At 40.0% G+C, this 71,118-nt stretch overlaps 4 protein-coding genes across 5 annotated transcripts in view; 1 reads left to right on the top strand and 3 right to left on the bottom strand.

Moving 5' to 3' along the window:
- Nucleotides 1-33,659: 33,659 nt before the first annotated feature.
- On the bottom strand, nucleotides 33,660-42,029 carry dsc2l (desmocollin 2 like). Its single transcript, XM_017422546.3, has 16 exons — nucleotides 41,711-42,029; nucleotides 41,454-41,544; nucleotides 41,060-41,271; nucleotides 40,859-40,963; nucleotides 39,778-39,933; nucleotides 38,592-38,733; nucleotides 38,348-38,502; nucleotides 38,086-38,220; nucleotides 37,805-37,990; nucleotides 37,379-37,626; nucleotides 37,070-37,212; nucleotides 36,291-36,512; nucleotides 35,879-36,100; nucleotides 35,547-35,662; nucleotides 35,116-35,424; nucleotides 33,660-34,702 (listed from the first exon to the last, which is right to left on the bottom strand). Exons 1-16 carry the CDS (start codon nucleotides 41,750-41,752, stop codon nucleotides 34,502-34,504), a joined length of 2,685 nt encoding a protein of 894 aa, XP_017278035.1. The 5' UTR covers nucleotides 41,753-42,029; the 3' UTR covers nucleotides 33,660-34,501.
- Nucleotides 42,030-46,426: 4,397 nt separating this feature from the next.
- Nucleotides 46,427-54,420, top strand: si:ch73-74h11.1 (desmoglein-2). The gene is made up of 14 exons (XM_017422511.3): nucleotides 46,427-46,611; nucleotides 47,236-47,322; nucleotides 48,223-48,378; nucleotides 48,483-48,624; nucleotides 48,714-48,877; nucleotides 49,038-49,172; nucleotides 49,279-49,464; nucleotides 49,565-49,851; nucleotides 49,980-50,122; nucleotides 50,214-50,432; nucleotides 50,801-51,031; nucleotides 51,349-51,470; nucleotides 51,569-51,877; nucleotides 52,087-54,420. The coding sequence occupies exons 1-14, from the start codon at nucleotides 46,570-46,572 to the stop codon at nucleotides 53,110-53,112; spliced, it is 3,249 nt and encodes a 1,082-aa protein (XP_017278000.1). The 5' UTR covers nucleotides 46,427-46,569; the 3' UTR covers nucleotides 53,113-54,420.
- A 3,585-nt stretch (nucleotides 54,421-58,005) lies between these two features.
- Nucleotides 58,006-63,160, bottom strand: LOC108239677 (tubulin beta-2A chain-like). Of its 2 annotated transcripts, XM_017422556.3 has the most exons (5): nucleotides 62,669-63,160; nucleotides 62,200-62,308; nucleotides 61,935-61,943; nucleotides 61,043-61,153; nucleotides 58,006-59,428 (listed from the first exon to the last, which is right to left on the bottom strand). In XM_017422556.3, exons 1-5 carry the CDS (start codon nucleotides 62,723-62,725, stop codon nucleotides 58,344-58,346), a joined length of 1,371 nt encoding a protein of 456 aa, XP_017278045.1. In that variant the 5' UTR covers nucleotides 62,726-63,160; the 3' UTR covers nucleotides 58,006-58,343. The 2 variants fall into 2 exon arrangements, with proteins under 2 accessions (XP_017278045.1, XP_017278046.1); XM_017422557.3 differs by lacking the exon at nucleotides 61,935-61,943.
- Nucleotides 63,161-65,152: 1,992 nt separating this feature from the next.
- LOC108239609 (solute carrier family 22 member 23) overlaps nucleotides 65,153-71,118 on the bottom strand; it is a 38,163-nt gene continuing 32,197 nt past the window's right edge. Inside the window, exon 10 of the mRNA XM_025007264.2 lies at nucleotides 65,153-70,543. Coding sequence (XP_024863032.1) covers nucleotides 69,109-70,543 — 1,435 coding nt within the window. The 3' untranslated portion in view covers nucleotides 65,153-69,108. The remainder of the gene's footprint in view (nucleotides 70,544-71,118) is intronic.

The raw sequence follows: 71,118 nt of genomic DNA, 5'->3' as shown, positions 1-71,118 counted from the left end.
TTGAAAATGTGTTCGCGAGTGGGAGTAATTTGATGTTCGATGCAATGAAAATGTCTTAAAGTGATGATGGCAGCAGCGTTCTGCCATTTGTCCAGTCAGTTTCGTATCAAGCGTAAAGTACACAAACGGGCTTCGAGTTCAACAACTTGTACAGCTTCAATCTGTCTCCACAATGAGCTGCTAGTTTGTTTTTTGACCGTATTCACAAGTCGTGTCAAATTTGGCAGTCTTGAGAATAACATTTTTTCTGGCCGTGCATTTCTCTGTCATCAATTACAGTTATTGGATATCAAGCTCAGAGTGCTTCCAACATGTGGGTGATCCACACGACTGTCTGCAGCTCAACCCATGCCATCCATGTTAGCATGGATTTAATCCTATCAGCAACACTTTATTTGGAGCAAACCTGAAACTTGGCACACCAACACAAAACATGTTTGAATCACTATATAATTAAAAGCTGGAGGCTCCAATTCAAAGATCTGGAACCAATAAAGCACATTTTTTAGAGCAGGAAAACTGCAGGAGCTCTAGTGCTTTTGTTCCAATTTTTTTGTGTATTTGCTTTTGTTTATTTTCCTCTCCTGAAAGTGTTCGTTCAGCAAAAACTACAAGGCCTAGAAACATGAAATCGCATGACCCAAATACCCACAGTGACTCACAGCCCAAAATATGAGGCGCTGCCTTTACCCGTAAAAGGCGCACTATTAGTCAAGAGTATGTTTTTGTAATTTTCTCAGAAACAGCTCAGTCGGAACTCTGTCACCTTTTCTGGTTTAGTTTTTGGCTTCACAAATGTCTCTTCTTTAGTCCATTATCATGAAAACCTTGTGTTCAGTATCTTGTCAGTAACCCAAGGACATCTCATCATATAACTGACTCAAGATCAGTTATAGACTTTCCTAGAAACAATGTCTTCAAAGCTGCGCAGTCAATAAGCCATCTTCTCTGTGAAAGTAGGTCTGAATTTCATAGCAGAGGAGTCTGTATTGCTTAAAAAACAAGTGTATGAATGATGTATGCTTTCAATGAGATCATCTAATGCTCATAGTTTAAGTGCAGTTCTTGGAGTTTGCAGTGATATTGTCTAACTGTTGTAAAAAAATTATAAAGTGTAAGATTTTATTAAACAATTATGATTTAGACACATATAGGGACCATACAAATAACTTTTTCTTTAATCCCTTGGCCACACGTTGCAGTTGTTCAATGTATTTTGCAGGCATAAGTTCTTTGTTTCATTAAGAATCAATACAATATTTGAATTAAGTGTCTGGCATTTTTTAAAGTTATGCTACTTTAAAAATACAAGCACTGGTGTTTAGCAAAACAAAAGAACAATTTATATTACAACTACATTTGTTAATCCCACCACCTGGGGGTTAAGCCCGTCACTGTATAAATCATAATTTCCACTTCTTGTCTATGAATAAGACAGAAAACACTGTTTGTGCCTGCATTGATTAGTGTGTCACATGTGATTTACCTTCTCAGATTTAGGTGATAATGTGTTTTTCATCGGGTTTCAAACAAATGTTTTAAGCCGCATCGAAATCTGCGCATTATTTCTTGAGTAATGAAGGTATTGAGCTTGCGTGGCAGGTTCAGCAACATCGCAAGATAACAAATTGATCATGAATTAATAAGGTCACTATACTAATCAAAAATCCCAATGTTCATGTCAGACTGTATTAAAGGCATTAGACGGCGTCCGATCAGAGTCAGAGGAGTTTGTTTTGAGGTGGGTTATTGACCTCCAGAAGAAAGGCCAGATGTCTTTGAGTGTGTTTATGTAAGATCTTTTCTTAAGTACTTGGCTTGTTTTTCCATGGATTATCATAAGTCTTAGCAATTTGTTATTTAGTTATGTTCATGTTTTTTTATTGCTGTTTTTTTGCACTACATTCACAACTAAAGGTCCTTGTTGACACCTCCTTGCATACCACCTGTGTTCAATTAGTAACCAGCACACCTGCTGTCACTTAGTAATCACCACTCCTAGTAAAATATTCCTTTCCTTTTTCACAGTTCTTTGTTAAACTCTAAGCATCTTGCGGGTTAACTTGTTTATCGTTTGTCTTAGTTAACCTATTAAGTCCAAGACCGCTTCCTTTGTGCTTTCATTTGGGTCCTGTTGTCTTAAATTATTTTTATTACTCACTGAAATCCCTTTGGGTTATCAACCACACATTCCCATCAGTAGCTTGTTACATGAGTTTTGAAATATTGATGGAAAAAGGCAGCACTTGAGCACATCTGCTTAGAAGCAAAATATCAAAATTAAACAAGAAAAACAAAATGAAGTTGCAATCTTACTTTATTGTCTCTGATATATCCAGTCTACTAATCCTATCAAGAAAATGAAAAAAAGCAATATAGCGTTCAACACTAAAACTAATAGAGAAGTAAAGCAATATAAAGCAACTTTTAATGAAATGAATCTAAAGTTAAACACCTACAATTATAATACCAATAAAGAGACCTCGAAGGGACAATCACATGAACAACAACTCTAAGCCTGTGTTTTACATGTATAAAGTTTCACTCTACTTTCAGAGCCATCAGAGAACAGATTGACTTTAACTTAAATCTATAAAGAGATAAAATTTTCTGTGCAGGCTCGGGGTATAAATTTTGGCAAACGTTTTTGCATTAAATATAAGAAAAAAAATTAAATCCTATAAACACTGGAAGGCACTTGAACTGTAAGAGCTGAAATCTTCCAACACAAACTCTGGAGCCTTAGGATCTCAATAATGGATTCGTTTTTCTGCTACTTGTGGTTTGGTTTGTTTTGGAGTTTATTGGTGGGCCAAATGCCATGAGATCACAGCATAGTCAAACTTGAATTACATTTAAAAAAAAAGCCAATTTTAAGCTGTATGTGCCTACCAAAGCTGTAATCAAGGTTACATTCTGTTTTTAGTGTAGTGTATTGTAGAGGTTTAATTGTCTTAGTGGCTTAAAATCCTAAATAGAAATAGATACCTATGCAAATTATTGTGTTTCATTACCACTTTTGGAGTGAATTATGCCTCCACCTGCTGTGAAAAGCACAAAGCCGTCACTAGTTTTTAACGGAGACAACGTTCATCCCTTTAATCCTAACAGAAGTTGATTGAAGTAGCTTAAGAAGTTTTGGTGTGCGGAGAATGGAGTGCAATTATCTCCTACTGTCTTACTGTTTTATGCTGATAAGAAAAAAAAAATGCTGTGTCTTAAAAATGTTTATCTGGGTATTAGACAAGAGGGAAGATGAATGCAGGCCGAGAATTAGTTTTCAAGCACTTTCATTAGAGGATTGCGATTAAAATTACTGCTTTGGCTGTAAAAAAATAAAAATAAAAAAAAGTAGGAAAAAAAAGGAAAGATAGAAAGAAAAAGGGGAAAAGTTTCCCAAGGCTTTCTCTTGTTTTGTTTTACAAACAAATTGGTGAGGCAGTGTTGGTACTGGAACTGTGTAGTGTGCTAAATTGTTCATGCTGCCAATGGAGAGTGCAGCTTTTTATATAAACATGCTGTGATGATTGCTATTAATGCACTATCTCAGAAAATGTGCTGTTATCTGTGAAAGCTTTTAAGCCATTGTGTAACTGTGGAATTTAATGACCAAATGGAACTGGAAGGACAAATTAATTTTTTCAAAATATAGCCGTGCAGCTCATGATTTTACAGTAATGTGAAAAATCTCAATGAGGTAACACAAACAGCCTCTCCTAACAAACAAATAAAGCACTGAGTAAACTAAAATATCCATCAGTTATGCATTTTTCTGTTTACTCAAAACTACTTAATCCCTTGCCTTTGCTGTTTTATGACATTTGTCTTTTTGTCTTATCCCAGTTTCAATTAAATCAGGGGAAATGTTTGTGCAGTGATTGACTCATTGCTTAAAAAAACAAGTTCTGATATTCTTCTGTATCACTAATATAGACTAAATCAATCTTTATAGACAAGTAGAAGAAAAATTCTGATTGTGTGGATCTTCCTTTGGAGGCAAACAATTTTTTTCTTTGACGTAACTGTTCTTGAGTTAGCTATCACATCGCCAAACCTAGTCTAAAGGCTCTTTCATAAAACGGCTCCACAAAATGGCCGCACAGTCCAGTCTGTCTTTATGCTGCTAATTGCCGTTCAATGATCATCAATGGAGCCGGCCGCATCCCGCACAGCCGTGAGCTTTCGGAAATGAAGGAAACATTGTGAAGCCAAGAAAAGAGGCGTGGAGCCAAACTCAGCGGCGTTGACGTGGAGTTCAACGCATTAAATGTGTGACAGATGTCTGCTTCATATTGTCTTCAACCCTCCTCGCTGCCTCGGTCCGTTCAGGAATCACACACGGGTGGCCAGAAGGCGTCTAAGTCCTGGCCTGAGGTCTCCTGTGAAAGAGCCTAAAGTATTCTCTTGTAAAGGTTGTTATTATGTGTGTGTTTCTGCCAACTCTATTGTCCTAAATTGGGTTTTTGTTTTTGCTTTTGGTTTTTCTTTCATATTGATCTTTTAGTTTCTTGGGTCTTGTTATGAGTTTTGGCTCTTCAGTTGAATAACGGGTTGTTTTTTTTCTGTCTGGTCTTACCACTGAATGTCCTCCTTGTTTCTTGTATCCAGTTTCTCTCATGCCACCTGTATTCTGTTCCTCTACGTATTCTCCCAGTTTTTTCTTCTGTAATCTATCAGATTGTCTCTTAATCTTGACATATCTGGTGCTTTTTTGCCAGTTCCTCTGTTGCTTTAGTTTAGTTTATAAAAAAAGTACTGCTGGGTTCCTGAAATCTACCTCCTTTGAGACTGCATTTGGGTCCTGCTACAATTCACCATCCACTAAACATGACCCCCCCCCCGGGTAAAAGCTGCGTGAGGTGCAAGGCAAATGTAAGGCATAAACCTTCCTGTCCTGGTGTGGTTTCTGTTTTTTTTTGTTTGTTTGTTTGTTGTTTTTGTATGTATTTTCTTCATTATTGACGTCATGTTCTGTGTTCTAATAGTATCTCCCAATTAACAGGGGTTAATTTGAATTTTATACGATACACATTGTTTTAGTTTTGCTTTTCTTTTGACTTTTTATGGAGTCTGTTCATTTGTTTGTTCCAGCCACTTTCTGCTTGTTTTATATGGTAGGTTTGCTTTGTGGTTAGTTCTGTTTTTGAGTTCCTTAGACCTTGTGCGTTTACTGTTGTCTTCGAGTATTGTAATTGGATTTCCGCTCCTTTTTGTCGTTGCCTGCCATTAACCCTAGGTGTCCTCAGTTACCCTTATCTTATCTCAAGACTGCCTCGTTACCAACCTGCTCTCTTTCTCATCCACTCACTGACTGAGTCACTCAATCACTCCTCCCAGTGTTTATATATATCTGAGTTTCTATGTTCTCAGCCAGATTCTCTGTTGAAGTCTTGTTCTTCTTCCCTTTGTGTCGGTCAGACTTGTTTTCCCAGCTTTGACTGGTCTCTTGTTGGTTTTAGGATTTCCTGTCTTGACACTGCTTTTGTTAATAAAAGTTCCTTTTTTCTGACTCAGCTTGGCCGTAAGTCCGACATTTTCGCTTCCCTTCCCAACAAGAAACAGACTTCGAGTCGAACAAAATGTCTGGATTACCTGCCTAAATCAGCTAAATTAAACCGTATACAAAGGGTTGTTGTTGTTTTTTTCAAAACGCGCCTTTGGGCTTTTTTATAATAAATTATTTGGCGCTTGCAGTTGTAGATTCCATACGTTTATATATTGCTTTGGCTGTGTGTTTCATTGAGCTGAAGCGGTGCACTAGTCATGATTTAGCCAACCAACCTACCAGTGGGGCTTTGATCCCTCTCTGGAGACTTGAACTTGCCAATAGCTTTCCTGTGAGTGACTCTGGGCTCAGCAGCAGTGATTTATTCTTTGTGTCCTCTCTACAAGGATCACTGCTGATTTTAAAGGTGATTGTCCTATTGACCAGGAGAATAAACCACGCCACACTGGTGTCAGGAACCCCAGCAGGAGCTGAGACCAAAGTACCACAGGCACAAAGGAGAGGGGAAAGAATCTTTCGCTTGAGTTTAATCTTATTTTCTAAATGAATTTAGGAACTTTAACATAAGTTTAATACTACAGTCTATTATAATTCAATATTAGTACTTTTTTTCTTGTATTCTAAGCTCAGTGAGATATCACAATGGTTTTACTCCGAGTCAAGTGTAAGAGTAGGGGGAGGGATAGGAGCAGTGATAAATTATATACTCATGTCTCTTTTAAATAATTTTGTCTCACTGATGTGTACTCAACCCACACTATCGTCCCCCCCGATCTCTCACCAGCCCTTCTTTTTCCCCATTGTTTCCTTATTTGACTTAATGCTGATAAATGAGCCAGTTCTCTCCCATTTCTCATTCCGAGGAGCCTCGTTGGATCTGCATCACGGTATCTTTTGTCCTTCTTTAGTTATCAAATTGGTTACAAGGACAAAAGCAAAAAGATGCACACAGTGTAATTGTGTTCAAGGACATTCATTGTCAGCCTGACTTGGCGAGCACATCTGAGTAAGAGTTGGTCATTTGTGTTTTGCAGGCTTAAAGTTGACACTGTTATTTGCTCAGATCCAGACAAAAACAGGTATTTAATTTTTTTTTTCCCTTTCATTCTTTTATGCTTTGTGTATTTGTGTGCAGTGAACTGTGGAGGAACCTTTTGAAATGGTAAAATGAAAAACACCAGAGCTGTTATTGCATTTAGAGAGCAACACTTGAGCTGCTAATTTTTACCTTGGAGACTTAAAGTCTTTAAAGCATTGCCATTGATGTAAATGAACACTATCTTTCTCCCAACTGTTTTTCAGAACATTACTGTAATTACCATAATTACATACTATTAAAAAAAATGTTGAATAACTGGAGCAATATCTCGCCTGTCTCACTGTTCTATTTACACTTGCACATTTTTCCTCAGAAACTCTTTGCAAACTTCTTATATCCCTTGGCCAGCTTTTTTTTCCTATGTGTGTGTGCCTCTGTGCTTTTTTAAATATAAAGTGGGTAGTGGGAGAAGGAGACGGAGAATAAAAGAGGCGTTGAGCTCCGCTGATATTACTGGCTGCGGTATGTGTCACCAGGTTGCCATATTTGGGTCAGCTTCTGCAGCCTGGGTCAGGCATCCTGTGAGGTTTTACAGTAACACGTGCGAGAAGGAGATGGATTTTCAAAGTATCTTTTTTAGCAGGTGTGGCATGGCAGATAAAACATTTCCCGCTTAGACAGCTGAGCAGAGATTCATCAACGGCACTGTGGGTTGGAAGTCGTTCACAGACCAGCTGGTGTGTTCCCGCAGCTATTGTTGGCACAGAATTGCACTTGAAATCTCACCACTTCTGCATACCTGTGTCTACCCTTTTTTCCCCTCCTGTCACAATCCTGCAGTGAAAAGTGATGGTAAAAGGCAATAGTGTGCTCTGCTGACCCACTCTACCAAGGCGTGCCCTTGTGTTAGCCAGAGACCTCTGGGGTGTGGGCCTGTTGATGTACATGGTTTAATCAAACTGGCAGGGTGGCCTGAGCTGACGGGATGTGTTATTTGAGCACATTGCACTCTGCAGCTGGCTCCTCTTTCCTTTAAAATCAGTGATCAGAGCCGCAGTGACAGACCGCACTGCTTGTTTTGCTGTGCATCAGCTACTCCTACGCTCACATAATCGAGAGCACACTCCAATGGCCCTGCTGATTTTGAATTAATTGATTATCTGTCCATTACTAGATGGTTTGTCCCTGTTCATCACGGCTACTTGGCACGGCCTGAAAAAGAATGTCAAGACAGTTGATCATGTGCAGAAAAGCAAGCGAGAATGTCTGTTGCATATAGTTGCCGAAACCGTTTTGTCTTACAGCACTAAGTGGAAATATTTCACTAGCTGAGCACTTTCATTTAAAATGACATGATTCCTCTTGGCTGTGCCAATAGCGCCTTGTGCATTCAGACCGAAGCCTTTGACCGTATTCGTGAGTGGGTGTCCTTGTTGTTGCACAGTGGAGAGAGCGAAGCCATGGGAGATAGCATTAACCTCTTATGTGTTGCAACCTTCTGCTGAAGCTGATTGCTGGCAGGTGAAAGGACGCTGCCGGCTAAAGCACATGTCACCAAAGTAGTGCTTGTCTGTGTAGGCCAGAAACGGTCAGCATCACTGCAGTTTATGAGAGATGAAGCAAGCTGGAGGAAACATTAGACAAAAAAGAAGTTGCTTTACTTCTCATTACTCACAAGAAGTTTTTTATAAATTCAGTAACCCTCCATGGCTTGGTGTTCTATCTGCAAATGTCTACTTCATCTTGTCAAGCAAGAAATAACACCACTGACAGAAAGCAGACTCAGAATATAGGACAATACTTTTCTGAGCAGGAATTCCTTCTTTGTTGCATTATTATTCATCAAAGGTTTTGAAATTGATGTTTATGAATAACGAAAAAGGCTCTCAGAGTTCTAAATATTTGGCGTTTTAGTCCAAAATTTGCAGAGGATTTGGTCTGAACTAGTTTTTTCATGGGTGGTGCACAGCATTTACATGAAACAGGTTTCTCTTTTTGGCTTTTAGGAGCCCAACTTGTTCAAAGCAAAGAGAGTGATGGTTTCACTAACATTTTATGGTGCAATTTAAAATAGAATAAAACAAGTCTGATGCTTGCTATGTCTAAACATTTTAAGGTCAGTCAAGTTTAAATTACTGATGTTGTAAGACACGTTAGGCTCAGAGCTTTCAGGCTGTGTTTTATACACCCAGACACAGGAGTAATGATCCACCATTTTACATTTCTACAACTCGTGAAGAGTTATAATCTCAAGATTTCACAGCAGTAAGAAACTGATTTCACTTCCACACAATAAGACAATTATAATATTGTGTCATGTTGCCAAAATTAGAGAGGCAGTTCACATAACATCACCAAATGGTTTTCAGTTTTAAAATTTGAATGCAACATTTTGGGTTTTGTTGCAGCGTTAATTGATTGAAACGTAACTTATGAGCAAGATGTGTTTATGACTCAGAACTGTGAAAACTAGATATGATCAAATGAAGCAATTAAACTAAAATGATATTTTGTTTTTGTGTTTTTAATATATCAGTTCAAACAAATGCTATTTTATAGTCCCCCCCCCCNTTCCTTATTTGTGAACAAAGCGAGGTTAAGTTAAAAAAAAAATTAAAAACATTCATACTTGTTCCAGGGATATATAACATTACTTTTGCATCAGATGATTACTCTGACTGACTACAATTAACATATTTTGTTTCAACATGTGCCCCATAAAAACATTACTGAAACAGACCAACACTAATATGAGTAAATTAAAGGACTAGCATTCCTTAAACAAACACATATCATCTGCCACCTTCCATGCCAGCATGTAAGACTAAAATCACTGAATACATTTTGCTAACAGACAGTGTTGACGGCAACAGCAAATGCCAAAGTTCTAAGTTTTAAGCAAGCACAATGTGTAGTTTCTGAGTGTCTGTTGAGGATCAGTCACAGCTACTACCACACCAAATTTTATCTCATTGTCTGTAAAATAAGCTGAGTTATAGCCGTTTTTGTGTTTCCTAAGGTCAGTCGGCTGTGGCAGCCATCTTGAATTAGGTTGATGCCTAAAGGGAATTAATTGTAGATGTACAGCCAATGCTTACTTCCTGAAAGTTTCATTAAATTTGTCCAGTGATTAAGTCACAGACAAGCAAACACACACACAAACACAGACATGTGCAAAACTATTTATAAAATGTTTTTCCTTCAGTGGTTGGTGATGATATTAATTGTGTAACGCAAAAGAGAAAGCAGAGTAAAAGTAAAAAAAAAAAATGCATGAACTACTTTTTTTTATTCGTGTTGTTTTAAGATGGCAGATAGGGCAGTCATTTTGACTCGCCTGTAAGATTCTCACTCTGATTCTCCAAACTGAGACGTTTTAGACTTCTGTCTCCTGCAGGTAAGATACTGACTGCTGATAACTACTTCACAGAACCTCACTTCAAAGAAAATCTAACTATCCCTTTAAACATGTTTTAACTTTTTTTTCTTTCTTTTTGTTCTTTCAGTCTTGATGGTGAGTCATAAGACCTGATCAATGAACCCTCTTACAGAGTCCAGCACAATTGCTCCAATCAGAGGCAGGGCTTGTAGGTTGAGTACAAAGAAGAAAATGAGTTTGCTGCCACCCACCATGTTCCCCCTGCCTGAATAGCCTCTGGACACTGGTAAATGGGTGTGAGCATGGCCATCCACATGGTGAACCAGTTTAATAAGCTTTGTGAGTGGGGAAAGGAGCAGTCGGGGTATCTTATCAGGCCCCGAAATACACAAGTCTGAAGATACTACATCTTTGCCTCCAGAATCTGAGCGCTTTGATCCGCGTGTCACGATGGGGCCCACAGATTGTACGGCATCATCTAAAGGGTTTGTTAGTGTCACCTGTGAGAGATTATAATGTCAATCAATAAAGGCAGTCTAAAGGTGCAGAGCCACACGTCTTGGAAAAGGTTGAAGCAATCAGCGGGAGATTTTGTCTGGTGCAGAATTTTTAAAGGTGGTACACTGAATCAATAGATCAAAACTCAGTCATTAAATGACAACAACCTTCTTATCACAATCTTTACTGCTCATTTCCTTCCACCTTCCTGCTCATTTCTTCCTACAGGTGCAAGAAAAGAAAAGAAAAAAAAAACTGCCTACATGCATGCTCTCACATCCCCTTTCTCCAGGACTAATTACTTTCAATAAAAAAAGCTTTCCTTTGGGGCACTAATTTCATCCAGTGTCTGATGAGCAGAAATTACATGTCTAATGGAATGGAATAGTTGTGCAGATTAAAGAAATGAAACACACTTTTTTATCTCGGTGCCACCTTAAATTAGATTTTAATTTGGACCACACTCACGCATAATGGGGTGCAGGAAGCTTTCCTTGGCACCTCTCCTGATTGCATGTGGCTTTCTTATTTCTGAAGATTGCTCCTTGTATGCATTATCAACTCTGGTTCAAGCAAGGCTCCTTGCATGGCAATTTCAGGAAGAGCAGAAATTTAAATATGTATTTTTTATACTAATAAAATATGACTAGGCAAAAACATTCTCTGTACAATAATAGAAAAAAATATCTGCTGATAAGATACAGTTCCCTTGCAAGGCAGAAATATTTCTGCACTTCTGGAAAAACAGAAAAAATGAACAGCAGGTAGACCAAAAAAATCAGGTATTCTTCTCCCTCCTCAGATCATAAGTTGACATTCCACCAGCAGGGCAATATTTCTGCTACACAGTTTGATTCTGCTTTGTAAAATATGGGCAAAACTTCCACCGTGCTGTCAGATATTTACAAGGTTTTAGCCTGAAAAGAAAGGCTAAAGATGATAGTCAATTTGGCTGGCAGCAAATTCACTTTATTTTAATGATTCGGTCGACTATTTTGCAGTAAACAGACTTTGTAAGTCTTCACCTGTTAGCACGAGGAGTCTAAGTGTAAACATGTTAAATAATAAAGCCCTATAGCTTAAAGAAGCACATGCTGCTCCCCACTTTTCAAGTATTAGACTAATATCACCATGTTGACAAATGACAGAGCAGTAGCCATTTTCATCAAACCTTTAAAACAACAGCATGCTATATCTCATCCAATACAGCCAGATGTCACACTCAGAGTATGTGCTGTGAATGATTCAACTCCTACTACATCAAACCCAAGCTCAATATCTGTGAAACTCACCGAGTTATAGATATTTTTGTTGTTTTTTTTTAAAGTCAGTTGACTGCGGCAGCCATATTGCATTGGCTTGGCTCTAAAAGTTAGTGCTCAGAATATGTGTTAGGGATCAGTCTCAGATACTTGGGTAATATTGGAAAAAAATGACACCCACAAATTTACACCTACTTATGTGGGGTTTTATGTAGCAGCCTTTTTGCATTGGGTTGACTCCAAAAGTTAATCAGCTGTAGATGTACATCTAATGAATACTTCCTGCACAAATTGTTAAAATTTGTTAAGTGGCTAATGAGACATTTTGAAAGAGATAGACAGACACAGGCAAAAACATTATTGCTACACCTTTTTGGCAGCGGGTGATAAATGTATTGTCCATTCTAAAGATAGCCATAATTTGTGTGCTGTTCTGTACAGCATCTTGGTCACAGGCAGAAAACAGAGTCATACATATCATTGGTAGACTGCTGATTCCCTGAAAAACGCCTGCAGCCCTAACGCTACCACCGGCACCACACACAGACACAAGGCTGTTAAATTTTAAGTTTTCCTTCTCTTTTTTTCTTTTTTCTCTCCATATTTTAAGGGAGGATAGGGATGAGCAAATGGGCGAGGAGAGGGAATGTTTGCTTTGCCTCCTACATTTAAGCTCCCCTGAAAACAAGTCTGAGTCCAAAGGAAAGTGAAAGAAAAGACAAGAAACATCCAGCAAGTTAAAATTAAACCAATACTGCACTTACAGGAAGAGAGTTGGCAAAAGCTTTAGAGGCAGCTTCAAGAGGTCGACCTGAAGGCCCAGAGGTTACGCAGTGATTGAGTGTGTGTGTGTGTGTACGAGACGTGCGGGGGAGAGCCGACTTGGAAAGTCCATAAAAATTCAGAGAGGCCTGAACAAACTTTCCAGATACAAAAACATGCAGGAGACAGTATGAATGTAATGGACAGAATATGGTGATTTTTTTTTTGCCTTAAATGTGCTGACATTATTAAATTATACTCTCCATTGTCAAACACGGGCTAGAATTGTCCAAGTTACACTGGAATATACATAAAAAGGCATAATAAATGTATTCCTTCATTCATTAATTTTATCTGCCAATCCCAATTCAGAATTATGGAAGTGCAGCATAAAGAACTTTAAGCTCTAATGATGAATTTAAAAAAAAAAAAGATTTTATCTTGTCTGGTTTGGATTCTGTTGCAGCCATCTATGTAGTGATATAAAACTAAAGGAAAGAAAATAAAGGAAAGCTTTCATATCAAACATGAGAGAATCCTGGCAGCTGTCAAGACACTTCTTGGGTAATGAAAGCCAGAGAGACAGGCCAGATATGTTGAAAGACTTGCACTAACAATAGTAACTTATCAACGGAACCAGATCTCTGCTCTTTGACTACAGCTATGTCACTGTGCTCTACACTTTACTTTTTCGAGTTTAGGAAACTTCAATTATTTCAGCCTGGCATTGTGGAATCGAATATAGATAACACATAATGTCTTGTCCCGTGGTACTGCAGCAATTCGGGATTTCTGCTTTTTATTTATGTTCTCAAGGACTGACGCCCCACAGTGAACCAAGCTCTAACAATTCACAGGACATTTTTTCCTCAGCCTCAACGAGCCGTCTTTTTACACAGCTCAACTGAGGCAGGACTCGTCTGCTGCGCTGCTGTACAATATTAGTTTTTTTCTTTTTTAGTGTTTGCATCTTTTGCACGCTGCATGGGTTTAGCTTCGAGGCTGCTTGGGAGCCTTTAAACCTTTTTGAGTGATAAATGTTACACATGTACAGACATGGATAAATTTGTTGGGTCGGTTGCAGTTTATTGAAACATCACCGCCGGGTAGATTGGCATTGTTGCGGGCGCCACACTGAACATGGAGCAGAGAAAACAAAGGCGAGAGCTGTCTGATGAGCCCAGAAAGAAGAATATAGATGTCTGTGTTAAAGGTAAAGGCTACAAGGCCGTCACCATGCAGCTTTGTGTTTCTGTGACAACAGTTGCCAGTATTATTAAAAAGCATAAGGTTTTTTTGAAAAAACATACTCTATTTGAATAAAAATGCTTTTTTGAGGAGCCCCAAAGTTTCCAGGAGACGTTTCTGGGACTGATGAGACAAAACTGCAGCTTTTTGGCTACAACAGTTGTGATATTTTGACCACTTTGGAAGGGTACCAACAAATGTATCCACCCCTGTACATACAGAACTTAAAGGAACAAAAGGTAAACTGTCCAAAAGGTTTTGTTTAGACATCATAGATTATGTCAGTGTTAAAAAATATGCCCAAGCTAAACATGAGTAAAGGCAGTCATTAGTTTTTCAAATTCCTTTATTATTCTATTACCCTCTCACCCCACAAGAAACAACTTGCATGAAGTCATATTTTAAACCTGCCCCTTAAAATAATTCATGATTGCATATTTTTATGTTTTTCCGTGCTGTAAGGGATTACACTGCAGCTGCAGGATTTTAAATGCATGAACTGGAAAAAAACAAAGTTGCTATACAAACAAAGATGGATTTTCTGATTGTCATGGCTGAGATGGGCACTGAGCCTGTTTTTTTAGCTTTATGTAACACCTTTCAGTGGAGTTTCTGTGGCAGGGAGAGAAATTGGTTCCTAGAAAAAAAGATATGCTTTACTCACTGAAATAAATTAGTGTTTAACCTGAGAGTTGTATTTGTTGATTCACTAACACTGAATGTTTGAACCTTTTGTTATTTTTGTCTGTACAATCTTTCAGGCACACTTCATTTTTTTCAGATATAATGCGTGTAGAGCATAAGCAAAAGCTGCTCTAAACTATTTGGTAAAAGGAAAAAAATAAAATAAAATAAAGCATTACATTAGTCAGTACAGCGTGGAGTGTGCTGCAAGGAGAATTACCTGCAATAAATGAAAGCACACTCAGGAGAAGACGAGATAAAGCGAGCGGGGTAAAAATAGAAAAACGTGCCCACCGCTCGCAGATTTGTTGTGTGAAATAGCCGGCCATTATCTGGACGGCCAGAGAGATTTAGCACAGTGTGAAGAATGCGAAGGTGTGTCCTGGCGTGTAATTAACAGATAAACCTGTTGGTTCATTAAATGCATATGCGGTGTCATGCATTCACTCGGCGAGTATTGATTGTTCGGACATCTCCACGCACCTCCCTGCTCACCAGACTTCTGACACACTGCATCCATCACCCCACCTACCTCCACCATATTTATAGAATTTTAATTAGCTCTGAGCGCAAGCCAACATCATTAGCTTTTCTCGCCCATTTTTTTTTTTTCCTTTCTTTTTTTTTCCAAGCAAACAGCCGTGCATGGTAATAATGGTGTTCTTAGACAGAAACAGCGAGCACAAGGGCACAGCAACAAAGAGCACAGGACAAAAGGTTGGCAGTTTAAAATGACAATGAAAAATGGAAGCAGAGGGAGAAAAACAGCGAAAGATGTGGACTGTAGACAGTAATGTCACCTTGGAATAATTTCAGCATGATTAAATGAGGAGCTGCGGCCATTTTTTTTCCGGGATGACACTATCTGAAAACAGTCAATACAGCTCAATCTAAAACAGCTGGGAGGAGAGCTCTTGTCACTCTAAAACAAACCAATCCTTCATGTTTTACAACAGCTGCATGAAAAGGTGCTGGAAACGATATTTAGTGAATATTTCCAGACGGCAGTGGTGCTTTCAGTGTCCACAGTATGTCAGAAGATGAGGGAAAACGGCGGTAACAAATGGGAGCTATGGGTAATAGCTTTAAAAGGGTCCTTTTTAACCCAAGCTGCCATGTTTGGTGTCTAAAGAACTAAAGAGTTTGGCACCTGAACCCTCAAGGAATAGTGCAGTTATTCCTGAAGTGATGTTCTGTCAAATACTCATCTGTAGTTGGTGCCTTATCAGTCGTGACATCAATAATAGAGCAGGATTGGGAGGAAGAGACAAGCCTTTACCCAGGATAGGCTAACAGCTAGCCAAATAAAGACACTTATTTATTGTTTTTCAGGCTTATAAGACAACTCTTCCTTTAAAAACAATCCTGATGTGAGCTGACATTTGTTAGGTAACCTTTACTCTTCTGCGTGACACTGTTTGTTGTTGTTTTCTCAGTCAGCGGCCATCTTAAAACAACTTTAGTGTCAAATTTTATAGCGACCCATGTAAGCAACGTTCAATAAACCATTACATTTGTTTCAGTTTTGTATTACATTATTATTCTGGTACAAATGTGATATTTTTTTCTGTCAGAAAGTACATCATGCTGCACTGGAAGTGCCACTGCCAGCTGCTGCTGCTGCTTTTGCTTGCAAATAACCATAAAGTCCTATGTAAACACAGATTCTTCTTCATCACCCTATAGCTCCAAACCAAATCAAAATACATTTTTAAAAAAACAGCTGCCTAATCTTATCCAAAGGATGAAAACAAAATTGGTCCACTCTAAAACAGAAAGTGACTCTTTTTTTTCTCATTCCAACCACACAGTTTCAGTATCGCTGGACGGCCTGCTGGGTAATGTTTCATCAAACCAGCTTAAAGAAGAATTTCCATACAGGTGAGGGTGGACTCCACAATTTACAAGTACAATCTGATTAAAACCTAAAACTAACCTACAGCATTTACAGTCCTGTCTGCGTCTAGTCTTGTGAAAGGACACTTTTCTTCTTTGATGTGATCCTTTGTCTCTGAAATAAAATAAAAGCACATCAAGATCTGCTCCTTCTATATTTTCTCGGGAGTGAAAAGCTCGGACCATTTGATCAGTTGTCTTAAAAGAAGCCACAGTGTCAACACCAGCGTCTTTGTCAGAAGATTTACAGTCAGAGGGGCTCAAAGTGGCTACACAAAAAAAGCACAAAAGGAACTAGACAGTAGAAGTAGGTCTTTTTTTTTTTTTTTGTCTGTTTGGCCATTTCCAGCTACGCAGATTTTCCACATACAGTTTATCAAAACAAAGGAATGAAACAAACGGAAGAAACTGTACAAACTTCATTCTCCAACAGTAACTGTTCATGCCAAAACCACACCCAGCACGTCTGAGGCTGAACGCATGATCTAGTCACTGGTTAGTCATTGTTAAAACAAACTTTTATGTGAAAGCAATTAGCTCTGCCGTCACTGCCAGCTGACCTGCCCCGTGTGTGTGTTTCATGCCACGTCTGCACCGCCAGAGGCTACACTCTGACAAGATCCACTTTTAGACACCTAAAGTTTACTTTTCATGCTGCCCCAATTCATTCTTTGGTAATTTGGTGTGCAGCACTTTGGCTGTTGGCAATTGTTTCACCGGTAAAAGCTTGATAAGCAAACTTAAAACGGTAAAAAGTATGAAAATCAGGCTGGTCAGATAAATCTTAGAGCGATTATCCCAAAGGCTATCTTAAAATCTTCTATTTTGAACCAACATACTCTTATTACTGCACACATTTCCATCATTTTGGATCAAATGAGACGAGTCAAATCAGGAAAAGCCCATTAGTGTAGCAGCTGTCAAGTACTTTCTGATTGAGCCCTTAAAGTAATCGAATCAATAGATTTATAGAAATTGCAAAGGCACTGAGAAAAAAACCCGAAAAAGTGGTAAACACAAGTGTATATTTGAAATGAAAACATTTATAAACTAAAGCCTTGATCACTAACCAGGAGTTTGAATGACAAAGCAGATCTGGTGGGTTGGTTTCCCCCGGAGCTGCTCTCAGCCGTGCACCGAGGCTCCGCTGTAGATCCTGCTGGATCTCGTGATTTATGAACCTGACCCTGTGGTGTGTTGGGAGATAAAATTCACACGAACATTCGCTTAGGGATGTAAACAGATGCACACCATCACACTTTAGCCACATTCGGTGAGGGTGACCTAATTAAAGCCTGAGGGTTGGTGTAATTACATGCAACCTTCCCTTGGCCTGTCCTCCATTGTTACGGCCACTTTCAGGCTAAAGAGCGAGTCACTGCGCGTCGCCCAGAGACTCCGGAGAAAGATAAATTACACTCATACCCATTTAAGAAGATATATTTAGCCGGGCACATTTCCTCAGTGTTCCCTTTACCGTTTCATGGACTTGCTCACATTTAGACTCTTTCACTTGACTAAAAATGTTGGCAAGTTTTGAATTAATTATAAGAAATGAATAATGAATTGTATCATTTTTTTGGGGGGGGTACAGAATGTGTTTACAGATCATGCACCAGTTTAACTGAATACTCTGTTTTATTTTATTGTAGTTCTCTTTATTTAAATAGAATCAAATTCCAACAAAAGACCACAAAAAGGTAAACAAGTTCAGTTTGTATACACACACAGCTTTCTTGTATACAATTGTGTAAAACTTGGGAGATGATTTTTACATACATGTTAAATGGACTGTACTTATATGGCGCCTTTCTAGCCAATCAGGCCACTCAAAAGCGTTTTACAACACAATCTGTGGCCTCGTTTACCCAATCCCACACATTCACACAGCACTCTAATACATCTCCAGGAAGCTAACCTGAATAAATCCTTCTATAGAGTCCAATCAGTGATTTGGATCACATTCATACACCGATGGGGCACATCAGAGGCAGTGAGGGGTTCAGTATCTTACCCAGGGACACTTTGACATGTGGCATGATGGTGGAATTGAACCTCCAGCTGTCTTGTTAGAGGTTGACTGCTTTAACCACTGAGCCACAGCTGCCCCCGATGAAAAGATAAAGACAAAAGGATAAAATAGACAACTTCAGGTTAGTATACTGTATTGTATGCAGTATTTTATGTTCACATATTGATCTACGTTCGTCTTAAAGCAGTCAAATATTCTTTTCATTCAGAAAAAAAAGCTCTGTCCCTTTGAGACACGAGGCTTATTTTAAGTGTCCTTCGGTGTCTGGCACGCTGACGTTGGCAGTGAATGCCTCAAAACAGAAACTCGGAGCCTTGAAGGAGTTTTGTTTGGTCTGCATTCTCAGCAACAATAATTCAGTGGGTTTCATGTGTCAAAGTACTCCAGCACTCCACTTTAACAGGATCATCAGGGTTATTCACTTTTCAGTCTTGTTTCGTTGTTGTGACGGCCGGCATCCTTTTAAAAGTCAAATCTAATTTCATTTCAAAAATAAAATGTTTTTTTTTTTTAGGTGTTTTTTAAAAGGGCTCTGAACAGATTTGAAACTGTAGCTGCGTGCATTGATATTAGGACAATAATGTTTGGCTTCTACTGCTAGAATTTACATTTTATATAGAAGCTTTTTATCTCGATTTGTAAAAAAAAAAAAAAATATGTTGGTTGCATTATCAGTTTTTAAAAAAAAAATTGCTCATCTAACTCAGTCTTATTGTAAAACAGTTAATAATTCAAAATTGTATTTTTGTATTCTTGCTGATGGGAGAAAAGCAAAACAAAATATTTGACGTCTGCAGATTTTGTGCACTTACAGAATTTGTTTTTTCCTTGTCCTGTTCATTTCTGTTACTCTTTATACTTGTTTTTGCCTGAACATACAGAGAAACTCGTAAATTATTCCACTTACTGCTCTGAGTTGTTTTTATGTTTGCTGCAGCGGCAAAAAGAAACAAGGCAAAAACTGTTGCACTGAGTGCACGGATAGAAACATTGCACGAACCGAATATACGCTGCTTTCAGCACGAATTAAATTTCCCATTTCCTTGTTCCTCAAGATTACAGTTTGCTTTTGTAAGGAACAAGTGTTACGATTAGTCACCTGGTGTCACACCTCTGCTTTTACACAAACACTTTCAGAGATGTAATCTCTGAGTTTATAAAGAACGATGTGAAACTGTTCAGATTAATCTCAATTTTTACTGTCACTTAAACAATAAGGTGAAACTGAGTCCCAAATGTGGATCCAGGACTAAATATTAAGTAAAAGTGAAATTAAACAGCAAAAAAATTAATAAAAAGAAAGATCAAGTTTAAACTAGAATTAAAGACAGTATGATAAGAACCCTATCAAATGCTGGAGTGAAACATTTAAAGACAGTTTCTTAAAATTCTATTTAAATTTTGAAAAAGTAGTCTGAAAAGTAACTATTTTTCTAAGAAAAAAACCTGTGGTTCCTGTTAGTTTTACAAACTGCTGTAACAGTGTATTGATCTAGCAGCTGGTGACCGTGTCATTCTTAACCCGTGCTGCGTGGACAAGCTTTTCTCAGACCTGAAAAAACATAATCCTTAAAAAAGAAAAATGATATCAAATATTTGAGGTCTTCAGATGTGGTTATATGGTTTTCACTCACTTTATAATAAGCTCTGCTTATGTTTTCTGCCAAACACCATTAATGCACGCCTCCAGCTGCGTGTTTCTTCACTGTAGTTTGTGCTTATTTTCTTCTTCATGTCAGTGTCCTCCTGGTTAAAAGACAAGTTTCTTCCTGTTTAAAACAGTTTGCTTTTTTTCTCCACAGCCGCCAGTTCTTGCCCAGCTGGAGTGTTTGAGATTTCTTTTTTATTAAATTTATGCATCGTACAGTAAACAAAACAAAAATGTTACTCAAACGATGATAATAGATTTCAGTAACTCCCAGAAAAGCCAATAATATTGTTTGATGTTTGAGCATTTTTTTTCCCTTTATTGCCTTCAAAGAAGGTCTAGATTAGGGGTATATATGTGCATTTATTGTATATTTGTGTATATGTACTGCATATTCACTTTTTTCCCATATTTATGGGTATTTATTTTTGGCAATGTATCTTTCTCCACATTTACAGTAATTCATTTTAGGTGGCGCAGCTTTTCTAGCATTTACAACAATTCCCACGTCATTCCTTCTACTTCGCTCTAGAGGGAGTAGCTGCCAGCCCACACCTGAGAAGAATATGGGGAGTGAAGAAAACTGACATGGCTCTGACAAAAAGAGAATTTAAATATATATATATTCTCATTGAATTTCAATTGCAGACCACAGATTTAGATGAGAACTGTGGGCTCCTGAGGTGAAAAGATATTTTGTCCCCAAATTCATCTGTGGAAGTAGTTTGTGTGAGGCTCTATTAGTAATTAATCAAAGGCACCTGATTATGCATTTAATCCATAAAAAAAAAAGATTTATCTGACTGGACAGTGACCTTTCAAAGGTCGCTCTCCCCAGGTGACCTGTGTTTGCAGAGTGCATGGTGAGCTTCCACAGCCAGTACCAATTACTCACTTCTCCTTGTGCACATATCAAACAGGTCCCTGCCGAAGCAGAATTTAAATACGTTTTAAATAACCATAATCTTTTTTTATGCATTTTATTTTATGCTTTTTTTTTACAACAACAATAAATTGTATTAACAACAACAGGAGAGCAGTGTTAAAAATCAATGTTTCACTTTCATACGGATTTGATGTTAATTTGTTTTTGATTGTGCTTGCATACAATTTGCACTAAAGCGCACTTTTGTTCGAGCAGCGCACGTTCTACCGAAGACCAGTTTTTCATTAGGAGGAAGTAAAACGCCACAAAAGGCTCGTCTATTGTCTAGACACATTCTGCATAATTTAGCGAATTCAAACTAATTCATTCCGGCGCGCTGGACCTGCTGATGACGGCGCTCGGATTTGACCTCTTGCTGGAAAAGATGAAAGGTTAGAGGAAAGGAGCGGCTGCCAAGTGCACTCGCATTGATTTCTCCTCTTCCATTATTTCTTTAGCTGCCACTTGCAATTGATGAAGGGATTTCTGGGATGCTGTGGTGGCGTTCAATGAGAGAGGAAGAGGAAGGGGTTCTTTGTGTGTCGGAGGGCTGAAAATTTCAAAATGAAAGACTCAAACTATCACGTGCATTGATTCATAAAAGATAAACAATAAGTCACAGCATTTTTACACTATCTAAGCCAAAAGGCCTAACCAATGTGTGAAAGGCTGAGTGCACTTTCAGATTTTGCAGAAATAAGTAATTTTGTTCCTGTCCTTATTTTCTCACATCATTGTTTTTATTTTTTCTTTGTTAGTTTTTTTTTCAGAGTTACAGTTCATTAAGTTTTGTCAGCATTAATTTTTGCACAGCTCTCAATCATGATTATGTCTGCTGTTTGACTTGACTTGACTTTTGCAACTGCAGCACCTTGGATCTTTCCCCGATCTGCCATTTTGTCGCAGATTCGTCGGTGCATTTGGGCTCACCGTCCTGTTGCAAGAAGCGTTTTCTGCTGAGCTTCGGTCGTTAAATAAATCACCTCGAACTGGTCTCCGAAATCTACGGAGAAGTGACTGCAAAACGAGCCCAAATCATCAGTCCTCCTCTTCCATGCCTGGCTGTTGCTAGAAAGCGCGTGTGCTTAAAACACACAGCCGGACATTGGTCTCTGAAGAGATCTGTTTTAAAATTGCACAATCATGAATTTTAACAGTTAACATGCTAAACGAGGCTTGTATAACCTGAGTTGTAGGCTTTTGGGATATGTATTTATTTATTTATTTTTAATGTTTCTGAACATTTTATGGTCTGGCCTTAAGACCTCAACTTACTGGAACACTGACTCCTGAGAAGACCTCCTGTCGTTCTTTCAATCACTGTAAAAAGTTTGATTCAGGATTGTTTGGAAACAGCTTTCTGACCCTTCCCAGATTGATTGGCAGCAGCTATTGATTTTCTCAGGTCATTGCTGATGTCTTTCCTTCTTGTCATTGTGTTAATAAACCCCTAAATGATCCAGAACAACAAAACTGCCAGAGCTTCTGCTTTTATAGGCACTCTTACTTAATGATGATCGGGTGATTATTCAGTTTTATTAGCAGCGTGTAGTTGTTGTTTACTCTCCGAATCCCTATGGAAACAGGAGGGGTGTATTTGGGTTACTTGTCTATCTGCATATCCTCTTAAAATCTGAAGAGGAAAGAAATGCCATCTTTAACAAACTTCTGTCAGGTTTTTTTTTTTTTTTCTGAGAAGCTAACAGACAGATTGCATGAAATTTTTACAGCTAGCCAAGAAACAGTCCACACATAACCCAATGCGAAATGACAAATTATCATCTGCACCCAATTCGTAGGGTTCAGAGAACTGCTGGTACCTTTTGCTAAATCTACACCATCATCATCATCATGCAGATTTGGATCCTCATCAAAAGGTTTTACATCTTGAACTAATTCATCCATGTTAAAAGATGAAAATAAACTTGAAATACACTTGTGGCTCCAGTTACGTTATGACTGAAAATAAAATGTGAGACATTAAGTCAAATCAAATCAAATGCACCCACAATCTGTGACTATCATGTTTTTTATACTGTAGGCGCTCTTTAGATAGAATAGCTGTTAACTCTGCTCAGTTTTACACTTCTGAGCAGAACATCGACACGTTCTGATTCATTCGCTTTGTTTTGGAGGACTTTTCGAAAAAAGGAAATGAACTTTTGATGAAGCATCTGGCTGTCACCGTGGTTTTAAACAAATTAAGAGCTCTTCATAGCTGGATCTTATTTGTAAATTTACATTTTAAAAAAAATGATATAAGTAAACCTGTAACCATCTGGGCGCACTTGTAAAACATACTCCGGGTTCAGTAAATGTTCTCGTTTTACTTGCATAAAAACAAATGTGAACCATATGGATGCTGTTTGCAGAGGCTGCATTGTTCAGCCCTGAACAATAGATCTGTAAAATTCAAGTGTGCTGCTGTGATTCATTCTCCTCTCCGTCGATTATCCGATTTACAAACTTAGTTGGGTCCGATCCTCGCAGGCATCAATCACTTGGCTGCCAATTGTCTGAAAACACAAGCCAAGGAAACTCAACGGAGCGCTGCAGATTTGTCAGATTTTACTCATGTTGCGCCAGCCGCATGAGAAATGGGGGTCCACCCTGTGTGCTTTCCACGGCACACATCATCATGTGCTGGGGCATTTGTGCTCTGTGTGCAGTTAGACGGCTGCTTTGGCACACACACGGGGGCTTTTGATAGGATGCAGCTGATCCAATGCCTGACAGCAAATCAATAAATTATACACCCTTTAGCTGTGTATATATATAGATATATAGATATAAAAAATGTCTTTTGAACTCTGTTGAAATGTAAAAATATTGAAATATAAAGGGTGTCTGTGCGGTTTGTCGTTCGGACTTTGGTGAAAAGACACAAGAAGGTGGTCGCACGGTTTACGGCTGAGCAGTGTTGGATTTCTCGACTCGACTGTTGGGTACATTTACTCAACAATGATGAGGTTGTATTCCTATATGGCCTCCGTTAACATGCCGTGTTTGCACTTCATTTGTGTTTGATCCACTGGAACGGAGAAACGCATCTTCTGCGGCAGATTTACTCATCTGTTTCATGTTATTTAGAGAACGAGAAGCACTCAGAGAAACCTCTGCCAAGGCCATAGCATCAATAAAAAAAAAATAGTGCAATCCAAATCATGATCTGGATCAGTATTAAACTTTAAGCAGTTGGTTTTTTTCGTTGTTTATTTTTTGTTTTTTGTTTTTGTGACTATTCAACATTATCCAAATCTGTTCACTATTAGTTTGTATATCATCTTGCTAAAAGACAGAGAAGCAAACAAACAGGTCCGAAAACATAAGCTCCTTGGCGGCGGTAACAAATGGGGTCGCCTGCTGGAGCACTGAGAACATTTTTAAAAAGGAGTCCCCTGTAACCTTGACCTTTGACCCCATGACCTTGAAATCAATAGGCATCATCCTTGACCCATGAGCTGTGCAGCTGCGCAGTTTAACGTTCCTGTGGCACACGGTTGCAGAGTTAGAGCATTTGACCGGATTGGCACCACAATTCAATCACTTGTTCCTTCCGCCATGTTGGATGATTCCTAAAAAACTCATACAAATCCGTTCATAAGTTTTTGAGTAATCTTGTTTCACAGACAGACAGATGCTACCGAAAACAATAATTTTATTGTCTCTCACACAGACAATAAAAGGAAAATAAAATTGAAGAAACTTTACATATAGTTTAATTATTTTTCTGTTTAAAATTCCAGTGGTTTACTCATAATGTGGAACCATTCTCCACATCAACATGCAAATTCAGCTGTTATGGCCATTGAGCTCAGAGGTTTGAGGGGGCTGCGATTTGGCTGCACAGCGTCTATATCCAAAGCTTCAACCTTAAGCTGGTGTTGTTTTGACACTGCAGGTGTCAAAACATTCCCCGAAGTAAAATGTGCAGTGGGCCAATTAGACTGCACACTAAGACTGCGCGGTTATCAGGGCATAACCCCTGAGTGAGAATGGGTTTTGTAGTCAGCTGAAGTCTCGCTCTGCACCCAGCCAAGAACCAGGCGATGAGGCAAAAAGCAGCAGCTCACACAGACGGTGGTCTGATCAGTCGTATAGATGTTCACTGCGGGGGGGTTTCGAAGCCGAAAGTCGGGTTTGCCTCCATCTGCGCGCCAGCTTAATGCTTAACATCAGTCCCCAAAATCAACTTCCAAACGCCGACATGAAAGCCGTCTCACATCTTTGTGCGAGTGTGTCAGGAACTCTGCTTCCCCTCTTTATACTCTTAATCTACCTGTTTATCCTCTCCTCCTCAGCCTGTCGAACCGTTCCTGCTTCTCCTTTCAACTCAGGCAACTCGCGCTCAGCCGATCCGTGCGCGTTCGGCTGCTAAATCACGGCGCTTCGGCTGTTAAGTTCTCGCAGTTAGTAAAACATGACAGTGCGGCTTTGCGGAGGGCTCACTTTGATTGTAATAACTACAGAGGGAAAAAATAAAACATGTTGTCAGGCACCCCCCTTTCTTTTTGGTTTCCATCACATAAATGGGCTGATGTGCCGTGTTTGAAAGGCAACAACATCTCACGGATCTTCCTTTCGAAAAGCTTCCTTGCAGCAACACCTCTTGACTGATGTTGCGGCAATAATCCACTATTTTTTATTTTGTGTGAGTCTATAAAAGATTAAAGGCCTAACGTTCATGACTTAATGCATATCACCCACAGAGTTTTACTCTAAGTTTAGCTTGAGAAATGACTGAGTTGGAGCTGTCAGGAGTCATCTTAAGCAATATCGAGAGATGTCACGCTCAAAGTATGTGTTGTGAATGACCCTCAGCTACTACCACACCAAATGATAGCTCAGTATCTGTAAAATCGACTGAGTTATAGCCATCTGTGTGTTGGCTAATGCTGATTAGCTGTGGTAGCCATCTTGAATTGGGCTGACTCCAAAAGGTAATCAGCTGTAAATGTACACCCAATGATTACTTCCTCAAGGTTTCATTGAAATCCATTCAGTGGTTCGGGAGATATTTTGCTAACAGACAGACAGAGCTCACACGAACAGTTTTTGCTGTGCTTGAATCGAAGATCTTCTGCAACGAGTAGCACTTGAAGTATGTGCCGTGAAAAAACCTCAGTTAGAGCTACACAAATCTTTAGCACAACATCTGTAAAACAGACTGAAATATAGCAATTTTGGTGTTCTCTAGGGTCAGTTGGTTGTGACAGCCATCTTAAACGGAGTTGGCCCCAAGAGTTAATCAGTTGTAGATGAGCATCAAATGATTTTTTTCTTGAAAGTTTCATTCAGATCTGCCCTGTGGTGTATGAGATGTTTTGCTAACAGACAGGCGGAGTTTTACTTCATATCGTTTATGGCTAAATCATAAACGAAGATCTTGCGCAATCGGTTAGTGCTCAGAATATTTGTTGGGGATCAGTCTCAGCTACTACCACACCAAATCTTAAATCAGTTTCTGTAAATCTGGCTGTTATAGCCCCCCTTTTTTATATCCAATCAAACGTTTCTGTGGGTTTTCTTTTAATTTTGTCCAGCATGCACGAGCAAAAACCCTATCGGCCATCTTGACCCTTAGCAGGCGGCGACAAACACTCGCCGGCGAATGTTCGAACCCACGGTGAGCTGCGGCGGCGTGCAATGTAAACCGCAGCGAGACGAACATTGCCACACGGCAGATTTATGATTTTTCCTCCGTGTCCCGTGTCTCCGCCGCTGCCCTCTGACCTTCAGTTTATTGCTCTTCGGTGTTTCTGTTCGGTGAAGACAAAACACAAGCGGCTATCCGGACACGCACACCTTAACGGCCCTTTGATGGAGGTCAGGGGTGCGACGGAGCACCTGAACGGCGTCAGGAGGGGGGGCCCCCAGCCGTTCATCTGACACGCAGCAATGAGTGCGAGGCGTTTGTCCTTCACTCGGCTCTTACTGTGCCGGACATCCGCTTGGTCCTCCTGTGAAGCTTCTTCCAACTGAAGAATTAAAGATGGAGGTTCAGGGATATATAGGCAAACGCAGATGATGACATTTTTGCTTGTGTTTGATGTGTGTGTGTGTTTTCAATTCCATTTTACTGAAACTTGCATGAAGCAATCGTTGGCTGCACATCTCCAACTGATTAACGTTTGGAGTCAGCACGCTCCAAGATGGTTGCCACAGCCAACCAGCTGATTTTGGAAAAAAAACATAAAAATATCCATAAAGCTTTCAGTTTAAACATATTGAGCTAAAAAAAAAAAAAAAAAATTGGTGTGGTAGAAGCTGAGGCTGATCCCCAACTTATACTCGGATTGCGAACTGATCGTGTGAGATCTGTCTTAAACTTTTGTCATTACCCACTGGAGTCAGCTTTGCCTGTCCGTTAGCAAAATATCTTGTGAACAAATGAACAAAATCTTTTGAAACTTTCAGAAGGTAATCATTGGATGTGCGTCTACAACTGATTAACTTTTGGACTCGACTTATATCAAGATGTCTGCCACAGCCAATTAACTTTAGAAAACACAAAAATGGCTATAACTCTGATTATTTTACAGATATTGAGCTATAATTTGGTGTGGTAGTAGCTGAGCATCGTCTCCAACACGTTTTCTGAGTGCAGCGCATTGTGGGACATCATTGCCTAAAACTTTGGCATTAACTGTTGAAGTTAACCCTGTTTGTCTGTTAGCAAAATATCTCATGAACCATTGGATGGATTCTAATGAAACTTTCAGAATGCAATTATTGGATGTACATCTACAACTGATAAACTGTTGGATTCAACTCAGTTTAAAATGGCCATCACAGCTAATCGACCTTAGCCTGCACAAAAACAGCCTCTTGTCAGCGAATTTAACAGATGTTGAGCTAAAATTTAGAGCCCAATCCTCACAACAATATAAGCTTATGTTCCAAAATATCTGTGAATCTAGTCATTTAGAGAGCTCTAACAAACAGGCACAAACTTTACTCAAGTAATCAACACGGAGTAATTCGGGATAAAAAACAAGTGAAAACTCCTCAGCAGAAATTGACATGTACTGCTCATGGAAGTCTTCTTCGTGGCGGCTTCGCTTGGCAGTCTTCGCAGCTCGGAGGATTCTGGGTGAGTCTCTACAGGTCTTGCGCACCTGGATTTATTACAATTCATCCAATTCTTCCTGGCAGGTCCTGTCAGGTTTCATCAGATTATAAGTGAAGCATCTCTGAACCACGATCCTCAGGTCTCACCGCAGATGTTATCTAGGATTTAAACCTGAGGTTCGGCTGTAGGTCTCTCAAAGACAAAGACTGTTCCCACAGATTTTTTTTTTTTTTCCCAGGCTGTGTTGTCTGTGGTTTACTGTAATGCAGATAAATGAACCATTACCCCGGAGAGTGTCGCTGGGGAGAGGGATGTCTGGGTTTCCCTCTCGAACCTGTTATCTCCTCGCCCTGACCTCGGATAAGTGGCGGGAAATGGACGGATGGATGGAAGGGTGAAAAGGTTCAAGCTTCAGGTTATATGCAGCGCACGAGTGGTGTTTTGTTAAAGAACATCTCCATAATTCGGCAGCATCAATTCCCTCTTCAGTGCTGCACAAGTTTCCCTTCCCCCCGTTCTTCTAAAAAAAAAAAAAGATTCGATATATCATGATAGTACCGCTCCCGTGCTTCATTGCAACAATAGTATCAGCTTGATAATAAGCAAAGCTGTTGACCAGGCACAGTCTCACTCATGTCACTTTTGTCTCATCATTGTACGTACATGCCTGTTGACATAGGGGTCCATCATGTGTGTTTTCAAAATGGCTGCCACAGCTAAGCAGTTAGAGCAAACTAAAAATTACTATAATGCAGCCAATATTACATATATTGAGCTAAAGTTTGGTGAGGTAGTAGCTGCGAGTCACCCCCAACCAGTGGACAGATTCCAATGAAAACGTTGATTTTAAAATACGTTTTTTTCATCAAGCAACCATTGCAGCTACAGCTGACTGACATTTGAACTCAAACCCAATTCAAGATGGCTCCTGCAGCTAACTGACCAACGCAGAAATGCCTTTAACTTACTCAGGATCACAACTAACAAGGCAAAGTTTACGTGGTAGTAGCCGAGACTCAAGAGACGTCACTGAAAATCTGTTTTCTTCTTATGCTGGTCTGCCTCACGCTCTTTGAGCTTTTCTCCTCAAACAATCATTTTATTAAGCTGTTTAAATTGCAATTAGACCTTTACAAAAAAAAATTATATATATATATATTAATATGTGAAAAACTGTACTTGTGTCTCGCGCACACAAAAGAGGAGGAATAGATAAGAAGAAAAAAAACATATAGTTTATGTTTACTGCTAATTAAATTTGCTGCATGAATTGATTAATTTAACATATATTTCAGACTGTTTATCACTTGAGTGCTTTTGAGTTGAGACCTGCGTACAGTAAGTGTCTGAGGCTTTGAGTTTAGCAGATGTCTAATTAAAATGTCAGCTGCGCACAGCTATTAAGAGTAAATGCTAAGAAAAACTGTCACAGGTAGACTCTGAGTGGCATTAGAGAAGTTTGAGAGTGACAGAAATTCAACTAAATGTTTTTTTTTCCCCTTTTTTTCTGACGCAGAAATTCTAATGACAGTAAACTTGTACTTACTATATGATTTTATGAAATCTGTTCAGTTATTTCTGCTGTAAGTCTTTTTTTTTTTACTAGGTAGGGACACGGACAGATAAAGGGATGCCGAGAATGGAGTGGAGTGATGCGAAATAAACAAAAATAGACGGCAAAAAGATATCTATAAAAAAAAAGAAGGTGCAAGGCGTAAAAGGACTCTGTGGCTACAGAGGAATGGAGGTGACCCGCGACGTGATCCAATAGATCACAAAATACGTGCAAAACAAACCAAATACAGAAATGAAGCGGTACGACCAACTGAGAAACCTTTTTTGCACATTCACAAAAACAAAAAGGAACATGAGGAAATCCGAGACAAGCAGTTCAGATCGAAGTCAAAGGCTGAGACAAAACTTTAGATTCCTAATTGTTGTTTAGTTTATCATGATTTCATTTAGATTATGTTAGCTACTATTTTGACTGTCTTAGCTTATGTTTAGATATGTTTAGTTTCATGATTTTATTATATTTCATTTAGATTATACATGATTGATGTTTTTACTTCTGTATCTCTGTATTTGATTATGATGTTTTTATGATGTTTGATATGATTTTTTGAGTTTTTATCAGTGTTTGATTATGTACCTGATTGTTGTTTCTGTGTTGTAAAGCACTTTGAATCGCCCTGTTTTGGAAAAGTGCTATGTAAATAAAGTTCACTATACTTCACTTTATTCGGTGATATTGTGAGTTGTAAACGTGAGTCCCTGACAACTTCATCCGCTGTCCTGAACCCACCGGAGGAGCTGGTGGTTTACCCCACTCTCCCTTGAGCCAGTAATTACACAGGTAAGTGGGAAGCCTGAGCCTTTTTTGCAGAAAGCGTAAACATCAATGAAGGGGCCTTTAAGCGTATAATAAGTGTTTGGCATATGCCACATCAAAAGATCCCGAGCTTCCTGCCTCGGCTCGTCGCATCGCCTTGCTTTAAATGTTCATCACGGAGCTCGGAGTTTCACTGAAGTTGTTTCAGGTGGTTTGGAAACACATGTGACAATCAGGGAAGTGTCTCCACTCAGGCCAGCTACCTCTCCCCCCCCCCCAAACAGCATGTGAGGAGCTCAGATGAGAGGGCAAGTGTGCCACCTAGTGTTCATCACAGGAAGCACACTGCTAGAGGAATTGCATCTTCTCTGAGAGAGTGGAGTGTGAGTGCTAGGCGCTCAGTGACGTGTGCCAAAGAAGCTGAAGGGGGGCTTTTCAAGCTAAAAGAAGCTGAAGGATAGCTGAAAGCTAACAGTAGCTAAACCGTAGCTGGAAGCTGAAAGTAGCAAATGGAGGCACATTTCAAACAGAGCAATGTATTTGAAGAGTCTCAGTGTGGAAAGTATTTGCAAATAAAGTTAAATAATTTGAGAAGCACCCGTCTCCTGAATGAGCCGAACGTTTTGATATATGAAAATAGCACCAAGTTTGCAGAAGCAGTTGGATTTCTTGCATAAAAATTGCTAACTACAAACCCGTAGTGAGAATGCTGAATTCACAACAACAGCTCTCAAACTAAAAGACATTTTTTGAGTTTTTTGGCTGCAAGGTCTACTGTCCACATTCTGTACTGAGCTCAAATGAAGCCGCGTGGCTTCGAATTCTCTGATGAACACACTCTATGTGGAGAGATTGTTTTCACAGTATGACAAAAACTAATTACAAGCAATAAATGAATTTCACGCCTCTGCCTTAGAATTAATTGCATTTTTGCAGAGGTGACTTAATGTGACGGCTCAAGCAGCCCTGATAAGGGTGGACATGCAAAGTGTTTGAATTATTTGGCTCATCTGTTGCTTTACTGTATTTACGGGCCTGCGTTTTGAGCCTCCTGAAAGAAATTATAGCTCAAGTATGTTTTCGTTTTAGCAGCTGATGAGGTTTTCTCATGCCTCAAAGGCCCGTCGGGGGCACCTGAAAGCGTGTGCTTTTGCACACGAAAGGCTTTGTTTTTCGAAATTACATTTTCACATTCAAACGCGAGAGAATGTAATTCACTGCCGCAAACGCGAAGGGAGAGCGAGAGCCAAAAAAAAAAAGAGCAGAACTGCAGCTATGTTAAACTCTTTGAGCCCTGCTTCGCCATCTGAGCAAAAGTGATAAATTTCACACTCACTGAGTGGTAACCACCTATAAATAAACCCTGTCGAATCATTTCGCTATTCGTGTAACTTCCAATCCCAAGGCTCAGAGCTAAGTCATCACTGTGAGCAGTTACACAAAAGTCAAGAGTTCAGTAAAGGGAGGAATGACTGACTAACTGTACATCATCCTGAATGTCGGACATATGTTCGGAAATTACTAAATAATGCAGCTTAATGTATATATATATATATATATATATATATATATATATAGATCGCCTACAGCTGAAGGCGTCTGTGTTCTTTGACATTATCTGATAAAATCAGCACACAATGTATGTCTGTTAGCAAAATATCTCATGAACTAGTAAAGGGATTTTAATGAAACTCTAATTTTTTTAAAGTAAACTTTGGGAGTCAATCCAATTCAAGATGGCCGCCACTGTAGTGCAACCCTGTCAAACACAAAAATGGCCACGACCCGGTCAATTTAACACGCTAAGATTCCGTGTGGTAGTAGCTGAGACTGACCCCCGACACATACTCTGAGCACTAACTGATTGAAACAGATTTATTTATTTTTTTTAAACTTTGCTGTTCAGTATTGGTGCACCACGGCTGATTGACGTCAACCCAAACAAAAATGGTTATAACTTCTATTTTACAACTATTAAACAAAATTTGGTTCGGTAGTAGCTGGAGGTTGTCCTCGACGGATTCTCCGAGCGTAACATCATTTGCGAGGTTTGACCAAAATGGCTACAATTTAGTTTGTCTCTAAAACCGACACGAGCCGTAACCCTAAAGAAGGCGCTTTCTAGGAAAACGGGACTCACGTTTTGGACATTTTGCTTAACTGATCATTTTCTTTCGCTCCTTTTAAGTTAAGTGACTTTCCAAGAGTCTCCTAATTGGCCCCAGCGGGATATTAATCAAAGCCCCTTGATGTTAACATCTCATTCACAACCTAACCTAATTGTTACAGTATGATTTTAATCTGTGCAGATAATATTCCTGTAGTTTTAACAAGATCCCAGCGCTTGATCTTAGCGGGGGGCCGTTTCCATTTCAGGAAACGTTATCAGACATTCATCGTTGTTAATGTTTCACACACCAGACACATAACCGATGGCCTTTAACAAATAACAGACTATATTTTTATCCTGAAGAGATCCGTTGCGATGTCACGAAGACCAGTCAAAAAGAGATTTGTGTACAGGTGCAAACTAGAACATGAATTTATTTATGGAAACAGCGGAAGTGACTAAAAAAAAAAGAGGTCAATAACGGCAAGCCGTTTGGGATCAAGAAGTCCAAAACTTTGGATGCACTGGGACGCATTTACGCTCAGAATTGTTCAGTAAACTGTGGAGATAAAAGTGCTTTGTTTACATTAAACGCATACCTGCATTTCAGAATTGCCCTTTAATAGATTTGGAGAACTACTGAAGTAAACTCTTTCAAACTTCACCATTTCATTTAGTTCAGGATAACCTTATTTTGTTTGATTTCATACTTTGAAATGAGAATCTTTATGCTTATTTTAAATGAGTCTGTTATTGTGTATCAATTATTAACATTTGTCTGTGAATAATTCAGCACACGGCTCGGTGCATTATCTATAAAATGCCTCTAATTATGGTAAGTTTTGTCTGAATTTATGCTGCTTTTCTTTATGTGCTGCAAGTCTTTGTGCAGAACAGTTGTCATGGATACGTACAGGGAGGTTTTAAGTGCACCAGCTTGATTTGCAAAAAAATAAAAAATAAAAACCTCAGGTAAATATTGGCTTACTGTTATGGCTTTAAGTGTGTTGTAATAATGTGCAGCTCAGAGTGCCACACCTAGTGAATCATTACACCAAAGTACACAAAGTCCGAGCACTAGTTTCAGCTTGAAAACTCAGCCGGGTGAAGCAGCAGGAAAGTATTACAAGTCCCGACACGAGAGCCCGAGCTGCAAAGTCTTCAGTGCAGTAACTTCGGCACAACATATAACTTAATTTCAAATCTGGCTTCAGTTCATTTTTCTTATAAATTCAACTCGTCACAAATGTGGAAGAACAGCAAAAGTTGAATATATCTTTTTAATGCGTCATTTTTTTTTAAAAAGCGTCAATGAAACAAGAAGCAGGTTTTCTGGACATTCTACCGAAGTGTCTGGTTTGACGTGACAGTTTTGTTGGTAACTGAGGACAGCGTCACACCTTGAACCCCTCCCCGTTCACGCCCTGGTGCAGACTTTCACAAGAGCGTCGTCGGAATGTCGCGACGAGCCCGTCGACGCGGGCCCCGGAGCTACGCCCAGTTAACTGTAAACACATTTCAGTGCAGCCGGAATGTGCTTGCACAGATAATTACTGCACGAGCGAAGGAAAGTGGATTGGCTTCCAGTTAAAAAATCACTGCAGAATAACCAACAAAAATTCGTAAAACTGACTGCTGTAAGTGTGCGATATGACACAAAATACTACATGAAATGTCAATAAATGTATCTGCGTTAAACTCCTTGTTCATTTAGGTTATTTTCATCTTAAATTATCTTTTTTTGTTTTAAACTCTATGGTTAGCAAACAAAATCAACTGCACAAGTTACAAAAATGTAGCACTGAACTCAGAAGGTTCATAAAAGGTTTGATTAAAAAAAAAACAACAAACAAACAAAAATACCTTGCATCTCTTCATATAAACTCTTGGGAGTGAAATTAACACATAGGAATGCAACTCAGGGAAAACTGACAGCATCTGCATAGTTTTCAGTGCAAAAGGACTTCTACCAAAAAGCTTCCCAAACACAAAACGAGACGAAGCAACACTAACGATGTTCGGACAACAAACATTCAGATGCCAGGTCTCTAAATCCCGTGGAGTGAAAAAAAAAAAAAAAAAAAGTAAACGCCGTCGGCCGTGTTTGTTCATGACTTTGTGCAAACGTCTGCAAGAGATTTGAACTTCGGTCCGAGTGAGTCTAGAAAGGCGAAGCTCTCTTTCTCGCCGCCGTAGTCGCTGCAGCAGCCCACCGAGCCGGCGTCGGAGCCCGCCCCCTCGAACTTGTAGGAGTGGATGACGTCCTCTGCGAATCGCTCCTCACCCTCGGTGCCCATGGAGAAAATTTTCTGTTAAGACGGACGCAGAAAGAGGAGAGGAGGAGCACGTTACTCATCTAGGCGGACTGGAGGGAAGATGCTGTGTGACGATGCATGGCAGCTCGGGACACGGCTGGCAGTCAGATATTATAAGCTGAACAAAAACCTCACTAGAAATATTTCTTACCTAGAATTGTTGAAATATTAAAGTTTACAGAGAAGACAATCACGGCTTATAGGAAAAGATTAGAATGCACATGGGAACTTCTTCTGCGCTCACAGATAACACAGAAGTTATTAAACCTCGCTGAAAGAAAGCTTTTTGCAGCTGGACAAATCATTCTGCTTCTCCCTTATCCTTCCAAAGCTAACCTCCACCCGTACATAAATCTTTACCGTCCTATAAAAATCAAAAAGACATGTCTGCAATTAAACCACCGTACCTGTTGGAGGATAAGTTCATTTGTTCGGTAGGTCTCATAAAAGGTATTGTCCTGCCCGTGCTCCCTGTATTCCATGCCATTGCCGAGGAGCTGACCGTATTGACCGTATTGACCGTACTGGCCAGAGGAGAACTCTTCAACGTTGGTTGTCGTCATACCGGTTTGATATCCAAAGTCATGCATGCTTTGGCCTCCCATTGTGCTCATGCTCTTGTTTTGCAGCCAGCCCATATTCGCCGTAGAGCCCTTTATGGAGCTTTTACCTGCTTGATCGATCCCCATGGAAGTACCAATAATCAAACTAGAATCCTACGGAGCAAAACGGGCCACAATGAATTTGGAGAAGTAAAGCAAAATGAAAAAAAAGTTAAAGTGGAAGGAAGGTTTCTCCAGTGTTTTTTTTTTTTTTTTTTTAACGATGACGGCCTTACCACTTCTTCTCCTGGGGCTTCAGTGTTTGATGGTAACAGAATTCCAGCTCCATATCCAGCATCTTCAAGTTCTATTTTGTCTGGCTTTGTTAAGCAGAATAACGCAAGGACTAAGACTGCAAAATCAAAAACAAATATTTCAGATATGAGCGTAGTGAGCATCATATTGTGCACTAAATTTTATCATCAAGACAAAGTGAAAATTCCAATAAAACTTTTAACTTTCTACATGTTTGACCACAGGCGTGGCTTACTTTTAGCACAGATTCATTAGCTACGCATCGAGCGTCTTCACTCATCTACTACCAATGTGTCAGCAGCGAGGGACTCACAGAGCAGGAGGAGGAGGAGCAGAGGCAAAAACAGAGCCAAGGCGCCCATTGGCCCTAAAGCCACGCCGCTTTTCTTGGCCATGCAGACGCCGTTCTGACATTGGCAGATCGTTACTTTCACTGTCTGTTTTTCACCGAATCCCTGCAGATCTTTGACGATCAAGGGGACCTCGTGCATCCCTCTCGGAAGTTTCTGCACCTGCTTCAACGTAGCAGCGGTCGCTGAAAAAAAAAAAACACGTGTCAGTCAGTGCAGAGATTTATAAATCATTATTCCTTCAATCTATATATCATTCACTACTATATCAGTTTGGCTTGCATCTTGAAAAGAAAAGGCTGGCAGGGGAAGTATTAACAGAACTAATAGACACTCTTAGACATAACCTGAGTGACGACAATTCAAACTGCCTACCATTAAACAGTTCCACGGACCACGCGTCTTTATACTCGGGAAGCAAATTAAAGCTAAAGGGTGACGAAAACGGACTGAGGTCTCTGTCTTCAGCCACGACCAACACAGAGCCGAGCTGGTCCGTTTTGTCCTCACACAGCACCAGATGAGATGGGATCACTGGCTGGTTGTCATTGACATCCTCAATCACAAGAGTGACCATTCCAACTCCTGACTTGGTAGCTGAAACGCAGCAGCATTAGATTAGCTCTCAAGTAAAACAAACAAGAACTTGTCAGCATAGCTAATAAGAAAGACATACAGTTTTGTTTTGTGGTTTTTTTTTTTTCTTTGAGTTTTGGCTCTCTGAAATTTTAAAATTTTCCACGCACAGTCAAACAAGCCAGATCAAGAGATTACATGAGTCACGGTAAAACAACACTTTCTTGTCAACAGATGTTCTTAAGGGGAAAGAAAGACAATATGTTCAGGCAGGCACAAGGCAGGGCTGTATTTCCTTGTCGTGTTTGACTTGTATCAGGCCATCATCAGTCGGAATGACTGAACAATACATCTTCTGCTGCAATTAAACAGGCAGACCAGGCATGCTCCCAAACCGCTGATTCCGGTTGGGTTTGGCAAATGTCCATCAGATTTAGATTTAGTCGCCCGTGCATTGTTACTGCACTTCATCAACCAAGACAGTGATGGCTTGGAATAAAGAAAGGAAAGCCGTCTATGCTCGTCCTTGTGTTTTCTGCATATACTTAATAAGAGAGCAGCGGGAGCAGGTAACTTACAGGAATCGACAGCCCTCACGGAGATGTTGTATAGCCCATCTTGGACGAGATCTGACTCTCTGTCAATTGTGTTTGCCACCTTCAGCTCGCCGGTATTTTTGTCCAAATTGACCCACATCCCTGGGTCAGAAATCTTGTAATACCTGAAACAAAGTAAAGAAAAAAGGGGATTAAAAGCCCATTCAGTTCGGCGATCGAAGTCTGCCCTCCAGTGTTTAAGAGCAGAAACATAAACTCAAGCTGAGCTCTTGAGAATCTGCCGTGGTAGGTTATGTGAAAAATAAATAAATAAATAATAACAAAAATTACATGATGCCGTCACTCTTTTGGGTCTCAGGATCCAAAGCTTTGTAAGTTCCTATGACAGTGCCGTTTGGTGTGTTTTCCTTGACTTTGATGCGCATGTTGAGTGGGCTGAATTCTGGGCCTTCGTCTACGTCAGTGACAGCGACGTCCACCGGGACGGACAGCCACTGGGCAGTGGTGCCGTTCAGCTCAGCTTGGTTACGGGCCAGAATCTCCAGCTTTACGTTTTTGCTCTTCTCATAATTTAGGGGCTGGAAAAACAGAAGTGTAAAAAAAACAACAGCTTTGTTTAAGTATCTGTCCTCCATGAATAAAACAAAAGCTAATCTATTACAACAAAGATCCAGACTTTCTGCCAGTGGAAGTTCAAACACTTTAATTGTGATTGAAAGCTTTTGTTTTTTTTTCTCGTTTCAAAATTACGCCCACCTTTGCAACATAAAGAAGCCCGTCGTTTGTTTTGGGGTCTCTTTCAATCCTGAAATCTCCATTTTCATTTCCTTTCCTGATGACAAATTTGGAAATCCAGTTAGGCGTGTCTGGTAAGTCCTTGTCCTCCACAGGAATTCTCAAGATAAGTTTGTCTTTCTCGTTTTCTGGAACGGTAGCTGTATACTGACAAAAATAAGGAAGTACAAATGTAAGAATTACAGAAATGATTACAACATGTTTGTCTGTTTTCTCTTTTTGTTCCCACTTCAAACACTTACAGCCGTTTTGGTGAACGTTGGTGGGTTGTCGTTGATATCAAGCAGCGCAATTGTTGCAGTTGCTGTATTGGACAGACCACCTTCTGTGCCTTTCAGATCTTTCACCTCTATTGTCACCATGTGTTTGTCTTCCGTCTTAAAAAGAAATGCGACAAAGAGATATCAAAAACAAAAATCCCATATTGAAGTAGATTAACGTGAACCAGAATGTTCCATTTAAATAAACAAGGTAAATATTTTGCGCACTGATGGAGAGGCTTACCTCTCTGTCCAGAGTGTTGGCGATCGTGGTGATGACACCTGTTTCTGGGTTGATATTAAAATATGCAGTATGACTCAAGAGACGGAATTGGAACTTGGCATGGTCGGTGTTTTGGTCGTCTCTGTCCGCGGCCTGCACCATCCCCACCACCGCCCCTGTGGGAAAAACCGTGGTTATTTAACGCACCGTGACAGGAAAGAATTTAATATGAAATGACTGTTATTGTGCATTTCCTGCTCGTCACCTTTGGTTTGCTCAGACACAGACAACTGTAGCAGGCCTTTAAACTCCGGAGCGTTATCATTGTCGTCATCAACAACTATTTGGAAATTCAAAGGTTCATCTCGTTCCTGATGGGTTGTTTTATCTTTAGCACTGACTTTCAACTGTGAAAAAACAAATACAAACATTTGGTTTGGTTTTTTTGTCCACTTGTACGGGGACAAGTGTTTAGTATTAACAGGTTCCATACACTATAGAATTTAAAGCCCAAGCTAATTGGAAATATCTTTAGTTATTTAAAAAAAGGATTAAAAATACAAAGAAAACAGTTAAAATACAGAAGTAAAACATTACACAAAATTAGACATAAAACGCTAAACCAAAAAGAAAACAAAAACATCTAACAGAAGGAGAAGTGGTCATCCTTTATGGCTACAAAGCTGGCCTTTTTAGAGAAACTGCTTCAGTCCTTATCTGAAGTCACAATAAATATTTGCACTATAAACATATAAAGAACAGCACAATATATCTCGGGGCTGAGTTTACTTTCAGGGTCAAATTAGCAAATGTACGGATGTACATTCCCGCACATTATAAGACAGGAATTATTCTCTGTCCAAGGTCAGGCTGCGGAGTCAACAAAAACGCTCATTTTCTTAAAAATAAAAAAATCCAATCTCTGTTGCGTCAAAATTTAAAAAAAAAAGTTACAAAAAAACAGGGAAACCCCCTTTTTGATCAAGCCTTTTCTATAAAAACAACCCAATTTCAATTATTGTACATTTTAAAGAGAATAATTTTTATCTTATTGTTGAACCTTTTTTGTGGTGAGAATGTTGGGCTGTTTTAAAAATGTGCATCTACTTTCACCTTTTGTCAAATCTATATTAGAGAGCGTTAAAAAAAACACACCACGCAGTATGATTACATTATCACCTGCGTGCCCTGATTTATTACAGCTTTTTTTGTTCCAACTGAAAACAAACAGCTTTAGAAATTTGGTATTTTGTTAGCAGAGGGGGTATTAAAATAATGCATTAAAAGACAAAAAGACTAAAAGGGATAGCTAAGCCTAACTTCTCAACTGGTTTGTTTTTTGTGCCAGAAATGTCTTACTTAAGGACAGTCCTTGGTAATTGGTGATGATTTATTCAGCCAAACGATGACTTTCTCATGCAATAATTACCGGTTGCTTTTTCAACACTCACTGTATATATGGAAATCTCTTCACGGTCCAATGCACGGGTCACAGACAGATCCCCATTGTCCTCGTCCAGAATAAAGACTTCAAATGGAGAGTCGGCGGCCCCATATCCACTGAGGGTGTAGAACACACTGTGGTTGACTGCTGAATCTGACACCAGCTATAAAACAAAAAAACAAACCACCAAATAAATCATCTCAAACATACTTAAATACACTGTTTAAGTATATACCATAAGTGCAACACTAATCAGAGTTGCACTTATGGTATATATTATGATGCCAATCTCAATTTAACTTATAAAAACATGTCTTAGAGAGGTTTTTGTTTCATATTTTAGGAAAGGTTTTTGTTTTTAGTGCACAAGTGTCAAACTCAAGGCCCACGGGCCACATCCAGCTCATGTAACAATTTTCCCCGGCCCATGAGAAAGTAGTTTAAATATATTAGAACTGTTCCACCACTCTGTAACACATCAGGCAAGAATATTATATTATATATATATATATAAAATCATAGCAAGAAAACAACTCTGAATCTGAAAAAAATCAAGTTTGAATTTCTCATCCAGCTTTGATTTTGACATTCAAAGAGCAAACAAAGAACATCCAAATGGAACCGAACAAGCACTTGAAAAGTAGGATGTTAGTATCTGTATGTTTGGATATAATTATAATGTATTACAAGGAAATAATAAATGAAATAGAAAACAATGTAAAATACATGCTAAACATGGGTCTTTTTTAAACTTGATCTTGTTTTTTTCTTTCATCAATAAATTGTGTTTGTTCTAAACCTGCGTTCTATGCTAGAACTTGGGAAAAGGTGACTCCTATTTCTATATTAATAATTTGACAAATTACACTTGAAAACCAATGTCAATTTATAAGTTTTAAAAACATTTTAGTTTCAGTAAACTGGCCCTGGGTTCTGACAAAGAGACTAACTTTCCACTGACTTTGACACCCGTGCTCCAGTGTGTGTGTGTGTGTATACAGATCCTGACCTTTCAGTGACCTGTGGGGTGAAAAATACCATTGATACGCGAAAGATGTAAATAAACCTGCCTTCATCATCACGCTTACCGTCTCGACAAATTTCGGAAAAGGCCCTTGGTCGTTCTCCCTGATGTTGATGGGCGCAGGACCCCAGCGTCTTTTGGTGCGCTTCAGCAAGACCTCGCCGTTTTGCTGCGACGTGCAAACAAGTCAGAATTATTTATTTATCTATTTTCTAAGCCCACAAACCATCACGAAAGCAGTGCAACGCGAAGCAGCTCCTCTTACGTTTGTCTTCTTCTGCGTTTCCTGGCATACAAGGTGAACTTCCATCTCGCCGCCCGGCCCATTGTCGTCCTGAGCGCTGACAGAAAATGTCCGCTCTCCGAATGCCATCGACACGGGAGTCAGAGCTGTCAGCGCTCCATCACCCTGGACCGCAAAACTGGGGTCCTTCACAGTCAACCGCAACGAGTTGGGGTCACAGCCGACTGCCGTCACTAAAATAAATAAATAAATAAATAAATAAATAAATAAACAAACAAACAAACAATTAATTAATTAATAAATAAGAAAGAAAGAGGGGGGTTGTTTTTTTAGAAAGTGACTCACAACCTTAAACGACACAAGAGTTTTAAGTTATGTTCGGTTAATGTAAGTATGAAAGTAAATAGTTAGGCACCTTTTGTGACCTGATATCCGGCCGGAATAGTTTGTGGCACGAGCACGTAGGGAGAGCTGGAGATAGAACACGACTCCACACGGGAGGTGAGCTGAAGGAGAAATGCGAAACGTTAGTGACTTTCAGTCAGGTCCGGGCAACTTTTCCACAGTTGTCCAGGTGCCAGTTTTGACTACAAAAAATAAATAAATAAATAAATAAACACCGACAACAGCCACCGGGTAAGCTTAAAGTAAACATAAACGAAAAGCACTTACCGACACTGCAAAGAGGAAGGTGAAAGTTAAAACGTTCGCCATTTTTTTTTTCCTTCTCCCCCTTTCTATTTTCTAAGTGGACTTTGACCCCGCTCCGAGCGACAGAAAGTCCAGCTGAACGAGTTGCTTTCCGAGTCTGAAACCGCTTGTGGATTTGTCAGTCGTGTAAGTCTTCAGCCTTTTCTTGTGTGAACTGGACGACTGGGTCTCCCTGCTCGCTGGCAGCCAGTCAGCAGACACACCTTCCGACACACCCAGGCGAAGATCAGCGAGCAGAAACACCTTTGGGTGCTGCCTGCTGTATCGGTCTGTCTAATGCGCGGCAGCACAAGTCCTCAAGCACAGAAGAGGAAAATAAAATGAAATAAATAAATAAATGAATAAACACATGTAAAACTTTTGTTTTCTTCCAGCAGGGGGAAACATACCCTAAGTTTTCAAGCTCTGCAAAGCCCCCTCTAAATGAAGATGAACACCAAAAAGTAGGATAATATTTCATTTTATTTCAACACAGATCTCTGTTCTTACATGCAGGTGAAAAGCTTCCCTTTAAAGGGGATTATGTTCAAGTTTTTCTTGTCACATCCCTGTTGAAAATAATAAAAAACAAAAGTCCACTTTTCTTGCTGTTACAAGCCCTTCTCTGAGGTCTGTACAGTGGTTGACCCCTGCCTGCGCCTCCTCCTCCTCCTCCTTTTCCACAGCTTCACTGAAGCATTCCGGCTTTAGCAACAGAACTAGGGATCCTCACTTAGCACCGCAGGAATGTGAGCCTAAATGAAGCCTGGTGTGGGGGAGGCTGAGTTCCCACAACACAACACTTGCTATCTCTATAAACTGCTGATAAAAGGGGATTGTGTCTTTTTTTTTTAAAGAAATAAAAAATACGTCCCTATCGAGTCGAGTGAAACAAGAGGGCCTTGTTTAGAATCGCCCTGGGAAGTCGGCCCATGTGGGAAGGGGGTTACAACAGGAAAGGTGAAAAAAATGTCAGGAAGACAGTTGCTGTGAGTCATGGGTGTGAACATAATGAAAGGGCTCGCTCGGCGGTGGGAGCAAAACAAACTCAGCAAATATCCCTTCTCAAGCTCCTCGAGCTAAAGGGGAAGTCTCTGTTCAGTATACTCAGTCTTCATCGTGTTTCAAGAATAAATCTCTGTTCATTTCTTTGCTGTAACCATGTCTAACCTCGCTCTCTGGCACTCACAGGCACCTTTTAGACTTTATAAATTACCCAGATATGAACTTTTCTGCTGATTACTACAAGACAGTTAAAGGGGAGGCATTTCTCTTCGACTCGACATGTTGTACAACCCATCACAATACTGTACCATATGTCTTAAAACGGTTGCGCAATGCTGTCTGTAATTTGCGGCCCCCACACCTGTTTTGTGTTGCCGTGGGTGTGTCGGCCCGGAATGACACAACGGTGTTTTGGACTTACGTCGACATGACAACATCAAGGTGTCTGTGACATGTGACAAACAGCCTCGGGGGCATCTACACCTTGTTCTCATGTCCCACGTAGGCCCATACACAAAGGTAAAGCTATTATAAATTCAGTCACTCTGGCACTGACATATTCCTGTGGCTGGACACGCCTAAACACCACCCCTCGCTCCTCGCCCTAGGGATAACTGGAAGTGAGATTGGTGCCCTGAGATCATTTCAGTAGAATTTTGATTATCCCATATCAGCTTATTAATTCGTGTTTCTGAAACGTCGACATGCTCCAACAGTTCGAACCAAATGTTACCAAGTTTCCTGGAACAGGTGCTTTTAAAACCTTAGCGCCATCCTGTTTTCACAGGCCCCGGTGCATCGATTGATTGGAAAACAACTGCACCATAGCGCCAAAAGTGGGAATTTATTGGTTAGTCAAAACAGCCGCAAAATTAAAGGCTGCTGTCAAGGCTACGGGGTTAAAAAAAAAAAAGTACTGTATGCCACCTGAGGACATTGTTGTGTTCAAAAGACTTTGCATGCTCTAAAGTAGTTTGGTCCCTAGAGGGTTAGAGACAGGAGACACACCTAGACTAACAAAAAAAATGGGGACTCGCTTTACTGCATTTCACAACAAACACTAAAAACCTGCAATGAACCAGTGAAAACGCACACACTTTAACCTAAACAGTCCACTTTTCATTTTTAACTCAGCTGGTATTTCTCACACATTACCAACAGCAGCATTTCAACAAGATCAAACAAATAAACCATCCACTTTCTGTCTCACTGTGACTAATAACTGATTCATGGCTGTCTGAAAGCACAAATTCACTGCTGCATTCCTTCTGAAACAAGATGAAACTGGTCACGTACTTTCTCACACACACCTATCACCGAGCGGGCGCATCGCAGACATGCTCAGTGTGACATTTCCCCCTTTTTTTTTTTTTCCGTCTGTGTTCGCTTTGTTTTTTTTTGCGTCCGTTGTTTCCTTGCTAATCGCATGTCCGACGCGCTGGTAAAACAGGCGAAACTACAATCTGCGGGGCTCAACTTCGGAATTTCATGTGTGCTGGTGAAATTCAACAGGCCTGCGAGAGGTTACAGGGATTCTGTTCTATTCACCACGCCAATTTTAAAGACGAAATGTAACTTTACACCAGCTGAGTCACTTTTTTACCTGAGCACTTTCCTCAGTATTAATCAGATAAGAACTAGTAACAAACAATAACACTTATAGACCTTGCAACATGTCAGTTTAGACTGATATTAAGAAACAAAAATATATATTTTTAGACAGATATAGACATATTACAAAATATCTTGAAGCACTTTATTTGTGGCTTCACTAAAAATATGCATTTTGCTGTATTTCGGTTGTCTGGAACAGGAAACGATTACGTTTGTGGTACAAAACACAGATTATTGAGATTAAAGTGTTTTTTTTTAAAGAAAAAACAATCTGAATAATTTAATCAACAACATAACATTTAACTAACTGAATCAGCTACGTTTGGACTTTGACTGGAGAGGCGCACCTACTGTCTTAGACTTAAAATGTATTGTTTAGTTTTGATTTATTAATCATTGTAGATGTGTGATTGGAGTAATTAAAAAGTTGTTTCATTTTTATTTTCGGTTATTAAATGTTTGTAATACAGTTGCGAAACCAATTAGGTGAGGCTTTGTTGTCCCACTTCACTGGAGCTCGTGTTTGTCATCATGGAAACACCTGAGGTGTACTTGTGGTTCCTAGAGTTTCTAAAAGTGGAACGGGAGGCAGAGCTCTCGGTTCTGTGGAACCGATTTAGAGTTTCCATAAGAGACTGACACTCTCTGCTTTTAAGATTTCCCTTTTAGAGCACATGTCTCAAACTCAAGGCCCGTGGGCCAGATCCGGCCCTTGGTAACATTTTATCTGGCCCCCAAATTTTATTAAATCTGCCCCTTCAGTCTGTGACAGATCGAGTCTCTGTCGCTTCTCATTTTCCTTAAAAAACTGAACCTATTTAATGAAGTCTTCCTGCGACGGTTCCTTTGAAGCTAAGAAAATGAAGCTTCAGTTCTTCGGTAATCTTTGATTTTGACGTGAAAAGGGCACATCAGATGGGACAGATCAAACTCTTGTTGATGAATCTGCAGCCAAGAAACAATACTGGTGTCTGCTTCAGTGTATATTGTCATTTTTAGTATTTTCTTTTTGTTTCAATGTCAATGTGAGTAGCTGGATGATTGAATTTTGTTAATGGCTTTTTAGATGTTTAATGGAGAATGCTAATGATGTCTTCTTAAGTTCAATCCATTTTTCTTTGTTCATTAAAGCATGTTTATTCTAAATTCTATATAATATCAAACTAGGAAAAGGTATTTGATATTTCTATATGAATGATTTGACATATTACATCTAAAACCAGTGCTAATTTATGTATTTTTTTAATAGGTATTGATCAAAACTTGCCCCTTGGCTAGGACCAAGTTTTTAATTTTGGCCCCCTTGTGTAACTGTTTTAGAGAAATCCTATAGTTTGGCTTGGCTCAGGTTTCCTGAGCCATCCTTTAGTTCTTCTCCTATAGGCTTATCACCACATTCCCTCACTCTGCTGCTGTTTTTATTCTCTCTAGGCTCCATGTTTGTAGATGAAATTACTGCCGTCATTAACTTCTATTTTACTACACCTGGACCCATCCTTCTGTGTTTGACTGCGTCTCCTCCCTGTCCTCTCAACCCCCACCCTAAACCTGGCTGCTGAAACTGAGCTGAATCGGCTTATCGTTTGAGCAGGGGGGAACCCACCAATTTTTTTTTCTGACCATTTTACTCCGAAGCAGGTCACGAAGCAGGACTGCCATCCGTGCCGTGTACGATCTCCACCCACAAGTTGGTTCAGGTTTGGCAGCGGCTTTGTGGCAGATCGGGTTGCATCTGGGCGTTCAAAGAGCTTTTTTTTTTGTACAGTTAATCCTTTTGATTCAGGCCTGAAAGGTAAAGAAATGTAACCTGAGAAAATGTGGGCCTGTTCCCCCATGGTGCTTCAGGTGAAGTACAACAAAACAAAACAAAAAAAAAGCTTGTCTGACTAGTTTGGACTGTTGCTTTCCTCACCCCCCACCCCATAATTATAACTTCACTTATGTATCTGTTTGTTTGAATAATAATAATAATAATAATAATAATAAAAACATATTACGCAATGAGTTGTTAGAGCAGAAACTTGTGACCAATGAAACGGAGACACGCCCCGGTTCGGCTGTAAAACTCGTCTGCTCCTCCTTTCTGGGTCAAAGTCTGTATAAGCACCAACAATAGACCGCAGCGGAACTCAAACGGATTCTGTTCCACTTCGAGGCGAGCATTTTGGAAAGTCGTCCTTTTTTTGTTGTTGTTAGTTAGTTTGTTTTTCTCCTCCGGCCGGATGGCTCATCCGATGTTGCTCCTGCTGCCCTTCGTCCTCACGGTAAGGAAATGATGCGTTTTCGATCCACTTTAAAGCGTCGGAAAGCAGAACTTCTCCGCAGGTGGGGCTCCTCTCCGTCGGTATCAGCATGAAGGTCGGCGGACACGCCTAAGTAAAACATTTATTTGCGCTGCTATCCGTGTTTACAGAGTTACTCTCGCATTTTTATTTATTTATTTATTAAGTCATTTAAATGGAAGATCGACGAGTAAAGTTCTTTCTGTTGTCCTTTTCTTCTTTTATAAATATTGGATGTGGAAGCGATCTAGTTGATTTAGGTCCTGGTGTCATGTGTCAAATGCGTCCCACCAAGTTAATGGAGGCTTTATTAGGCCAGCGTTATGGCTGCCTGCACACAAAGTTACAGTTGTCCAAATAAGATACATTATTTACAGTAAACATTTTAAACTGTCTTTTTTGACCACATCAAGATTTAGTGTTTTCTTTGGCCAACACCGTCCCCTTGGAAACAAACAGCTCCAAGTCTTGAGCCCTTTCTCTCAGGCCCATACTTCTCCCAGGGTCCATAAAACGAAATGGTCAATTTGTAGCAGCTGTATTATTACACATGTGTACAAAAATATCCTTCTTATCTTATTTTCTGTTCTGTTTGTTGATGTGCAGCTTGTCTCTGTGAGGGGAGAGTGGATCCTGGCTCCCAGACAGCTTGTGGAGCACCAAGATTACACATTCTATAACTTTATCGCCAAGGTGTGTGCTTTTTTTATTTGTTGTGTTACTTTTCTTTAAAACATGTAAAAAAATAAATAAAATTAAACTCTAACTTTTTTTTTTTGTTTAATGATGTGCCATGCTTTTATTCCTGTTTAGCTACTTCGGTGTGTGTGAAGCAATGTTTCAATCCTTAAATTATTAAGTTTGTAAATGTGTAAAAAGTTGACTTTATAATCTGACCGTTCCTATTTGTAACCCCTTTAATTTATCAAGCTGTTTCTTCAAAACTAAGGTCAGTGTGAGAACAGACTTCCATTTACTTAATGAGTCATTTGTTGATTTTACAACCATTTCTGTTGTTGACTTAAATTGACTTAAATCAAAATGCATTTGAAAAGCAAACATATTAAGTAGCAAACACATATATGCCTAGATCATGGTTTATTCAACAAGATAGATGAAAGTAACTCAGACAAAGTGTGTTCATAAAAGAAGATTCATTTTTGTTTCTTAGGAATTTCTGACTCACAGGAACATTTCAAATAAGCCTGACACTTCCTATTAAGAGAAAATATTTACTGAGACAAAATAAGTTTGGCCATAAAATTGATTTAATTTCCAAGTTTAATTTAAAGCCATAAAATTTTGGATTTTCTTTCCCACATTTTTTTTATTCATCACCTTTTTTTGTGTGTGTAATTACTTTTGAAAAGCACTGGAATGCTGCTTGTCGTTTTATCCTTGTGCAAAGTTGTGAGAAATGTACATCTACACTTTGGACAGTGTCGTTCACAAACAACAATAGTTAGGAACACAAGCTGTTTGACAGCATTAAGTAATCCTGCAAATGGGATGTCTTGTCATTTTTATTTCAACTTGTGATTTGAAGGAGCTAAATATGCAGCTATGTAAGAAGTTTATGTCTTTGTCTTTCAGATTCGCTCTGATAAGGAGAACTTCACAAAGATATTGTATGATATCACTGGTCCTGGTGTTGATGAGGACCCTAGGGGCAGATTTGCCGTTAACCCGAACAATGGCTACGTGAAAGTCAATGTAATTCTGGATCGAGAAGAAAGGGCTCAATACATTGTAAGAGCACTTTAAAATCTGGTTCCTGAAGAACGAGTCCTGTGAAAGACAATGCATAATATATATGTTGTTCATTTTATCATGATTATTATTTTTTTGTTTAGTTAAATGGTGTGGCAAAGTTCGCCAATGGGTCTCGTGCTGAAAAGGATATTGCCCTTGTAATTAAAGTTGTGGATATCAATGACCAGCCACCAGTCATTAAAACACAACAAGTTGGGCAAGTCACTGAGCGTAGCAAAGCAGGTGTGTAAGAGCCGCAAAATATTTATGATATATCGCTGAGAAACAAGCACTGATTACTGCATTTAAACAATTGTATTTGGTGTTTTTAGGGGAGGTTGTCATGAAAGTAATAGCTACTGATGCTGACGATGAGAACACTCCTCATGCCAAACTCTCGTACCGAATTGATGAGCAAAGTAGCGGAGCTGATATGTTTTACATCGACTCTCGAACTGGAGAAATCAAGGTTAAACGGAATACGCTTGACAGAGAGGTAAGTCACTATATAGTCGCCATAATTCTACGTATTACAGTATGTGCATACTGTGTGTTTTTAACAACGAGTGACATAGTTAGGCGTACGTTTAATAAGAAGCTTTCGGCTAGTGGAAAACTATTTTCAGTGCATTTTATTTCTTACCTTTTTCTTTTAGACAAAAGACACATATAAGCTGAATATTATTGCCAGTGACCTGGAAGGAAAATCAGGAGGAAACACAGGAAGCGGTGAAATTGAGATTAAAGTTACGGACATAAACGACAACATCCCAACTCTGGAAAAAGATTCGGTACGTGTGGCACCGCCAGCACAGCTAGGATCTTTATGTTTTCTTTAACAGACTGGGTTGATGGTGTTGTTCAAAAGCAAACACTGACGTTTAATGTTCTTTGTAGTATGAGGGGAGTGTGGAAGAGAACACAATCGGTATGGAAGTTATGAGGATTAAAGCAGAAGACATGGATTTAAGCCACACAGACAGCTGGCTTGCTGTCTTTGAGATCGTTTCTGGAAATGAGGGAGGTTATTTCAACATCACAACTGATTCTAAAACCAACGAGGGCATCATCACGGTAAACAAGGTAAAAAGTGCCGCTTTTTTTGTTTGTTTTTACAAACTTACATGTTATGCAATAAAGTGACAAAATTCCTAACAGTCGTTCTTCATTCTTTAATCCGCAGGCCCTAGACTATGAGGAAATACAGGCACTAAATTTGGGCGTGAAGGTTGCCAACAAGGCAGAGTACAACTTTGGCTCTGGGTCGATGACAGGGGCCTCAGGAGCAGGAGGAGGTAAAGCCTATCCCGTCAAAATAAATGTCCTCAATCAGAAAGAGGGTCCTCGTTTCCAGCCCAACGTAAAAGTGGTGACCGTCTCTGAGGACACATCGTCAATCTCCCTCGACAAAGTCCTCACTACATACTCTGCTATTGACAGTGACACACTAAAAACTGCCACCAATGTGAGGTAATGTCCCTCTGATAGTCTGTTACTTATAATACTGATTTTTATTTTCAGCATCAGGTTGATTTGATAACCAATTCCCATTTAATTTGTGGTCTTAATATGCATCATTATTTTTATTTTACATGTAGATATGCAAAATTCCAAGATGACGACAACTGGTTGACTATTGATGAAAAGACAGCAGAGATTAAGCTGAATAAATTGCCGGATCGAGAGTCCAAGTATTTGAAGAACGGAACATATTATGCCAAGATTGTGTGCATTTCCAATGGTGAGTCCAGTAAAATATGTTGCCCTCTTTGGACTTCACACAGAACGTGCAGCAGATTACAGTTTTTAACTCTGTTTCAACTCGTTTTCAGACATTCCCTCAAAAACTGCAACAGGGACCCTAGCCATTCAGGTGAAGGACTATAATGATCACTGCCCACAACTCACCACCACAACTCAGACCACATGCTTTGATGATGCTGTCATTTATGTCACCGCTGTGGATGAAGACGAGTTCCCCAATTCAGCACCATTTCACTTCAATGTGATTGGAGATAAAGACCAGAAGTGGACTGTGGAGCCTCTGAATGGTAAGACCAGTTGCAAATTCCGTTTTAAAAAAAGGTCTTTGGTATTTAGATTTTAAAAAAGCATCTAGCTTCAGCTTTTAGGTGAGATTTGTCAAGATTATTGATGCAACAAAGTTAATTTTATAGTCATTGTCACTTTGTGTATGTTTTTTTTAAAGAATACCTATAAAATCCTGGAGTTTCAGGGCTGAGGTTGTAAATCTAACATAAGCTGAACAACATTTTACTTTCAGAATTCAACCCTGTAGGAAAGGTGACCAAATTGCTTATGTGCAGAATACAGATGTTTAGTTAGGTGTTAACTGCCCTATTTATTTATTGAACTTCAAATTTTAAATTTGGCCATTATCTTTTTCCTTTTTTTTTAGGAACCACAGTCATTCTGCGAGACAAAGCCCACTTGTGGCCGGGCAAATACAGCGTGAAACTGGAGATCGCAGACCAGCAGGGAAAGTCGTGTGCTGATGTCCAGGTATTAGATTTATTGGTGTGCACGTGCCAAAAAGACACCAAAACCTGTGGGTCACGTGGTTCACGGTCTTCAAAATTTGGAGTGGGAGGCATCTTACTTCTGCTGCTGGGACTGCTGCTCCTTCTGTGTAAGTAGAAGTGTTTTTTTTTCTTTTTTTATCTCTCTTCATAAAAATTGGTAATCTTTTCTCATTAAGTTTCCTAACAAAGCAAGCTGTAGCTTGTAGACATTAAAAAGAAAGGGTGGGTCCCACCTACGTTTATAAGAGACACGTGATGGCTGCAACATGCATTGCACAATCATTTACCTTTTTCATAAATGAAGTCAATCTGTTGAAGAAAAATGCATCCTAATCAAAGAAAGCCATTTCTGATTTAAATATTAGACTTAGTTAAGTTTGACCACTGTACCTTTTTTAACAAATTTGTTCTGTTTGTTTTTCAGTGATTCCCCTTCTTCTGCTTTTCTGCCTGTGTGGAAGTGCAGCACGACTGTTCAAGGCCATGCCTTTTGACACAAAGGAACAACTCATCTCCTATCACACAGAGGGACAAGGAGAGGACAAGGTACTTTTATTATTTCGAATTTAATACATTGTTTAACCATTTGGCTTTCTGGAAAAATGCTTCATCCCTGACTGAAAATCACTTTCTTTCAAACACAGGAAGTTCCTCTTCTACAAATTCCATCAACTCTTGATGGTGGTGGTACGAAAGACATCACCACGGGCGAGGGAAAGGGATACATGTCGGGTTTGGTTGAAGTGGACAGAGGTTATGGTGGAGGATTAACCATGACAGGAGAGGATGCGTACATGTTCAACAAATACGGGTACTACAGTGGGCAAGAGCAAACGGGATTTATCGGTTCGGGGATGATGCAAGGACAAGACATGCGTTTCTCCCAGTACAGATCTGGGGACTTTAATGGAATATCCCTGCCAGATCATTTTCTGGGGCAGTACTTTGCAGAAGTGAGTATCTTTAATATTAAATGAGTTTCTTAGTCCAAATGTTCATTCAAGAATTACTCATAACAATGACTTAGGAACTTTAATTAGGGTGATTATGTATTTATCTTTTATGCCATAGCTAGATTTGATCAGCTAGTATATAGACAAGTAGACTTTACAAAATATATTATACTGTTTACACTGAAATATCTGCTTTCATTTGTTTCCAGAAATCAAACGAAGCTTCACAGCAATATCAAGAAAATGAACATATCCAGGCCTACGGCTACGAGGGTCAAGAGTCGCTGGCTGGTTCTGTAGGTTGCTGCAGCATCCTCGAAACCGACACTGATCTCGCTTTCCTTGATGACCTAGGGCCAAAGTTCCTCACACTGGCTGAGATTTGTAATGGAGGATCTCTGGTGAGCAAGTCCGTGGACGTAGAGGTTTCTCGTCCCTCGATCAGACCGGTGCCTCAGGTCATGCCCTCCACCTCCACACATGTCCATACTCACACGGAAACTGTCAGAGACAGGGATCACACAAACGTCAACACCCTCAACACCTCCAATGTAGTGTCCAATTCCTCCACGATCGTTCAAGAGGAGCTAGTTACAGAGAGAGCCCAAGGTTCTGCAGCTGTTTCCAATGTAAGAGTTCAGGAGAATGTAGTAATTCCTAACCAAACACTGCTCATTCAGCAGCCCACCATGTACTATACTGCTGCGCCCATGTATGTAGTTGATTCCAAGCCTCAAATGGTGCTTGTGTCCGGAGGATCCCAGCAGGCAGTTGGCCAGGTGACCCAAGCTGGGTTTAGTCAGGGTATGATGCAGGTTGGTGGCTTCCAAGGCTCTCAGGGTATGGTCCTTGTTGACGGGCAGGTAGGAATGGGTGGGGCAACAGTACAGGCAGTACAGGCAGTACAGGCAGCACAGGGCCTCTCTCAAGGAAACGTCTCCGACTCTACTCAAGTGTTTGTAGTTAAGAACGGATCCGCTGGGGGAATGCACAGTGGGCACTTAGTGCAGAGCACCAGTCAAACAGGACAGGGGTCTTCAGATGCCAGCTTTGAGGCAAAGGGTAAAGGTGTGCAGGTGAAATCTTTTTCAGTGAGTTCATTTGGTTCGGCAGGATCAAAGGAGGGCTTTGAACAGACGGTCGCACCCAAGGTTCAAGGAAACAAGAAGGTGGTTACGCAGCACAAAAAAGTCACAGTAACCAAGAGAAATATTCAGTCTAGCACAGATCTCTAAATGACCCTTTTGTGGAGCCTAAACACTGAGGTTAGATATAATGACAAATATTTCTGTTGATTAAAATGCACTATAGTACATTTATTTCTGTTAAAATGTAACAAAATATGAAGAGTGTAAACTGCTTGATCCGAAGCTTTATTATAATGAGTCTACTGCTATGTCTACATAGGTCTAAATGAACACGATTATTAGTGTTAAGTAAATTTATAAAAGAAAACAATGTTTTTATAGGCATTACCAGACTTTTAGCATTATATGCCATAGGAAATTTACATCCATTTCTGAGTCCAATAATGACCAGAATCTACATTTGAGTCCTGATGGGCTTGTTTATTTATTTTAGGTGCAAACTACTATAATTCAAAGAAAATACTAGGCTAATTTACAGTTTCTATTTACATTTCACGCAAAAGCACATCTCCGATTAAGCCTCTATCAAAGAAAAATGGGAAACTTCCCGGAAACAAAACAGGCTTTGTGATCTTGGAACAGAGGTCCGATAAAAGACTTCCTGCCTGTTCTAAGGCTTAAAAAGGAACCGCAGGTTTCACAGGTTTTATTAGTTCTGGCTCCTGTTTTCCCTCAACCTAACTAAACTAAAACAACTCTTTTTCAGTATGCCACGTATCTATCACAAACACAGCCAATTCAAAACATTTTTCACTGTAACAATATGCTTTTATTCTTTTTTTTTTTTTTTGCATTAAAGAAAATGTCGAGTGCCAAATCACAAAGATGCGTTTGTGTTTTACAAGCCAATTTTGTGCTAATTTGCAGTTTGACTTTCATTCAATTTCAACATTTATGTTTGCGTATTTCCATTAGTTTTGTTTTCTAAAAATAACAAAGTTTAGGTAATATGGGTTGTCTGAATATTCAAGGATGGCTTTGCTAAACACTGAAAGTATTCGTTGGGTGCTTTGGTTTCACACTGCTGTATTTGACATGAAAAAAAAATAGTTTTTTTATCTTGTGTTGTAATTTGCTGTAGGGGATATAGCAATGCAGTACTAAAGTAGCTTGATAAGAAATATGTTTCTGACAGGTTTTGCATCTACTGTCATGATAAAATTATGTGGAAAATTGATTGGTTTTACATATTGTTATGCATATAACACATCTTTTTTTTGCAAAATAGTTTAAAGATTGTATATATAATGTTTTTCAATACAATGAATGTTTTTTTTAACAAATGATTGTGATTTCATGTGGGAATTTCACAATGTTGAAGGATTTGGTTGGCAGAGCGTGTTTGTTTAAAGAGTTTGTCTTGTATATTTTTAATAAAAATGTTTCCCATTCAGATTTGTTCCACCTTTTTGTTTGCGAATTGACAAAGTGTTTTGAAATGCACATATTAAATGTATTGTGTGGCGTTTACAGTCAAGTGTGCCTGACCTTGAAGGCAAAGGTTATGGTGCCACTGGACAAAAGCTTCTCAAAACTTTAAAAAACAGCTCCAAAAACCTTTTTTTTTTTTAAATTCTAGTTCATTTTAATGTTGCTGGTAGAGTTTTTTTTAAACCTGAGACTGTCAGGTTGTGTGCAGCAGTCTCCAGGGAGGAAGAAGTTAAAACATCTTTCGACAAGCGCGGTTCACGTTTCAGGTTCATGCAGGCAGACAGTGGAATTCCTGTGCTGTGCAGAACAACAAGTTACTTTGTGAAATGAGTCAGATTTCCCACAAACAAAAAAACAGAAAGACGTGAACGACTGATAAAGCAGGTGAAGCCTAAAACCTCTTTAAATGGAAGACGCCAAACAGATTTAATCTCTTCTTTACACCACAGCTTTAGCAGTTTTTGTTTTACTTTTCCACCGTGAAACAGTCATTGCAGGTTTGCACAAGTGTAAAATGTAAAAAAAAACAAATGAAACAATCTTTGTCCTAAACATCACATCAAACAACGCCTTTCTTACCCGTCCAGTAGGGTAGGACTTTGGTGTTTAGCAGGCTAGTTTCTTCAGTAAATGAATCATGCTGGAACATTGTAGCGAAGGGCAGAAACCTTTTTTTTGTGTCTGCTGAAAGAGGTGCCGCCTCGCAGACGCGAACTGCAACAGTAGCTGTGTCGTATTTCAAAAGAAGAGGGGAAAGGACACATTGTCCAACTTTCACATACAGCTAAAGTTCTGTTTTGAGGTTCTACAAACCGTCTCTTTCTCTCCTTATAATCAATGAGAGGTTTGCCATTTTTTGTCTTGCAGTATTTTAAAGTAAGTTCTGCAGTAAAGACAGAGACAGATGCCTGCTTAATATATGTTTTCAGTATTTATTTCCTTCATGTTCAAACCTCGTCAAAACACTATTAAAATGCAGGGTTTTTTTTCTAATGAATTACATCCCCATACCAAAAAGACAGCTCTAACTATTCTTCCTTTGCTCTGGGGCAAACGAGGACGTTCACTTCTCTGTTTTTGTTTTTCCCATAACTCAGCTCCTCGGGCCATCATTCATCTCATGGCACATGTTTTCCATCAGTTGTCAAACTGGAAAAAAAAAACATGCTTTCTCAGGCAGGTCTGGGGTGTGGCCAGATGCAGAACATACTGTATTTCACAGCAACACTCCTGTCAGAACCCTAACCACCAGTTCCCAGTCTTATCTCATTAACTGAAATTGTGTCACGCCAAAGTGACCAGAACAGTTTCATCATTTAATTGAGTTCACATCACATTAAGCGCTTATCAGTCATCAGTTTCTGTTTGTGGAGTCTCACATTACTTTCACTGCTTGTTCTGGAAGACGAATTTACGACTCCTCCCCGATAACGCAGTAGATCAAGATGTCACACTGTCCGCCTTCCTTTAAACGACACACTGCCTTAAGCAGGAATGTTTTCTGTTTTGCTATTAATCATGTCGCAGTGCTCAAATTTTAAGGTTGTGTTTAATGATGACAGAGCAAAGTAAATTAAAAGAGAAGCCTGATAATGAGCAGGATGCATTTATGGGTAAAATCAAAGAAAAGACTGAAGCGTCTCTCGTTGAGCCAAGCCTTTGGCGGTTTCTGCACTCAGCCTCATGCATAATGCAGACATTCTCCAAAAGGACTTACAAATATACCCAAACGCAGGGGTCACCAGCAAAATTTACTCAGGAGCTGATTTTTTTTTTGAGCAGACTCTGCAGGGGCTGATCTTTGATGCAGAAAATAAATAAATTAATAATAATAATACTCGCCAAAAAGCCCCAGAGCTGTCACACATGTCAAAGGAAAAATACAGCTTCTCGAATGATTTGTTTCATAGGCTTTGAAAGTTGCATTTCCTCCTCGTTTTCTTTATTAACATCCATTTTTAGGTCGTCGCACACAGATGGCATTTGTTAAACTCCTGTTTTCGAAATAATTTTCCTCACTTGTAGTTCCCGAGTCACTCCAACAACGTTAAATGACAATAACATGAGAACAGGAAAAAGCAAAAACTTTTGAAAAGTAGCATAAATGAGAATTGCAAACAGTTTTATAAATCACTGTGAACAAAGAGTTGTGAGTTTTTAGGTGTTTGACTTCATTAATGGACAGATTTAAGCACCACAAGCAGAAATTTATTATTAAAACACAGATTCGCCATTTCTTCCTTCACCTAATTGTCACTGAGGGAAGAACCTGTGGTACATATGCAGAACAAGGTCTGTTGAGATTTTACATGAAACTGTTTATCATTCTGGATAAATAAGCTGTCTGATAAAGTTATAGGGAGACTCAGTTTAACTCCCACAGTACATTAAAACATAACAAAACATCACAAGATACTAATTTTATAATGGAAAAAATGTTGTAAACTGGTCTATTATTCATATCTCAGTTGTTGTAAATGAGAAATACGTGAGAAATATACTTAAAAAAAAACAAAACAAAGCACCCTCCCCCGCCTTTTTTTCCCTCTCTTTCTTTTTATTTTCTTTGGAATTATAGACCACTACATGGTTATATCAAAAACCAAAAGTTGTCTCAAGCCAGCTACAAACTTCACATATTCTTGTTTAGAAAATGTGTCTCACGGCTGGATAATACTGTAAACAAAACGAACGTGTGGAAGAATAAATAACACTCAAAACTTAAGGTTGTGTTTTTGTTACAGTTTCTCTTTTAGAAGATCTCTTGTGTTTGGGAAATGAGAACATCATCGTTCCCTAGAAGACACCCACGTATTTAGTTGTGATGATAAAAAAAAAATACTTGTGTAACAGAAGAGGTCAAGAATGTCAGAACTAAGATGAGTCAGGAAGTTCAAAAATACAATAAAGGAATATTGTGTAATTTATGAATCAAACTGAATCTATGAACTGAAAAAGTAAACGTCTTAAAAAAACAGACTTTAACTGTGGTCCTAATGTCCACTCCCAACCTTTAAATTATGAGTAAGTTTAGCAACTTTTCAGTCTGCACTAAAAAATAACAGTTTGCTGAATAAAGGAACAAAAAAAGTAGGGGAAAAATACAATTTTATGGCATCTTTCAAGACAAAGCAACTACATTTGGTCTTGATCAAAATAAGGGCAGATTCATTTTATGTTCTTTATAAGTTAACAATTGAGTGAAGTACTTTGTGTTACTTTTATTTGTTTTGTTGAATAAATACAAATCTGAGTGAGAGCAAAACTGATCAGATTAAACCAGGAAGAAGATACTGCATATTGATCCACTCAGCAAGTCATTCAAAATGAACTGGACCGTATCTGGGCCGCTTTAGTTAGGGTGAGAACTGAAGGCAGTGAAGAAATGGAATCAATCCTAAAAGTTTTTAAATAACACAAATGCTTAAATCTGAGAGAAACCAGTGTTGCAATCAAACCTAAGCTTAATATATTTATGCTGAGCGAACGTATTTCTATTTAAGTCAAATGTTCCTTTTGACAGTAATCAGAACAAACAGAAACATAAAGTGAAGCATAGTTTTTTATATTTTATTTGAGATTACAAACCATAGATGCACAATGAAGCAAATGCTACAAAACTGTTAAGAACAACTTTGTACTTTTTTCCTGACACCAGTGAAGCATGATTTATATTACAAAAGCACTTGCATATTTTAGGTTCTAACACCACTTACTAGCTTTGTCACTATAAGCAATGTCTATGTGCAGCTTTATTTTGGCTAAACAAGGAACTTTCTTGTCATTTCACGATTTGGTATCATTATTCGTATCATCTCACTGCTAGTTCCTAAGAACACAATCTCTTTCTGTTAGAGCTAGTTCAAAGTCATGTGGGCGTTTCATAATCAATGGCGAACATCATGTCGGACTTCTTCTTCATCTTCCATTTCATCTTCTTCGTATTCACCAATTTCATCAGCGGTGGCGTCCTGATACTGCTGGTACTCGGACACCAGGTCGTTCATGTTGCTCTCAGCCTCGGTGAACTCCATCTCATCCATTCCCTCTCCCGTGTACCAGTGCAGGAAGGCCTTGCGGCGGAACATGGCGGTGAACTGCTCGGAGATCCTCCTGAACAGCTCCTGGATGGCCGTGCTGTTCCCGATGAAGGTGGCGGACATCTTAAGGCCGCGCGGAGGGATGTCGCAAACGGCCGTCTTGACGTTGTTGGGGATCCACTCCACAAAGTAGCTGCTGTTCTTGTTCTGGACGCTCAGCATCTGCTCGTCCACCTCCTTCATGGACATGCGGCCGCGGAAGATGGCCGCCACGGTGAGGTAGCGTCCGTGGCGGGGGTCGCACGCGGCCATCATGTTCTTGGCGTCGAACATTTGCTGCGTGAGCTCGGGCACGGAGAGGGCGCGGTACTGCTGGCTGCCCCTGCTCGTGAGCGGCGCAAAGCCTGGCATGAAGAAGTGCAGGCGGGGGAAGGGCACCATGTTGACGGCGAGCTTACGGAGGTCGGCGTTGAGCTGGCCGGGGAAGCGGAGGCAGGTGGTCACCCCACTCATGGTGGCCGACACCAGGTGGTTGAGGTCCCCGTAGGTCGGCGTGGTCAGCTTCAACGTGCGGAAGCAGATATCGTACAGGGCCTCGTTGTCAATGCTGAAGGTTTCGTCCGTGTTTTCCACCAGCTGGTGGACAGAGAGGGTGGCGTTGTAAGGCTCCACCACAGTATCGGAGACTTTCGGAGAGGGCATGACACTGAAGGTGTTCATGATGCGGTCAGGGTACTCCTCGCGAATCTTGCTGATGAGCAACGTGCCCATCCCTGAACCCGTGCCTCCACCCAGGGAGTGAGTGAGCTGGAAGCCCTGCAGGCAGTCACAGTTCTCCGACTCCTTTCTCACGACATCCAGCACCGAGTCCACTAGCTCGGCTCCCTCGGTGTAGTGACCCTTGGCCCAGTTATTTCCTGCCCCGCTCTGACCTGCAGCATGAGAGGTAGAAGACAACATTCATGTTGGAATTGTGTGGTTGGGCAAACATTTACCTACAAAGGCTTCCTTTCTAGAAACTTCACTTTTAAACAAATGATCATGATCCACCATGAATAACCCACATTTATTAAACCACTAAAGTGTGGGCATTCTCGATATTCTTGGATTTTTGTTTCAGTAAGTATGAAAATGACTAAATGTGATCATATGTAAACATGAAATTTAGGTCAATATATAAAAACCTCTTACTTAAAGTGCAAACAATAAGAAACCAAACAAATTTGGGCACCAGATTAAGTTAATTTGTCATTCTTTTAGAATTTATTGGCTTGTTTTAGTTTGTTCACCAATATCTCAACCAACTAAGACAAGATACAAATGTCAAAGCTTTAAAAGTACTTGGACTACTCAAAGTTTCTTCAAGCAGCAGCCCAAAATTCTGAAAGTTTAAATACCTTGTACCCACAAAATGTAGGGCTACAAGAGAAAAAGATTTTCTAGTGTCTGTTTTGTTTGTTTGTTTGTTTGTAAAGAATTAAGAAAAGGCATTTAACTGAAATCAGGAAGGTCAACTCTTGAGTGCTAAAAGAGAATTTCTAGTTAACTGTTTCTAATTAACCCCGATTTCACTGGAAAAGATATTTAAAACTATTGACGGAAACTAAGTGCATGACGGCAATTTCTCCTATTGGAAAACTTCCTTCAGCCTTCAAAAGAAAATCTTTCCTGCAATGTTGCGTTACTGGCTGAAACACTGTTGCGACACAGCTGCCGCGCAGCATTTCTGTGACAGCCTGTACAATAAGATACCGATCACACCTGAACACACCTTATAAACCACAGTGCATGGCCTAATGAGCCCTCTGCTGAAGGAACTGCCATGACCCTGAAACGTTGACAGACTTTAGGAGATTGTGCTTAAAGGCCTTAAAATCTTGCAGAACGAGCAGCGCTTTAAAGGAAGAACTGGTCAAAGAAAACTTTTTCATACCTGTTTACCACCAGTGATCTGACACTATCGATGGGGGGTGATGTATTCGATTTTAAGAAATAACTAAAATAAGAAAAAGGCAACAACTTGTACTTTTCAAGAAACAGAAGAGTAAAAAAAAAAACAAGTCATTGCTGTACATTGTGCTAAGTGGCAAAGCAACAGTTAAAAAGACATGACATCTGTTAAACAGTAACACGCTGATGATGGCATGATTAGTATGTTACTATGGCAACATCATTACCACATTCAGAACAGCAGTACAGTTCAGTGACGCTTCACAGCTATGAAAAAAAATATATTGTTTGCATATAAAGTACATAAACACTGTATATATTTGCTTACCATTTGCCAGCAAGGTGATTTATTTGCTGTTTATGGAAATTTATTATTTTATCTTTGATGCTAATGACACCAGACAAGCAACGAATTATGCTTACTGGTAAGAATTTGGTTTGTTTATTTATTAATTTATTTATTTAGTCACTAGCTGTGTCAAGGTCAGTGTGACTTAACTGCAGAGAATACAGTTGCGTTACGGCGCTGTGCAGCATGCAGCTGACACGGCGCTGCACGTGCGTGTGGCTCTGCATGAGTGGCGACAGTCGCTCACCAAAGACAAAGTTGTCAGGCCTGAAGAGCTGTCCAAACGGGCCGGAGCGCACAGAATCCATGGTTCCTGGCTCCAGGTCCACCAGGATGGCACGTGGCACGAATTTGCTGCCTTTAAACAGAGATGCGGAAGGCTGGCATGAGATGTCACGAGTCTCAGTTGACACAGAGTAAATACAGGTGGCCAGTGTACTGTATGCATTATTTGATGCTTCCAGTGGTGGCTTACAAATAAACACGAATGCAGAACTGTGGTTTCTAAAGTCAAAAGCCGGCTCAAACCAGTTTTTCTAAAAGTGCACCCTCCACCACCCTCTCTGTGACACTTCGTGCAAGCAAACTGCTGCAGCATGCTGCACTGCTTATTCTGTAGCAGCAGGGTTTTCAATGTGCTGAGCTCTGCAGAGTCTATTCAGACAAATAATCTGCTGTCCTCTGTAAATGTTCTTTATTTATCTCACTGCTTCTGCATTAATGTTTCCAAAATAAATTAAAAAAAACTGCCAACCTTTCATTCCTTTTGAGCAGTACTCAGTCCACATGCAATACTTAGTGATGCCAGCAAGCTACAGTAAAAAAAAAGGATCACTAAAGCTCAAGTCTGAAAAAATACAGGACAGGCAGGCAGGCCTTCATTTAACCAAAGCTACTGAGTGCACAGTTTGGACTCGGTGTGAAAGGATGGATTGATTTGCCCCTCTGTGACAGCCTCCATCTAAACGCTGAATCACAAAGTCAAGGGGCGTGCATCCCTAATGCGCTTAATATGCAAAGGCCACGAACACGAAGGCAGACGGGATGCATTCTGAATGAACTTCGACATGCTGCGGCAGAAATATCACAAGCTTGGGGAAAAAGGTTCTGGAGGTCAGCTACACAGAGACTGCAGATACCTGTGCTCCCTGCAGAGACAGAGAGAAAGGGTGGGGAGAGGGAAAGACACAGAGAGAGAGAGAGACATTTTCAGCAAGTTTTCTGTCCTATTTATTTCCCCCCCCCCCCTGCACTTATAGTTGGGCCTTTACTGAAGCTAAACTAATGGCATGGGTGTAATGTTGCATTCAGGTGCAGGTAAAAGGCCATGCAGGGATGATAAGCAACAGCTGTTGGCAAGGAATGTGATCCATTAGAAACAAATTTTTGTTTTGCTTCTTTTACCTGATGCCTCATTGTAGTAGACATTAATCCTCTCCAGCTGCAGATCGCTGTCACCTTGGTAACTACCGGTGGGGTCGATGCCGTGCTCGTCACTTATCACCTCCCAGAACTAGAAGAAGACACGAGAAGAAACTAGAAGGCAAACACGTTCTCTTGACTATCTATTGATTGGGGGTGGTGGATTTAGAGGAACCGACGTGGCGTAGAAACCAACTTAAGAGCGCGTGCGTCAGGTTTCTTTGCGCATCTGGTAAGTGGACACGCAGCAGTTTGGGCCATCATGGTGCCTTCAAGGACCGGAGAGGACCGAACCCCGCCCTGCGGCTGAATTAATCAGTAACGTATGTTTCTTTTTTTTTTTACTTTGCTCAAGGTCTGACTAGACTCTGGCACCCGCTTAACAAAAAGCCTTAAAACAGTAACGCACGACAGCCACCCTCCCGGAAACAGCAAAGCCCGATCGTCGCACCTTCGCTCCGATCTGATTCCCGCACTGCCCGGCCTGGATGTGAACGATCTCCCTCATGGTGAGCCGATGGGGGCTGGAGAGTCCGGTCCGTTGTGTTCGTCAGAATCAGCACTTGTCTGCCTTCTGTGGCGAGCCGGTGGGATGACCGCCCTGCTGATGGGGTGACGTTCAGCGCGGCGCAGCATCCCTCTCAGCCAATAGGAGCGGTCCGGTTTGATGCAGTGTACCGGAGGATCCTGCAGCATCATCCTGCTGACATCACCCTGCCCCAAACATGGAAAATTTTTACCTCTTTTCACTGGTTTTGAGGCTGATCTGCTTCCCCCCAACCCCTGCTATATCTCCATATAACTGACTAATGATGAAGGTTGCAACGCCTGTTAGTTCTGTCCAGAAGCAAAGAACCTGTTGTTTTAGACACTGAAAAATACTATATTGTGAATGAAAAGGCTACAGTTTAAAGCTACTCACTGCTAATAATGAAACCAGTCATACAAAAGATTATCCTGAACTATATCAAATGGTGCAGTTTGAAAGAGTTCACTCCACTAGTTTTCCCAGATATATTGATATGCAGTCCTGAAATGTGGGTATGCACTCACTAAACACAGTACTTGGCTGGAACTGCGGAAAACCCCATTGAAGCTCGAGTCACGTGTTTGCCCTATATTTGGCTGGCCCTAGTCTATATGCAAATATGGCAGAAAGGGACAGGTAGCATTTCAGAGGAAGTTGGAATTTAAGTGTAAACAAAAGAAGAAGAACGAGTGAGAGACAACCGTCAAGGATAAACATCAGGGTTCAGGCTGGGCGGCGGAGCGCCATAAAGACAGAGCTCAGCATTCAAACACGTTGCTCTCGCAGAAACTTACGTTTACTGTTTCAACCTCACCTATCTTTTTAGACTTTACTCAACAAATCTGGTATCAGTAAATAATCAGTAAATACCAACACATCAGAAATGTCAGATTTCTCGTCCCAAACAGCTCTTCCACAGACATCACCATAGTTGACTTTTTTCCATCACTTGGACTGTTTCTATAGGCAAACAAACACACATTGCAGTTGGCAGCCATTCCTAATTTAAGGACAAATTACCAAGCATTATGAGAAGAATATTGTGGGGATTTTTTTTATTTTTTTACCAGTCTTCATGACTTTGCAGTGAGTACCTTTAAGGTAGATGTAAGGAAAGAACCTGTTGTTTCAAACACTGAAAAGGCTACATTGTGAAAGAAAAGGCTACAGTTGAAGAGGTTATCCCTCCTAATCTTTGAGCAGATTGCTGAATCTCACAGACACAACAGCGTTTCTTCATGAACACAGCCCCACCCCAGGGTTGATGACATGAAGTGGTTAAGAAATTCTTTCACCCAAACTTTTCACAGTAAATGTAATCTTTGACATTCTGCAAAACCAGTGTTTTCAATCAAGCTTGAACGTTTTCACAAGACATATTTCTATGTTCATGTCTAATCTTGAACTTTTTTTTATTTTAATATAGATTTTGGTTAATGCCGAAGGAACTTAATAGGACTTTTTCACTACTGGTCAGATTTAAATAGACCATCTTGTCCCTTTAAATTGTTTTTGCCCCCTTTTTTATTGGTTAGTTGTGCTTTTCAAGTTCTTGATCTGCTAAACCCCAAAGGTGCTCCCTTTCCTCCCGGCTGTCTGACTGAGGGGGAACACATTTTGCTCTAAATTGCCTTCTGATTCGCTCTGATTCCATCAGTCCTCGACTCGATTCAGCACAAACATGATCAGAGGCAACAATGCAGCCCCACGGAATCCATTAACCTTATTGTAAAGCGTAGCTATTTCTTTCACTTTCGTGATCTTGTTTTGTTCAGAGTGCAGCACGTGAACTGCGAACGCCGGTTCAGACTCGTTCAAGCGTAACGAAATCTCTCCGGATCTTTCAAACAGTCCCACCAACTTTTAATGTTTCCCTCTTATTTGGTGTGTTTCTTCCTAACACCAGATCTGAGCATCTTTGAGTCTTTAAATGCCATGACATTAAAATCTGCTGAAAGAGGGCTTTCAGGATCTCTGATGATTGCAGAATTATCCCATTCTGCGGTCACTTTTGATGCTCTCGGACAGCCCTTTTGTCAGTGAATAAAAAGGATTCGTCATCTTGGAAGGTTTTTCAGATTGTGGAGGTTGGTCCACAAACTCAAATATATAAGAAGGAATCTGCTTCAGCTCCACAAAACTTTCTGAATGACATTTAGACTTTAAAGTTCATTTTCTTTAGCAGTTTCAAGCTCAAACCTTTGCTATAAATCTAAGTTTTTAGGAGAAGATGGGACTTTTTGACCTCAAAGGAAATTAAAAAAAAACCAATCACTCATAGCCAGCTTTCATCAATAAATAGTGGTTTATTTTAACAACAGGTATGGCTTATGTACAAGTGCATCATGTCTGTTAAAATAACAAAATGAAACCAAACAAGTGATACCTATAGATGTACAATCCACGTTTTTTTTTACATTCATTCAAATCTTCAAAGAGATTCTGAGTCGCTCAGCTGAAGAGAAGCAAAACCTGAAATGTGAGCGGGTGGGTGAGTTATGCCTCTTGTGACGCATTAACCACAACTAGTTTCACCGATTCAAGCTATGATTTCACCTTGAGGAAACGGATGGCTCCATACAAACTCATAACCAACTCTTGTTTTGTTTGACAGTCTACGTGATCACTGGTGCCAGCTGCAGTTCTTTCACTTTCACTTTAATTTAAATTTACTCCAGATTTTGTGCACACCAAGGACGCATGGAAGAAAAAAGCCATTTTCAGAGGAGACGCCGATGGTGTTCGTCCTGCGTTACTGGCTTGATTTGTGTGCTGCACGGACGTTTAGATACGCACGGTTTGATTTCTGCAACACGCACGCAAAGCTAGATAATAACAGTGGCAATAAAGACTGAGTCATATGAGGCTTTTGACCAGTGCAGCCAACACACTCCCTGCCCAATGGGAGAATCTGCAGCAAAAGATAATGTGTAACTAGTACTTTTGAGATCATCTTCAAACTTCCAACCCGTTTTCCCTTTTCTCGTCTTTCTCCTGGTAAAGACATCGAATCTGACGCCTTAGATTTGCAGTTCATTGTGCTTTGAGGTGCAGCATACTTTATGTTTAGCATTAAAAAATAAAGACCTGATAATTTGTTAAAAGACCACCAATAATCAATCAACAAATGAGCTTTTATTTGTTAATACAACCTGCTTTAGAGACACACCAAGAAAGCAGTAGTTCAGATATTGTTAAGCTGGGTTCTGTGGAAACGTTATGAACAAATAATATCTTACCTGTTGCAGATGGCTCTTTGAATGACCTCTAATTAAAAAAAAAAAATCATAACAGTTCATGTAAATGCCATTTTCTAACGCTTTCGATCACTGTCATTTTCTCATTAAATGATTATATACCTATAGTCATTTGCAGCAGAGCAAACAGCGGCAGCAGCTAGTTATAGCACTTCTGGTACAGCCAGTGTATTTTCAGAAAAAAACGTGACAATCGTTTGTTTTTTTGCTAGAACAGCTGTCTGATAGTGGCGTAAACAGCATGAACTGCTATAAAAAAATTATTTTTGATTGAAGCTGGTAAAATGGCAGAAATCAGCTTTGATCTTGGCATTAGCTTGGACTAGCCGTTAACTCGTCAATCACATCAGCACTGAACGATTTCCTCAAACCGAGGTCATTCAAAGAGCTATCTACTACAGGTAAGATATTAACTGGTCCTAACCTTGTCACAGAACCAACCTTAAAAAGATCTAAACTACCCCTGTGAGTATCCAAAGACCTGAAGCCGTTCTGTTAGGGCACAGACTGGATTCCAGTGGGTAAAGTACCTGGAAGGTTCTTTGTGCGTGTACCACAAAATGGTAACAGAAAATTTGATCAGTCTATTGATGCGTTTGACTCCTGAATGACACCTTGATAGATGATCACTGCTCCCTGGATAAACGATGTACTGAGTTTTATCACATTTGAAAAGACAAGCCATCATTCAGATGTCTCTAATGTTGTACAGTACTGTATTATTATTATTATCATCGTTATTTGTTTTTTTTTTTTACTTGTGATGATTGTGAGGCTTGTTGTAAACAGTGGTAATCACATATCCTCCTTTTCACAAATCAATACAACTTCAAAAGCACTACAACTGTCAAGTTACACATGTATTTACGTCAAGTATACTGATGTCCACAGACGGACATGGACTTTGGGGAAAAAAAAAAAAAAAAAGAAAAAAAAAGTGCTTCCATAATAAAAAGCCTGCCGTTTTACGAAGAAGTTATTTTTCAAAATGTCATTTGGAAACATGTATTGCTTTTTTTGTTGTTGTCGTTGTATTTTAAGCTAGGTTTTATTGTGTTTTTGTGCCTGAATGAACACAATGGCAAACATTAACGATGTTAATGTCAGAACATGATTTGGAAAACACACTTTGATGCAGCGACGATTGGCAATCGCATCAAACATTTTTTTTTTTTTGGAGTCCATTGATTACACTTCAAAACAACTTTTTTTTTCTTTTTTTTTTTTTTAAAGATTTGATAGTATTGTTGACACGTTCACAATAGATTTCATGCTTTTTGTCCTCACTGCACAAAAATAAAGTGCCACCACATTAAGGTGCCACAAATACTGTAAGAATGATTGGTAGCTCTGTACAATAAGGGCACGCCATAAAAGAATATCCCAAATAATACTTTGAGTTTAAAAAACAAAACTGAGTCAAATTTAACAACTAATTTACCATTTACTTAAGTTATTACATTTACAAAAAAAGGGCATCTGCATACCACAATTTTCATTGGTTGAAACAATCACAAAATAAAAGTTTCTTCTTACCAACAAAATATTAGTCATATTTTTTTTTTCCTTTTCTCTTTTTTCCCCATTTTTTTTATAAATATCATTGCTGATACAATAAACCATGTGCTGACAAAAGCAGTTCAGCCCGGTTTTATATTATTTCTAATAAATCAAATTGCAACACAGCTAGGAGTCCCCTTCTGTATTCGTTTTCTATATCGGAACAAAAAAAAAATTAAATCGTGAATGTGAAGGTACGTCACACTGGGTTGGATGTCGGGTCATGTGCATGCCATCGCTGTTAACTGATAGCTTTGGTTTGGTTTGGATGGCAAATTGGTCACAATGGTTAAATGTCACGGTAAAAGGATGGAAATAAATGGAGGGGGGAAAAAAAACTGAAAAGAAAATGGACCTTATGAGGAAAAATTCAATTGCACTTTCAAAGAACATGGTAAACAATGAAAATCCTTTAGACATATCAGCCATAACATTATGACCCCGCTTGGCAACCACACGACCCTGAAGCATACTGTGCAAGAATATAAACCCATACATTTAATGGACCTCAAAACAGTTTTTTCTGTAACTGTGTGTAAAATTTAGCAGGTAACAAGCCGGTGTTGCTTCAAAACTTAGATGTCCTGCGAAGTTCAACTCATTTTTATTTAAAAAAAACTAACTATGGCTCCTTTAAATAGCTTCAACAGTTTTTATTTTTGGCGTTAAATTCTGTTATAACATGTCCTAAATGTCAGTATGGTAGAGAATAAGCAAAACAGGCTTGTTGCTCTGGAAATGTCTACGAAAACTGGCACATTAAACCACTACCCAAAATTCAACATGGCGTGACGTCAACTTCACATTCCCCATGCCTTTCCCCAAACAAATACTGCACTGCTGATCATGGTTTGGCACTACGTCTACATGAATTTTGGTTTGGGTCCTTTTTGGTTTGTATTTCGGAAAAAAAATTAAACTGAAAAAAACCCCACCAATTTCATCAACAAAAAGTACTTCTGTAACATTTACATTTTTTTTTTTGTCCATACAGATAAGGCAACATAATGCTTTTCATACAAATACGAACATTTTATTTAAGCAAAAGTACCAGCGATTTTCTTTCTGTTTTTTTCTTTTTTAATATTTTTAATTTATTGTCATGATCATTGCATTTCTTCTCCAGTGCTGATGACATCTCTCAGTGGTCGTAGGTGTTTAAATGACGGTGATTCCACCCCTCGTTCCTAATTTTTTGTTTATTTATTTTAACCTCCGAGTAGTTTATACGCTGGTGATTTCCAGTGACGTTCCTGAAAAGTCAAACCTATTGTCACAAACCAGCCAGTGGCACGCTCTCACGTGGTCTCATTCATTGGCTAAACGCACGCAGAGGGCAGGAAGGTGGGAGAAGCACTGAGAAACACGAAGCAGCTCTGTAAGATGAATCCGCTCAGCTTCAGGTAGGCACAGGCTTCATGACGCACCTGAAGTCTGAGCAAGGCAGTTCTCATCCCCCTCCCGCTTACGCCTCTTTTTTTCCCCCTCCCGTCGCTGCCCCCTGGTGCAACGCTTAAAGCTTCATTTCTTGGCTCCAGCACTGAATCATGTGGAGCCTGGGCTGTCGACAGTGTTGCTTTCTGTGCTGGCAGTTTCCCCGTTGCTGATAGGGAGGACACCAGAGTCTATGGGGGAGGATACGGTGCCGTCTATTAGAGAGGGGGGAGCTGCTGCTGTGCAGCCTGAATCAGCGCTGGAATTTATTGAGTCCAAGACCAGAGAAACCGCTGAATCTGGTACAATGTCTGTGACAGGGAGGACAGCAGGCGAAATGTCCTCTGGGGACATACGGTCTGAGTCAGTAGGTTGAGGGCGTGTCAATTTTGGTGAACTAGGGGGAAAAGAGGAACAAGTAGATGACTCTTTAACACAAGCAGGAGCTAAATCTAAATGAGGTGGTTGAGGCTCTGTATGAGAAGGAGTAAATGTAGATTCATCTGCTTCTTGTAACTGTGGAGAACTATCAGTTTGTGAGGTAATGGAGGGAGGAGGAGGAGGAGGCTGAGTAAGAATATCTGAGTCCGTCACAGGAACAGGGAATGGAGGGAGACTGTCATGCATAGATGGAGGAGGGGACTCTGCTAAAGGGGGAAGGGCATCGTCCATCAAAGATGGATCAGAATTTGTGACCATCATGTCAACATCATCATCCTGCAGGTCTGGAGACTCCAGTGTGGTGCTAGGAGGGGGCTCAAGGACAGGCGTTGTGCAAATCAACAAAGAAGAGGGCACAGTTTCAGGGTTGGTAGTAGTAGAGGAGTCCAGTGAAGCAGCGGGGCCTGAGTTGTCTTCACTTGTGGTGGAAGGAGCGAGGTTATTTATTTCAAGATAGATACTGTCTGTCAGTGGGTCACCAGAGTCCCGGACCGCAGGACGTTTGTCTGCGTCAGCTAAAAGTGGATCTGTGATGCACGGCGCTTTGTGTAAAGGACTGGAAGACAAAAGGTGCTCTTTTTTGGCAGGTGTGACGGCATCTTTGCCCAGTGCTATAACAGAGGCTGGGGATGGAGATGCAACTGTGTGACTGTTGGGGTCTTGAGGTCCAGGCTGGTCAGGTTTTTCCATTACGTGAATGGGGGCGGATGCGTCTTTGTCCACGGGAGCGGTCAAATCAACAGCCGAAGAGGCGGTAGACCCCATGGTCGACACGGCGGTGGTGGCTGCCTCGTGAAGGGGCGTGTCGTGCACCCTGGTGTAGTCCCTGCTGCTCTCGGACTGGCCGAGCAGGTGGTGCTGCTCTCCCAGCTTACTCGTTAGCAGTATGGGTTGACGGGCGTAGCTCTCGCAGTCGTCCAAGGTCTCGGGGAGCGGATGGTAGCGCGTCTCGGGCAACAGGAGAATGCAAATGATGCAAATCAGAGTGCAGCAGGCAAAGATGATGTGATGAAGGAAATAGCCCTTCTGGTTGTGCAAATCCATGATGGGTTCGGTGAGCATGCCGAAGCCGGCGCTGGCCAGCACCAGGCCCAGACCACCACCCCTAAAGGAAACACAAAAATTTTACAAAGATATGCCTGGTGGGATTTTGGGATTATTTTAAACATATCTCAAAATGTAAAATAAATACTGTCAATTCTAAAAAAGAAAATAAAAAAAGTCTTAAACATTTATTTAAATCTATGATGTTAAAAAGAGGCTCATGTTTTTGCCATTTATCATTCTGATCTGTCATTTTATCAAAAGGGCAATAGAGAGTGCTGTTGCACCACCAGGACACTTGAATAGAACAGTCAATTTTTCTCCTGTCAGTACCTAAATATAGCACTAGATGGAGGTCTTGAAGTACTTTCAGCATCCCAGCACCTCCTTACTGACTCCACACAAAGAAAGCCTCTATCCTCTTTTTACTCTTAAAGAAGATGGAGTCGGGCATCAACAGCAGTTTGATTGTTTTTAAAATTTTAAATCCCATCATTCACGAGAAGTTGAAGCCGCTAGTTCAACTACAGAATGCACTTTGAGGATTAAAAGCAATCACTGTGTCAGCTAAACTAGAAGCTGATCCAAAAATTCCCCCACATCTGATGTCTACAAAAACATGTTTCTCATGTCCAA

The sequence above is a fragment of the Kryptolebias marmoratus genome, linkage group LG20 (assembly GCF_001649575.2).
Source record: "Kryptolebias marmoratus isolate JLee-2015 linkage group LG20, ASM164957v2, whole genome shotgun sequence".
NCBI classification, from domain to species: Eukaryota; Metazoa; Chordata; class Actinopteri; order Cyprinodontiformes; family Rivulidae; genus Kryptolebias; species Kryptolebias marmoratus.
Note: the sequence above shows the minus strand (reverse complement) of the source record. Positions and strands in the feature narration are given on the sequence as shown.

Bases quoted from the DNA above. Each gene is read 5' to 3' on its own strand.
- dsc2l (XM_017422546.3), bottom strand. From the start codon at position 41,752: ATGGCGAACGTTTTAACTTTCACCTTCCTCTTTGCAGTGTCG. The intron at 39,934-40,858 runs GTAAGCGTGATG...TTTGTTTTATAG, and splicing joins TTCCGAAATTTGTCGAGACG to CTGGTGTCAGATTCAGCAGT. The intron at 37,213-37,378 runs GTAATTTTTGTT...ACTTTGTTTCAG, and splicing joins CAAAAGAGTGACGGCATCAT to GTATTACAAGATTTCTGACC.
- si:ch73-74h11.1 (XM_017422511.3), top strand. From the start codon at position 46,570: ATGGCTCATCCGATGTTGCTCCTGCTGCCCTTCGTCCTCACG. The intron at 46,612-47,235 runs GTAAGGAAATGA...GTTGATGTGCAG, and splicing joins TGCTGCCCTTCGTCCTCACG to CTTGTCTCTGTGAGGGGAGA. The intron at 48,379-48,482 runs GTAAGAGCACTT...TTTTTTGTTTAG, and splicing joins AAGAAAGGGCTCAATACATT to TTAAATGGTGTGGCAAAGTT.
- LOC108239677 (XM_017422556.3), bottom strand. From the start codon at position 62,725: ATGAGGGAGATCGTTCACATCCAGGCCGGGCAGTGCGGGAATCAGATC. The intron at 62,309-62,668 runs GTGCGACGATCG...GTCTTCTTCTAG, and splicing joins GGAATCAGATCGGAGCGAAG to TTCTGGGAGGTGATAAGTGA. The intron at 59,429-61,042 runs GTGAGCGACTGT...CTCATGCTGCAG, and splicing joins GCCTGACAACTTTGTCTTTG to GTCAGAGCGGGGCAGGAAAT.